The following is a 64,390-nucleotide window of genomic DNA, read 5'->3' on the forward strand; positions in this document are numbered from 1 at the left end:
AAACAATTAAAACTTGTCATTTAAATCGAGCATTTAGTATCACAAAACTAATATTCTAATTACAAATCACTTGGCCGAATATACACAAGTAAACCAATTAAAAAGCCTATTGGCCGAATATATATGTATATAAATATATGAATACACAAAGAAATTTCAACACATACTTAACTTTATAGCTCATACAATTAATTAAATCACATACTTTCATGTAATGACAGACATCGACCGAATAGGTCATGCTCTTATTCGTAGATATAATAATCATTCACACACATATATCGTTCTTTGATACTAATAATTCACTTTAAAAATCAATTCACATACGAACTACATAATACGTACCTGACTATCATAATGTATCATACATAATCAATAGTAGCTTACCTCGAACTTTCGAATTCATAATCTTACTCGAATAACCGGCGTTAAGCCTGCTAGGTTTAAAACCCGAATCCAGTCACCAGCACAAAACCTACGGGACTTGAAGCTCAGATATAATACCAGCACTAGGCCTGCGGGATTTAACCCAGATATAATACCAAAGACGAAGCTCATGGATTTAACCAGATATATTACCAAAGACGAAGCTCGTGAGATTTAACCCGGATATAATTCCAGCATATAGCCTGCGAGTCTTTAAGCCCAGATACACATCAAATATCATGCATATTTAATCATATATTAACACATCTCATTCAACATATCACATTAGTAGTCATTTGCCACATTCGGATATAAGCTCCATAACATTTCGGTTCAAAAGTCATACATAAATATCACATATCCATTTCACCATTCAAACTTAACCCATAGTGACCATTCGACTATAAGTCATATACATAAATTATTTATCACACAACTTAATTCAAGTAGAACCAAAAGGTCACAATTCATCTAATATATACATATCAAGGCATCATCAATTATATACTAAAGGTGACTACTCAAAACTTACCTCGGATATACTTGAACGGTTGCGGAAAGGCTACTCAATTACTTTCTCTTTTCCCCTATCCAACTTCGATCCTCTTTGCTCTTGAGCTTAAATTCAAAAATTTTAAACTAGTCATTATTCGACTATTCAAGCATTACTTCAGGAATATAATATATATATTCGACTTTCACACATATAGATCATAGTAAGTTTATAAGAAAACATTAAGCAACTCATTAACAAATTTTTATCAATGTTTACCACAATATCACAAATTCACAATAAGCTGTCTTCCTGAGCAACAATCACCAAATTATTTATAACTGGAGCTACGAAACTCAAAATCAAATGCCGTAAAATTTTCCTGAAAATAGACTCATATATCTTTTATCCATAAAATTTTTAGTATTTTTAGTTTGGCCAATCAATACCAGATTTTTCTTAAAGTTTCCCCTATTTCACTGTTTGACTAATCTGACCACCCTTTACTACGAATCAAATTTCTAATTGTACAGAAGTCAAAATATGTTCTCGTTGATTTCATTTGAAACTAGACTCATTAAGCTTTAATTACATAATTTATTCAGTTTCTAACACAACTCCCACAATTTATGGTGATTTTCCAAAATCACGTTACTGCTACTGTCCCAAGCAGATTTATTACCAATTTACTCTTTCACAACTCTTTGCATTCATATTATTTGAACATGTATATCACCAATCAATTTCATCACAATTCTATAATTTCACTTAAGCATAATCTCAATATAATACATCATGCTCAAATCATTATTCAAGTTCAAATTCGGCTAGCACACATATACATACTAGCAACTAAATATTAACATTGCATTTCATACTATAACCGAATGTATAGCTCATCAAAATATATTTATTCATGTTTCCTTAACACATATTGGTCAACTAGTTCATGCATTATTCTTTGGCACATTTGGTCATTAAAGAAATAACCTATTTAACTTTCAAGCATTTTTATACTAAAATTTCTCCCAAGGCCGAATTCGTATACAACCTTTAGTACTCATTTAAAGTTTATATTTTAAGTAATTTATATACACAACATTAACCAAATATCCATTTACTAAGCATTTTAACAAATTTTTCTTCAACTATCCACACATTCGGCAATGACAAAGGTAATTTAGAAAACCTTAATTTAACTTATAATTATTCACAACACATATAAGCATCCACTCCAATCCATCACTTTAAACATAAGCATTACTCAACTATTATACATGCTCACATTCGGCATTTTCACAAATGCACAAGCCGATTTTTCTATCATTCAAATTATCTATATGAACATTAAATTAGTTCCAACATCACCCATTCCTAATTATTCCTTAATTACTAAAGGCAACAAACATCCCCTTAAACCTCTTCCATAACCGAATACTCATATTACTACCAAATTCAAAATTTTGACATGGGCAAGTAAGGGGCTTAGTAACTAGCTTAATATATGCAAAAAAAATTCAAAAACTAACATGGACTTCATACCTTAATCAAGACTAGAAAAGAGTAGCCGAATGCTTGCTTCCCCTCCCTTCTCTTCTTAGAATTTTCGGCCAAAGAAATCAAAAGATGAACACTTTTATTTCTTTTCTTTGTTTTATTCATTTCATTAATTTAACACATTTTTTATTATATATTTCTCACCACTATTTAATATAATAATATTAAACCATGCATATAATGCCCATAATTATGAGCTTGGCTGGCCACTAGTGTTATTTTGGACAATTAGCCATGCAAAACCTTAAATTTTATTTCATGTTTCTTTCGGTCATCCCATATTATTCCCAGCACATTTTAACTTTAATCACTTAAGTCCTTCTTTTATGATTCCACATTCAATTGATAAAATTTAAAACATGAAATTTCACACATGCATTTTCACTATTAATAGACATAAAAAAGAGCATTTAGAAAATTTTTCGACTCAGTTTTGTGGTCCTGAAACCACTTTCCGACTAGGGTCAAAATAGGGCTGTCACAATATCAGTGAGTTACATGGGTGAGGACACGGGCTGGGACACGGTCGTGTGTCTCTTATTTGATTTTTACTTGGCCTAGGGTGATGTCACATGGCCATGTGACCTCCGTTTTCAAATTTTTGCAATTTTTTCTTCAAACTTATGTTTTGTTTCAAATTAGTCCTAAATTGTTTCAAAATTATTTTTAGGGCCTCAAAGGCTCAATTTAGGGTCAAAATGCATGTAATTGAATAAATTATAATATGTTTAGTTTATTTAAATGTTAAGATGTTAAATGTTTTTTATTATACAGTAATGCTCTGTAACCCTAATCCAGTGGTGGAGAGGGTTAGGGGTGTTACAACCATTACGCACAGAGCGTCCAATGGAGATCAACTTATTAAATGGGGCTCATTTGACCCACATGAACTGGCTTGATTCATGGAACCCATAAAGAAGCCCATCTACTTGTAGCTTTGGTGACCCAGTGTAAAACTAGATTTACCAAGATAATTAATGTAAATCCTAAGGTATAAAGATGTATAGAGTTTAAATCCCTTAGGACTCTCAATTGTAGCTAGGCTTTAACCTTGACCATTGATGTAACTTAACCAGTACCATTGGATTTGGAAGACCTCAACTATAAATAGATTCATCTCTCCATTGAGTCCCATTGTATTTTATTCTTGATTTAAAGAATATATTTGAGAGTATTTACTCAAACACTTGGTGTGCATATCTTTCTTGTGGCTTTTCAATTCTCTCATTGTTTTTTCTTTTTGAGATGCTTCTGCTATATTTTTTAATGCCTTAGAGGGAGAATTGCCACTTTTCGAATATTAGGCTAACTTAGGTAGATTTGAATCAAAGAAATTTCCTAAGGGTGCACAGATTGCAAGACTAAATTTCTGGCAGCTGGTATCTGAGCCAATGTTCGAAGGTGATGCTTTAGATGTCAATAGGAGTAGACGAGTAGGTTGAGCTAATAGATACTTGTAAGAGGGCTAGGAAAGCTAGCAGATCAAGGGATATGCTATTAGATTTAGATGGAAGAGTGGCCAAACTTGGGGGCTCCATGGGTGATGTTAAGGAGACCTTCGAGGAAGTTGATGGTGTACTACTGAGCTAGAATCAAATCAAGATCAGCTCAAGGAATAAATGGCAGAGGCCCTCAATGATAACATGGATGTGACGCAAGAGGTCCTTACTACCGTTGTGATTGAGCTATTTGAAAAGGAGGATGCTTTCGAGGCTATGGTGTCAACCTTAAAGGTAGCTCAATATCTGCAAATCTACTTTGTGTAATGAGGTGTTGGCTACGACACTTAGGCCTAAGGTAGATGTCCCAAATCCAAAAGAGTTCAATAGGATGAGGTCTGCAAAGGATATGGAAAACTTCTTATGGGGAATGGAGCAATACTTTCATGACAAAGGCATCATGGATGATGCTATAAAGGTAAATACTAGTTCCATGTATTTTATTGATGTCAATTCGTCATGGAGGCATTGTAGGCCCATAAATGAGAGATGAGGTGGTACCTCTATTGGGACTTAGGAGGAGTTCCATAGTGAATCCAAGGGGTAGTTTTACCTAGAGTATGCTGAGGATGAGTGATAGTACTAGAAAGAACATATGTTTTCTCCTTACTTATTGGTTAATTTGTCCCTATTTAGTTATCTTTAGCACATATTTTAGCATTTTCAGTTCAGTAAATTGCATTTTATAACTCAGTGGATCTTAGCCTATTTATCTTTAATTTTGTTATATTTTGGTACCAATGTCGCTGCATGAGTATTTTCAGATTACATCCAGAATTGTCGCCGCACTTGACAATTGTCCAGATAAGAACAAAAATGTGTGCACTGTCCAGTCTGGTATAACCAACTTGTACGTACAGAGCCAGCATGATTCTGATGAAAGGACACCTAGGCTATTTGGGAAGAACATCAATATTCACGTGAAAAGAAAAGAAAAACAAGAGGTCTTTTGAGAGAGTATCTTTATCAACCTATCTTTTAAAGCTTTTCGGCCATGGCAGCTTAAGCTTCCTATAGGTGAACTAATGTGAAAGGGACACAAATTAGCTTCTAACGAGGAGTCCTGAGTGCAACATCAGAGGGGGTTGAGAGATCAAGTCAAGATTTTTTAGGAATAGTACTCTCCACTTGTTTCTTTTATATTTCTTTTCTGGACAATGGTGATTACTTTCTATTTCATGTTTGTACGGAAGTACACATGATTTTAGGGTTAAATGTTATTTTATTTAATCTTACTTCTACTGTTTAATCTTTAGGTTTGAATATTTTTAGCATGGAAGTGTTATTGCGGTCACTGACACTAGAAAGTGCAATTTCAGTTCAACCTAACTAGCATAATAACGAAAGTTACTTGAGGATTAGAGGAATTTAATCCACTTGTTCTTAATAGTGTTCCATTTCCATCATCGAAAGATGTAGTTTATGTGCATGTTTAAGTCTTAGATTAAATATAGAAGTTAAGGTTGATAAGATATTCATTGCGATTTAATGCATCGACAATCACCTGTCTTTTTATACCTTGTGAGCACTTAGTATTCTATTGAATATACACATTGGGGATCCCAAATTATCATTATCATATTTTATCTTACTGTTTTCAAGTTATTTCTTTGACAACTACTCTCACAATTTATCTTGTTTCTATTTGTTTATTGCACTAACATTGATAGACAAAAGACAACCATCCTCGTGGGATTGATATCTAACAAACTCATATCTGTGTACTATACTTGCATCGATAGTGTACGCTTGCACATTATTGCTGTGACATTAAACAATCGACCAAAGAGGCTCCGACTAAGTTGCATCGACTTACGTAACAACACAAAGTTAGGGAGTATGTGAAAGAGTTCACTTAGCTGATGCTCTAGATTTTTGATTTAGGTGAGAAGAAGTCATTTTTCTCCTTAATGAATAGGTTAAAGCTTTGGGTGAAGTAAGATTTGCAACACCATAGATTCAAGGAACTTTCCAAAGAAATGACTGTAACAGAGTCCTTATTAGAGCTTGTTTTGAGGGAAAACAGGTTTGAGTCCTCCAAGCCTAATGAGAAGGGAAATGGTATAGGAGATGAAAAAAGACAGGTTAAAAAAGACAATGAAAATAATGGTAATAGGAAACCACATAATGGGAAGTGGAAGCCTGAGAACAAACCAAAAGGGCCAATGAGATGCTTCTTTTGTGAGGGTCCGTACATTATGAGGGACTATCCCAAACAGTCTATGCTTTCTACCATTGAAGGGGAAGATGAGTCAAATAAAGCATCAATGAGGCTTGGTTCGATCGTGCATTCTATCAAAGCCAAGAAGATCAGAGAGAGTGAGAAAAAGCTAATGGAGTACTTCTTATGTGGTGGTCCACATAGGATGTAGGACTATCTAAAGTGATCCAAGATATCTGCAACCAATAAAGAAGAAATAGAGCTTTTTGAGAATAAGGTATTGAAGTTTGGATCAATTATACTCAATTTTGCAAAGGCAAAGAGGGATTGCAAGCAGAAAAAGGTTGATATTTTTGGACATCGACATCACAGGCCGAAGAAGAAGTGCTCTTATAGATACAGGGGCATCTAATATGTTCACTCAAAGAAATTAGTTGGTAAACTGGGTCTCTGGTTAGCAAATCAACCAAGAAGATTAGAACAATAAATTCCAAAAAGGTCCCAACTATAGGAGTAGTACAAGGAGATGAATTCCAGATTGGATTATTAAAATTTTGTTCTTGACTTGAATCTTCTTAATCGGATTAATGCTCTTTTGGCTCATTTTGTCAATTGCATTTGTATCTTGGATACTCGACAATGACAATGTGTTGTATTGGTGGGTCAAGACATTAAGGGTGGAACCAATGTATTGTCGACAATCCAGCTAGCCAAGGATGTTCCGAGTGGTGAGGAAATTGACCCAGTAAATCAGAGTGCTAAGGAGACACCTTTGGAAATACTAGAGGTGCGACAAACAAATATGAAGTCTGTTGAGTCATTAGTGGGGCTACCACCTATGAGAGAGGTGGGTTGTGCATCAGACTTTGTGGGAAAATTAATTATGCAAATTAGGCACTCAGATCGAATAAATGCTATGAGCGAGATACATCTTTAACACTTATCTAGTGTTTTACATCTTAACTTACTGTTCGCTTGGCAAAGACACAGGGGCCCTTTAGAGTTCTAAAGCAGGTAAGCCGAAGGGCATACAAACCAGAGTTAGAGGCAATACTCAAGGTTAACTCGGTATTCAATGTGAGTGTGCCAATGTAACAGCCCGTTTTTAGTGAAATCAAAACAGTGGTTTCGAGACCACAAATTTGAAGTAAGAAAATTTTATTTTTATTATTATATGGTTTATAGTATGGTAGAAATACTATATAAAAACTTCATTAAGAAATTTTACCATTTACATTTGATAAAATGGACTAAATTGCATTAAGTGCAAAAGTTGAGTTCTAATAGCTAAAAGTATTGAATAGTTATAGAATTTTAAATTAGAGGTCCTTATATAGTAAATAGACCATTAAAGTGGTTAATTCATAAGTATGAATAGTCATCATTGGAAATTTGATGAAATATTAAGGTTAATTTTGAAATTTATGATTAAAATTTTAATAAATTAATAAACATAAATAAATATCATCTATTATCATCATTTACCACCAAAAAAAAAAGAGAGAAAACCTAGCCATGGAAGCTTGAAATATTAGCAAGCTTATTTTGCTCAATTAGGTATGTATTTTTGTCTCATTTTTAATGATTTCTATGTTTTTGAGATCGTAGTAGCTTAATCTAGCTAGCTCAGGGATTAATTTGCAAAATTGTTAAAGTATTAGGGTTTTTCCATTGATGAGTATGCTTGAATTTTTTTATTTTTATGATAGAAAATGTAAGGTTATTGTTAGATAAACAACTTTTATAAAAAGAATTTTGATGAAATTATCAATTAGGGATTAAATTGAAAAGATGATAAATTTATGGTAAAATTTGTGAATTTTATGAAATATATGGGCTATTATTAATAGGTATAAAAATTGGCTAGGCTTGAGTAAGGATTAAATTGTGTGAATTTCATTTTCCGAGCCTAGGGTCTAAATTGTAATGAATTAAAAGTATAGGGGTAAAATAGTAATTTTTCAAAAATATGTGTTGGACTAAATTGAATATGAATTATATTGAATTGAGTTGAATTCATTCGTATAGATCTAGTTAAACCTAGTATGAAGTTAGATTGAGGCAAAGAAAAAATATCTGATTAGTTGCCTTCGTATCTAGGTAAACTCGTTGAGGTAAGTTCGTGTTAAATTGACTTATTGTTTGTGAATTGTACAATTGCGATGAATAAATACCGGTTGTATATTCAACAATTACCAAGCCTCATTTGAAACTTAGGAATCCATAGGACACAAATGACATGTCATTAGGGTCACCAATTTCAGCTCTTATGAGCTTCTCGTTATTCAGCTCGCTTGAGCTTCCCGTTATTCAGCTCGCACGAGCTTCTCATTATTCACCTTAGAAGAGCTTACTGTTTACAGCTTGTATGAGCATACATGTATATGAATTGATGGATTGTAGTTCAGTACACCTCGTGTATACTACCCGTGTATCCAATAATATTCTAAATGGTTCAACGGGCACAGTTCTATTACAAGATTATATGAGTTCGATATGAACTATTATTGGTATTTATATGAAAAACATGAAATGTGATTACTTGATGAATTCAACCATGTGTGTTGGATCTTATATGTTGGCCAATGTTTGTATATAAATGTTTTGTTTAGACTAGCCATTTGAATGACTTATGTTTAGTATATTTTGATGTGTATATAAGTGGCCTTATCATATTTGTTATGTGTTTGATATGGTAGAATGAAAGTAAGTAAAATGTAGTTTGAATATGCATATATGAATTTCATTATTTGGGTAAATTGAGATACTTGTTAACATGTCTTTAAATTGTCAATTGAGGTGCCTAAGGGCATATTGGTTCTATGTGGTGATATTTCATGTTTAAGACTTGATTTTGGCTTGTTTTGAATTCCTTGTTATGGCTTGTTGATGTGAAAATTGTTATGCTTAGGTTGGTACCAAATTGGGTGAGAAATGTGGCCTGGAAAATGGCCTATTTTCATCCACACGGGCAGAGACACAGGAGTGTGTCTTAGCTGTGTGTGATACACGGCCAGGTGACACGGCCATGTGTCCCCTGTATTTTTTAAATTGCGCAAGTCAGTATGCACACACGGCATAGCACATGGGCATGTGGCTTGGCCGTGAGGCCCAAGTCAGAGAGTTACACGGGCATAGACACAGGCACGGACACGGGCTAGGACACGACAGTCTGTCCCTATTTCGAATGTCCACACTATCTAAGACGTGGGCGTGTATCTTGGCCGTGTGACCCCTGGAGCTTTGAAAAATTTTAATGATTTCTAAAAAATTCTTTGAGTACCCAATTTAGTCCCAACTTGTTTTTAATGCGTATTTCGGGCCTCAAGGGTTTGCATATGGGACAATATGTTTGATTTTGATTGGTTTCTAACATGAATGTTATATGATATGAAATGTCTGTTTATTTGATCTGTAAACTCTGGTAATGCTTCGTAACCTGTTCCAGCGATGGATACAGGTTAGGGGTGTTACAGCCAAAGTCTTTTCATGTGGATCAAGAAGATTCCATTCGAGGCAAGTCACAATAGGGGCATTTAAGAGAGATGGCCTATTACGACTAAGATGTACAAAAGAGAAATACATATCGAGTTAGAGGACGTGTAACACCCCTAGCCCATATCCGTCGCCAGATTAAGGTTATGAGGCATTACTGATCGTATTACAATTCACACAGATATGCATCACATACTATAGTTCGAAATTTTAATCACATTAATGATTATAACTAAAATAATTATTGAAATTCAAGAATATATGTCATTCATAGCATGGTATAAATTTCACATAATCCAAATTATATATCAAAATCATTTATACATATACAAAATATATAATACATCAATAATTTCATTATTGAATATTAGACTTATTTTATAAAAGTCCTGCACCTCGCAAGTTATGCACCTTTTGAGATAAATTTCTTTATCAATCCTTTTATTCATATATATAGCATCAACCATTTAATCCATATTAAAATCATATATTTTGCATAATAACACCACTTAAAAACAAGCTTTCAGTTAAAAGTAAACTCATTTCATTTTCTAGTTTATTCGGCTATCATAAATCATTTGTACTTATTAGCAAACTTATAAGTAACTAACAAATTTATACATATAGCCACATGTATATATTTATATATAAATATCCATAATATAAACACCTTTATATACAAGTAAAGCATATAAAAATTCAATTAATATAATAAGGCCAATATCATATACACATGTCTTAATATAAATCATAGGTGAGCACCAAAGTATACCATATATAAGTCTTGATTTATACTTAACAAAACATATGGTCAACCTTAACTTAATTAACATTCATTATGAACATATAGCCGAAACACAAAGTACCTTCGTAAGCTTCATATACTTAAATACACTTTCAATACAACTCAAATTTTGTTCAACCATGACATACGGCATATTAATCAAATAGACTTAAACCATGATTCAACCAAAACCGAATTCAAACCTAAGAATAAAGCCATTTTCAATGCATAAAACACTTACCGCGAACATCATCCATTCATAGTACTAAACACTTTAACTAAACGAATTAAACCACAACAAGCATAACCGAATTATCAAACCAAGCTCATTAAACATTATAACTAAGCACACATAAGACCAATACTAATTATAAATAGCAAGCCATTTTCGCATGGCTTTAAATACATAACAATATCAGCATTTCAAAAGTATATTCCGGCCTATACATGCCATAGTTCAAGTTCAACTATTTAAATACCAAAACGGTGGATAGTGTGATGAACTTTGCTGACGATCCCCAAGCTTGCAACTTGAATCCAAAATCTATAAGACAAAAACACATATATACACAGAGTAAGCTTTTTATAGCTTAGTAAGTCATAAGCAAAAGTACGTCCCAATGTTATTAACAACTTAATTAACAAAACCAAATTATATTATCTTAATACGTTTAGATCCAAACATAATAAGTTTATATTATATATAAATACATATACATTAATATATGTCACCTTGGCTGATTGCTTTTATAACCAAATTACATATTATCATTTAACTATACCAAGCCAAATAAACAGTACAACCTAGTTCACATACTCACAATTTCATAAGCTCATGTGTCACAATATAATTTCATATACACATATTAGTTATGTAACTGAATATACCACATCATATATACACATATTTAAGGATTATTCATAACACGCAAGTTACTCATTCACAAGGCCAAATACACATATCACTTACACATATTTTCTTCATTTGCATCTTACAAGATTTACAACAAATAAATATCAAGAAACTTACTTACCTTGTTTCAATTAAGTAATAAGCTAGATTCATTCTTGGTCATTTTAATTCATTTTACACATTCGTACATGGTTTACCTTTGCCCAATGAACTATTCGGAATTGGGTAGGGCACTCGGATAATCACACATTTATCGTACAATGCCAACGTCCCAGACGTGGTCTTACATGTAATCACATATCGATGCCATTGTCCCAGACAGGGTCTTACTCGCACACATATATCGGAGTCTCATATCGATGCCATGGTCTTACTCGTACACATATATTGGAATCCTATGTCATGACATATGTATCCTAACTATTCCTAAGGTTCATACGGGGCTTTCGGACGTCATAACTCGGTTGAAACGAATTCAGAAATGTAATAGCCAAGCTTATTCATATTCGGCCACAGCATGTATAAATTCATACATTTCATACCAGCATATATATTTAACATGTAAGTACAATTTAGCACGTCTATTTGCTTATAAACTTACCTCAGACGATACAAAACGGAACAGGGCGGCTAGTCAACAACTTTCGATTTCCCCCGATCCAAATCTGATTTCCTTGGTTCTTGATCTAAACATATCCAAATTAAGCTCATTCAAACATATTTTCATTCAATTTAGTCCAAAAACAAATAAATGGGCAAATTACCATTTTACCCCTAACATTTATGCTTTTTACAATTTAGTCCCTATTGCACAAAACACAAAATATACAAAATTTCAATATATCCATGTTGGGCTGAATTTTACCCATACTCATACAAATCCATATATTTCATTTATTTCACATTTTAGTCCTTCAAATTATTATTTTTCAATTTAGTCCTAAATACTCGAAATCATCAAAAACTCCAATACAAAATATGTTAATTTAAAACATATCTTTCATATTTCATCATCAAACATCAAAAATCACAAGCTCTCAACATTGGCATAACTCAAAATATTCACCAAATCAAAAATTCAAGCATGGTTTTTGTAGTACTCGAAGCACGATCTCAAAAACATAAAAATTATCAAAAATTGAGCTAAACACTTACCTTGATTGAGCTTAGAATCAACCGAACCCTAGCTTTGTTTATTTCTTTTCTTTTGTTTGAGTTTCGGCAAGAAGAACAAATGAAATAAAAATGAATTTGATAACTTTATTTTTAACTAATATATGTTTAATAACTAAATTACTTATATAACCTTTATAATAAAATTATATTTTCACATATTTAATGTCTTTACCGTCCACCTACATTAATAATGGCTCAATTACAACTTTAAGGCTTCAATTTAGAAAGCCACTAATAATTCAACCCCTTTTAGAAATAACCAGTAAATTTTCATTTTACGCAATTAAGTCCTTTTATTTAATTGGACACTCAAATAATAAAATTAAATCACAAAAATTTCACAGATACTAATTCACACACAATAAACACAGAAAATATTTTTTAAAATATTTTTTGATTCGAATTCATGGTCCTGAAACCACCTTTTTTATTAGGGTCTGAATCGAGCAGTTACAGGACGACAGAGACATAAGCCAAGACAAATATTCCGAAGGTGGAACTACCTAACAAAGAGAAAATTTGGGATTCAATTGAGGCATCGAGACCGTTCTGAGATGAGTCAAACTGGTGTTATCTCAAGGACGCGACGAGGGCGTCGTGAGAATTGGTGGGGGAGAATGTCACGGGTTGCAGATCAAAGCTTATGACCATTACGCAAAGAACATCCCATCAAGGTCAACTTATTAAATGGGGTTCATTTGACCCACGTGAACTTACTCGATTCGTGGAACCTATAGAGAAGCCCATCTACTTGCAACTTTGGTGACCCAGTGTAAAACTAGAGTTACGAGGGTAATTAATGTAACTCCTAAGATATAAGAGGTACAGAGTTTAAATCCCTTAGGACTCTCAATTTTAGCTAGGCTCTAATCTTGACCATCGATGTAACTTAATTTGTATCGTTAGATCTAGGGGAGCTCAACTATAAATAGAGGCCTCCCCCTTCATTTGTATTCATCCCATTGAATCCCATTATATTTTATTCTTGAGTTAAAGAATATAATTGAGAGCATTTACTCAAACACTTGGTGTGAATTGCTTTCTTGTGGCTTTTCAATTATCTCATTACTATTTCGTTTCAAGTTTCTTCTAATATATTTTTTGATGCCTTAGAGAATTTTCAGGAGAATTTTTACTTTTTGAGCATCCGACTAACTTAGGCAAATTTGAAGCAAAAAATTGCCTAAAGTCGCACGGATTGTGAGACTAAAGTTCTAGCCCTGTGACACTAAAGCATCCCTGAGGACTAAGATTAAATCCAATGAAGCCTCCTAATTGGAGCTCTCTCCCCTTATTCATGCATGCATGCCAAGGGCCAAAACAAAAAAGAAGGCAGACACCTCCTTCGATGTTCCTTTATTTTTTTCTATTTTTATTTCATACTTTTTTCTTTTTGTATTCTTTCATATCATTCTCTTTACTGACTTTTCGTATTTTCTTTGCTGATTATTATACTCACTGATTAATTATTATTTTCTTTTTTTCTTTTATAGTACTTTTTTATATTGTATTTCTTTGATTATTGCTTAGTGAAATCTTATTTAAAATTATTTAATCTATCGTGTTAGTGGAAACCTATAGCACCCCACACTCGACCTAGAAGTTATGGCCAAACCTTGAGGAATTACATCAGTTCATTTTAAAACCAAATATTTAATTCGTAATCAAGAAGTAGAACTGTGTTAACTTTGTTAATTTGCTTTCCAGTTTTAAGGAATAACTCGTTAAAAACTATTTATTTTATTACAAAAAAACATTTGAATGATCAACTCATTTTGCACCAAAAGTTTTCTAAGTTATGAAATATTGAAAATCGTGACTTGACTTGTAAATCTAATAGTTTTGTAGTTTAAAAACCCATACTAATAAATCTCATGAAATCAAACCGAATACGAAAAATAATAACGTCCAAAATAGTTTATAATCCAAAAATTCTATAATAGTCCAAATTAAACATAAAGTTCATTTTAAACTGTTTTATCAAAATAGCCCAGTCCCGAGTTCCCAAACACTGTTCGATCCTTGGTTTGCTAATTTCCTGAGAGGATAAGACAAAATGGTAAGCTTACGAGCCCAGTGTATAACTCAACCCATGTAACAAAATAGATACAAATAAAAATGTCAATCTCATATACAAAATTAGATGCAATTTCAAATACAGAATTAGATCCTACCCCTATTCGTCACACACCATATCCATCCATTCGTACACACCAATTAGGGTAATAAATACCCAACCAACCCCACACACGTATAAGTGAGCATATTTCACTTTTCAGAATAGTGCAGTCTAGCAGCCATATATAATATGCGATAATCCACTAGAACCAGATAAGTGTGGACAAGCCACTAGAGCAGATATGTGGTTAAACCACCAAACAAGATAGATAATTAAATTGTCAAAACTACCTTTGCCCTATCATAATCCCACCCCAGTGTACATGCAATACTATATAGATATCATATGCACATATAACATACATGCTAATCACATCATATTATAAAATCAAGCTCTCAGAAATCACATAAACAGAGGCAAATTATCATATTTCATATTCATAATACATGCATATCTTCCAGAACCTACAAAGTGTCTAGTTTTATAATGCACTTAAAATACGGATGATAAACCGTAATTTATACATATTTCTATCCCATGCTTAGCATATTTTATGGATGATTTTTCCTTAGATTTGGTGAATTCGATGCTCCTAATGCCTTAATTTCATGTTTTAAACTTAGGTGAGCATAGGAGAGTGAAAGGAACGAGAAACGGGCCAAAACGGAGAAAATAGGCCAACGTACAAAATCAACACAGCCTAGACTTCCTCACACGGGCAGACCACAGTCGTGTCAATTTGGTAGAATCGAAGCACGACTCACACGGGTGGACCACACGCCCGTGCCTATTTAACAGGCTTGACCACGGCCTGAAGTAATCGCACATTGGGGTGTCACACGGGCGTGTCCCTGTCAAGCCCAAATTGAGTCCAATTCGGAAAAGGCCAATTTTGAAGGTTCTTAGGCATTCTAAAGCCTATAAATACACCCTAAAGGAGGAGGAATATGGGCCACAGAGGAAGAAGCAGGGAACTGCTCAAGGAAAGCCGATTGATCCATCTCAGAAGTCGGATTCATCATGAAGATTGAAGATCTCCCCTCAATTTCCCTTCAGGAGATTTGGGTTTCTTTTTATGTTTTGTATTTATTATTCTTCTGAGATGTTTACCTTTTTAGTTATGAACTAAAACCCCTAAATACCTAAGGGGGATGAAACCTAAGATAGATCTTGTTATTATTATCTGAATTGTATGATAAATATTTGACTTGTTCTTAATTATGTGTTCTTAATTCTTGTCTTGATATTCCAGGATATTGATTCAAGTTAAGCTCTTATTCAGAGGAGGAATAGACCCTGTCTAAGAGTACATTTGTCATAATTAAGTGGAGTTGATTGCGCGCCTAGAGATAGGGTGACAAGATTTTGCCGGATTAGGGTGAAACCTAATAAGGGGATCCATAGATCGAGTTAATGCAACCCTAGGGAGTTAATTAGAAAGAGCTTTCAATTATTCAACCTAGGGTTAGACGTTGTTAGTCTCGAGAGGGATAATAATATAACTTAGGGATTTCTACGGATCAAGTCAAATGAATAAATCGTCCGATTCAGAGTCAAATAACAAGTAAAGTCTAGGTGGATTTTTCCTTAGGTATTGTCTTAATTCAATCGTTTTTCCAAAAGTAATTCCCCAATTCTATTTTCTGTGATTTCTTAGTTTAGTTAATTAGTTAGATAAACAAAACCCTTTTTTTTTAGGCTAGATAATAAAAAAGTTAATACTAGTACTTTTAGTTCCTTTGGGTTCGATAATCCGGTCTTGCTAAAGCTATACTACTGTTCGATAGGTACACTTGCCTTCATCGTGATAATAGTTAGTTTCAATAACGATTCAGTATAAATATTTAAAACCTGTCACGAATATCACGTACCAAGTTTTTAGCGCCGTTCCCGAGGAACTAAGATATTAGGAACACTCGATTTTTATTACTTTAGCCATTTACTTTTACTTCAATTTAAATTTTATTCTAATTTTATTACTAATTCTTCTTTTTCCCTTTTCCTGGCAGGTTCTTATAGTTTATGACTAGAAGAAACCCGTCAGGATCATTACTTTTTTACAGTGAGATCGATCGCATAGTTTGTAGAAACCAAAGAGAAAGAAGGTGAAGCTTAAGATACACAGAGAACGAGCAATAGGACTATATTCAAACCACAACCAAGGAGATGGCTGAAAACCAAGAAAATCCGCTACCTCCTGCAATTGCTGTTAATCAAAATCCTGCTCCGCGCACTATGTATGATTATGCTAAACCTAATTTAATAGGAACTGAGTTAAGTACAGTTAGACCTGCTATTGCTGCAAATAATTTTGAACTGAAACCTAACACAATTCAAATGATACAACAGTTTGTTCAGTTTGATGGTTTGCAGGACGAGGATCCCAATGCTCACTTGGCAAATTTCCTGGAATTTTGCGATACCTTTAAAATTAATGGCGTTTCTGATCATGCCATTCGCCTTCGGTTGTTTCCCTATTCGTTAAAGAATAAGGCTAAATAATGGTTGAACTCGTTACCACGAGGGTCAATCAATACTTGGGAACAAATGACCGAAAATTTTTTATTAAAATATTTTCCACCGGCTAAAATAGCTAAATTACGTAATGATATATCTTTTTTGTGCAGATGGATTTAGAAACACTCTATGATGCATGGAAGAGATACAAGGACCTTTTGAGAAGGTGCCCTCACCATAGGTTACAGCTTTGGCTACAGGTTTAAACATTCCATAATGGTCTAAATCCTTCGACTCGGCAGATGATTGATGCAACCGCTGGAGGGACTATCAATAATAAGACACCTAAGGCGGCTTACGAATTTATTGAGAAGATGTCACTGAATAACTATCAGTGGAAAATTATGAGAACAAAGCTGACGAAAGCAGCCAGTGTTTTCAACCTCGACCGAGATTAATGGTTTTTGTGGTTCTACTTAGCTACATTCAGTGATGAGGTGCGATTCAAATGGAGGAGGAGTATGTACAGAATATCAACCCTTCAACCCTAGCATCGAGGAGGAACAAGTCCAATATATGGGTAACAATAACTCTAGATCCCAAAATAACCTATATAGTAACACTTATAATGCAGGTTAGAGAAACTATCCCAATTTCTAGTGGGTCGGTCAAGGAAATCAAAGGCCACAACATCTTCCGAGTTTTCAACAACCACCTTACCAGCAAGAAAAGAAGTCAAACTTTGAAGAGATGCTAACCAAATTCATCTCGGTGTCAAAAACTTGTTTTTAGAATACTGAGACAGCACTCAAAAATCAACAAGCATCGATTCAAGGGCTCGAAACTCAAATTGGACAGTTGGCTAAGATGATTCCCGAAAAAGCACAAGGAAATCTACCTAGTAACACCGAACCCAATCCAGAAGCACATGTGAAAGCAGTTACACTGAGGAGTGGGAAAGTGTTAGCTGAATCGAAAAAGAAGCCACAACAAAAAGCTGACAAAAGCAAAGGAGAGGAGGCAAAACCTGAAAACAATGACAATCCAATGCCAAAGGAATATAAACCACCAATTTCATACCCAGAAAAGTTGAAGAAAGACCGCATGGATACACAATTTGGTAAATTCCTTGAACTTTTTAAACAACTACATATTAACTTACCTTTTGTTAAAGCTATATCGTAGATGCCTACATACACTAAATTTTTAAAGGAGCTCCTAACTAACAAAATGAAGTTTGAAGACTTATCTACAATGGAACTTAATGAGGAATGCTCGGCAATACTCCAAAACAAACTGCCAACCAAACTAAAAGATCCAGAAAGTTTTACTATACCTACTTAATTGGTAGTTTTAACGTTGATAAGGCACTAGATGATTTAGGTGCTAGCATTAATTTGATGTCATATAAAATGTTTAAACAACTTGGTATTGGGGAACCTAAACCCACTAGGATGAGTATTCAACTAGCTGATAGATCTGTTAAATATCCTAGAGGTATTATAAAGGACATACTTGTAAAAGTAGATAAATTTATATTTCCTGTTGACTTCGTTGTGCTTGATATGGATGAAGATATCGAAGTGCCTTTAATCTTAGGGCGTCCATTTTTAGCAACTGGTAGGGTTGTTATTGATGTGGGTGATGGTAAAATGGTACTAAAAGTAAGTGACGAAGAAATTGTTTTTAAAATTTATGATGCCATGAGATTTTCTATGGAACAGGATGACTCATGTTATTTTATTGACTCTATTGACCACACTGCTCAAGACTCTTTTCAGGAAATCATACATAAGGACACATTGGACTGTGTCATGCCTAAGGAGAGGAGATAGATGATGATGATTCTGAGACAGGTAAAATAAAAGTTAAACTGAACTTCAATAAATCTTTCTAAAGACAAGTAGAATATGAGGACATTAAAGGGAATGATGATTTTAAGCAAAAACCCTCTATTGAAGAACCTCCCAAACTTGAACTCAAACAATTACCAAATCACTTGGAATACGCATTCCTTGGAAATAATTCTACATTACCAGTTATTATTGAGTCTAACTTGCAACCCAAGGAGAAAGAGGAATTAATCCAAGTATTAAAAGAACATAAAAAGGCCATAGCTTGGAAAATTTTCGACATTAAAGGGATCAGCCCTTCTTTTTGCACCCACAAAATTTTAATGGAAGATGAATATAAACCATATATGCAAGCCCAAATACGACTGAACCCAAACATGAAGGAAGTTGTTAAAGCCGAGGTAATTAAACTTCTAGATGCTGGAATTATTTATCCTATTTTTGACAGTTCTTGGGTAAGTCCAGTGCAGGTTGTTCCTAAAAAATGAGGCATGACTGTGGTAGCCAATGAGAAGAATGAACTAATTCCAACTAGGACAGTCACAGGTTGGAGAGTTTGCATTGACTATAGGAAGCTAAATGATGCCACAAGAAAAATATCACTTCCCCTTGCCATTCATTGACCAAATGGTGGAAAGACTATCAGGGCACAAGCACTACTGCTTCTTAGACGGACTATCTAACTATTTCCAAATCCCAATAGCCCCTGAAGATCAGGAAAAATGACATTCACATGTCCATACGGTACATTTTCTTATCGAATAATGCCCTTTGGATTATGTAATGCTCCTGCTACGTTCTAGCGATGCATGATGGCCATCTTTGACGAACTCGTAGAAGAAATCATGGAGGTATTTATGGATGATTTCTCAGTATTCAATAACTCTTTCCATCTTTGCCTTAAAAATTTAAAACGGGTTCTAATAAGATGTGAGGAAACGAACCTTGTACTTAATTGGGAAAAATGTCACTTTATGGTTCAAGAAGGTATTGTGTTAGGACATAAAATTTCTAGTAAAGGGATTGAGGTTGATAAATCTAAATTCGAAATCATTGAAAAATTACCTCCTCCTAGTTCGGTTAAGGCTATTAGAAGTTTTTTAGGACATGCTGGGTTTTATAGAAGATTTATTAAAGATTTTTCTAAAATAGCTAAGCCTTTAACCAAATTACTAGAAAAAGATATGCTCTTTAATTTTGATCAGGAATGTTTAGAAGCATTTAATACTCTAAAGGATAAATTGATTAATGCTCCAATTATAATAGCACCTAATTGGAATTTACCTTTTGAGCTAATGTGTGATGTGAGTGACTTTGCAGTAGGTGCAGTTTTGGGATAGCAAAGGGACAAGTACTTTCAGCCTATTTATTATGCCAGCAAAACTTTGACAGCCGCACAGAAGAACTACACCACCACAGAGAAAGAATTGTTAGCTGTGGTTTTTGCATTCGATAAATTTAGGCCATATCTAATATTGTCTAAAGTTTTTGTTTATACTGACCGTTCTGCCTTTCGCTACCTGTTAACTAAGACTGATGCAAAGCCTCGACTCATTCGATGGATTTTGTTATTACAGGAATTCGACTTGGAAATTCAAGATAAGAAAGGAGCAGAAAAACTCGCAGCTGATCATTTATCCAGGCTTGAAAATTCAAAGTACTAAAGAGCTAGATGAAGTGGAAATAAATGATTCGTTCCCTGAAGAACAATTTTTTGCTATTTCTGACTCGGAGGTACCTTAGTTTGCAGACATTGCGACTTTTTTAGCCGCTAACATTATCCCAATAGGGTTGACACATCAGAAAAAGAAACAATTCTTTACTGATGTGAAAAACTACTTTTGGAAAGATCCTTTTCTTTTTCGTATATGTGCAGATCAAGTCATTCGGCGATGCGTTACAAGAACAGAAGCATTAAAAATCTTGGAACATTTCCACTCAGGACCAGCTGGAGGAAATTACGGTGGAAATAAGATCGCACATAAAATACTTGAATCAGGTTTTTATTGGCCCACCTTATTCAAAGATGCCAACAGGTATGTTATTTCTTGTGACAAATGCCAAAGGACAGGTAATATCTCTAACCATGATGAAATGCCTCAAACATATATGCTTTTATGTGAAATATTTGATGTTTGGGATATCAACTTCATAGGTCCATTCCCTAGTCCATTTGGGAATAAATACATCTTAGTAGTTGTCGATTATATGTCTAAATGGGTTGAAGCCCAAGCTCTGCCTACAAATGATGCTAGAGTAGTGGTACGTTTCCTTAAAAAACTTTTCTCTCGATTTTGAACACTTAGATTAATCATCAGCGATAGGGGGACTCATTTCTGAAACGCCTAATTTGAAAAGACCTTCAAGAAATATAGAGTTTACCACCGAACAACTACCCCTTACCACCCTCAAACTAGTGGCCAAGTCGAAGTGGCAAATCGAGAACTTAAACATATCCTAGAAAAGACAGTAGGATTAAACAGGAAAGATTGAGCAATGAAAGTAGATGGCGCATTATGGGCTTATAGAACTGCTTGTAAAACCCCCATAGGAACATCACTATACAACCTCGTTTATGGAAAAAGTTGTCATCTACCAATTAAGTTAGAACACAAAGCATTCTAGGCTATAAAATTTCTAAACTTTGATCCCAAACTTGTAAGTGAAAACAGGTTGATGCAGTTAAATGAGTTAGACGAATTGCGAACTTATGCATATGAAAATTCAAGACTATACAAGGAAGCAACGAAACGACGCCATGATGCTCGGTTAAAAAAAAATAAACAATTTGAAGTTGGAGATCTTGTACTATTATATAACTCGAGATTCAAATTATTCCCTGGGAAGCTTAAATCACGATGGTCAGGTCCATCCGTAGTCAAAACAGTTTTCCCATACGGCACCGTAGAAATAAGTCACCCATCGCAAGGTACTTTCAACGTAAATGGACATCTCCTCAAACCTTACAACGGTGAGAAATTAAAGATGACAGGGAGGAGCTACGGTTCCACGAAACTCTTTAAGTATACTCACACGGTAAAGTCTACCTTAGACTTTAAATAAGCGCTTCTCGGGAGGCAACCCGAGCACTAACAATATTACTTTCTTTAAATTTTAGTTTTTAAAATCTAACATACTAACCAAATCATTGAACGCAGGCTTTTCAGAACTACACGGCCAGGCACACGGGCGTGCCGTAAGCTGTGCACATACTACGGGATGCAACACGGCCGTGCGATACGGTCGTGTGAAAACAGGGCAAAAAAATTCTTCCCCAACATGGGATACGATAAGTAGCCACGGCTGTGCAACATGGCCTTGGCCAAAACTGCCAAAATAATAGGAGCGTGCAACATGCCCGTGTTTTGAAACCGTGGGTGAACCTGTCAATTTAACACGGGCGTGTGGGAGAAATGAACGGAGATCGAAACGGCTGTGCAACATGGCCGTGTACACCAATGCGCCTAATTTCGAAAACTATGAAATGCACGGGCTGAGATTAGAGCACACGGGCGTGCCCCATGACCATGTGCCCTAATTTCTCTATAAACACCTATTATTTATTTTATTTTATTTTTATCTCTGTATTTTGAAATTATTATTTTTATTTATTTCCTTTTAATACTATTATCCTGAGTTTTTACAATTTTTATTCTTCGGCTATTTCACTACGAGTAATTATGCTTCAATAAACCTCTCAAAGAGATCCTGGTTTTATCTCAATCATAAAGAGCTCCTAAGCTCATCGTCACATAGGAACTAGAAACTCCACCGGGAATGGTTCTCCATGACTGCCATGTCCTGCTCGACCACAACTATAGCTACCACCAGATATAATATTCTTTTGGTGCAGTGCAGAACTTATGGACTAATGAACCTCTACCACCACCGGAGTATCCTCCTCCACTCTCACGCTGATTATTCTCCAAAACACCAATTCAAGGGATTCATTCATCATTCAGGAAGTTTCAATTCTCTCCTTATCTTATGATTATATATCTATCTTTTTCAAATATCTATCTTTGTACATTGAGGGAAATGTACATCTTAAGTGTGGGGGTATTGGTCTTTTATATCAGAAAAATCCCTGAATTTTGTTTTATTCTCATGCGATCTTCTCATATCATTATTAGAATGAATTCCAATTAGTCTATAATGTTTATTGATATATCTTAAATTAAAACATAGGCATTTATGCATTGATTGTTTAAACTGTAAGACATTAGGGAATCAAGCATGATAAGTTGATTTTTGAAGAATTAAAAACTTTTAGGTTGTTCCCCCAAGTTTAGGTATTATTTTGAGTTGGAATTCACAAGTTTAAACTTCAAAAAGCCATAATTTTTGTGAGATCTTGAGCCTTTAGAGCATCTATTATTTCTTTCATGCTCACTTTCATTATGAGTGCGTCAGTATTGAATTGTTATTCTAGAACTTGCTTGATTATGCATGTCAAGACCACACCATTTGATTTGATATGTCAAAATGATAAAGGCACTTAGGTTTAACCCACTCACTCCATAAAAGCCTTCCTTCACAATTAACCCTTAGTGAACCCCATTGAGCCTAACAACCCATTCATTAATTTACCCTCAATATTAACCCATAACTCATTATGTTGAAATCCCCTAAATTAATTCGATCCCTATTTTTGTCAAGATTTGAGTTGGAATAGTTGTTTAGCTATGTTTTATTCTATTTTGTAATTTGACTTGTTCTGAAATATATATATACATGTATACATATTATTAGTAGTGATCTTCTGAGCTAAAGAAGTTAAATTTCATATTCTGAGAAAAGCCTCTATTGTACGCAATTGATGACTAGTTATTTTTCTAGTTAGACAATTTTTCAATTCAATCTCGATTCTAACCCTTTCTTTCAGTTTGTGACCACACCCTCTAACTAAAGCCACGTTACAACCCTCTCAAGACCTTTTGATTGATGTTTCATCTCAATTTATAGTGGTAGGGATTTGATTTTCATGCAAGCCTATGGTAATGACTCTTCATTATTGACTACTGAGTGCTTCATTTATTGTCCTTAAACACCTCGAGTGATTTGAGTGAATCTTTAGTGAGGATGTGAAACTCTGTGATATTTTGAATCAAAGGTAATTACTTAGATGAGGGGAGACACCTATGTTTTCATGATAAAATGCTCAACTTGGAATGTTTGAAACTTTAATGCTTTTCCAGTTGAATTTTCAATGTATGATTACCTATGGATTATTTTGAGATATTATCGATAGAAATTATAAGTTGAGAAGAATTTATTTTAATTATGAATTGAGGATTTTACTTGAGGACAAGCAAATGCTTAAGTGTAGGGGTATTTGATAAACCGTAATTTATACATATTTCTATCCCATGCTTAGTACATTTTATGGATGATTTTTCCTTATATTTGGTGAATTCAATGCTCCTAATGCCTTAATTTCATGTTTTAAACTTAGGTGAGCATAGGAGAGTGAAAGGAACGAGAAATGGGCCAAAAACAGAGAAGAATTTGAAATCAACACGGCCTGGACCTCTTCACATGGGCAAACCACTCAGCCTTGTCAATTTGGCAGAATCGAAGCACGACTCACACGGGTGGACCACACGCCCGTACCTATTTAACAGGCTTGACCACGGCCTGAAGTAATCGCACACGGTCGTGTTACATAGGCATGTCCCTGTTGAGCCCAAATTGAGTCTAATTTAGAAAGGCCAATTTTGAGGGTTCCTAGCCATTCTAAAGCCTAAGAGGAGGAGAAAAAGGGGTCACAGAGGAGGAAGCAGGGAGCTGCTCAAGAAAAGCCGATTGATCCATCTCAGAAGCCGGATTTATCATCAAGACTGAAGATCTCCCCTCAATTTCCCTTCAGGAGTTTTGGGTTTTTCTTTATGTTTTGTATTTATTATTCTTCTAAGATGTTTACCTTTTTAGTTATGAACTAAAACCCCTAAATACATAAGGGGGATAAAACCTAAGACAGATCTTGTTATTATTATATGAATTGTATGATAAATATTTGACTTGTTCTTAATTGTGTTCTTAATTCTTTTCTTAATATTCCAGGATATTGATTCAAGTTAAGCTCTTATTCAGAGGAGGAATAGACCCTGTCTAAGAGTACATTTGTCATAATTAAGCGAAGTTGATTGCGCGCCTAGAGATAGGGTGACAAGATTTTACCGGATTAGGGTGAAACCTAATAAGGGGATCCATAGATCGAGTTAATGCAACCCTAGGGAGTTAATTAGAAAGAGATTTCAATTATTCAACCTAGGGTTAGACGTTGTTAGTCTCGAGAGGGATAATAATATAACTTAGGGATTTCTACGGATCAAGTCAAATGAATAAATCGTCCGATTCAGAGTCAAATAACAAGTGAAGTCTAGGTGGATTTTTCCTTAGGTATTGTCTTAATTCAATCTTTTTTCCAAAAGTAATTCCCCAATTCTATTTTCTGTGATTTCTTAGTTTAGTTAATTAGTTAGATAAACAAAACCCTTTTATTTTTTAGGCTAGATAATAAAAAGAAAGTTAATAGTAGTACTTTTAGTTCCTTTGGGTTCGATAATCCGGTCTTGCTAAAGCTATACTACTGTTCGATATGTACACTTGCCTTCATCGTGATAATAGTTAGTTTCAATAATGATTCATTATAAATATTTAAAACCTGTCACGAATATCATGTACCAACAGAACATAATCAACTTGAACTCGGGACAGCTATTCGAAATCTTAGTGAAAGACTGGATTTGTTATCTCATGTTTGCTTTTCGTGAAAAAATACCAATTGAAGTGGAGGGTTTCTTCAAACAACAAGGAGCTGGGTCAACTATTCAATCAAATGATATTGAGCATGTTTCCCATCTCTTCTCGAGAGGCAAGTGGGCTATTTCTTTGCAAAATTGTGCTCAATTTCATATGTGGCAATTCAGCTCTAACCAAATTTTACAAAAAATGGGCCCACACGCCTATGTGGCCTAACTGGCCTAGCCAGTGTGGTCCACACGGCCTATCACATGCCCTTGTGGCCTACATGGCCCAAATAACCTAGCCCGTGTGGCCTTACATGTGTGGCTCACACGGTCTGCCACACGGCTTGGCACATGGTTATGTGATGTCGACAGTGGGTTTTTTGGCATTGTGTCATTCGCTATTTTTTGTGGTTTTTATTCCACACACGATCGTTTTTTTATGCCCACACCACAACCGTAATTCTGATACTTAAACCAACCGTAAGGACATGAGAACTAAAAATGATAATTTAAATTTTGAGTCCCTAACTCGGTCGCAAACACCAACAACACAATCCTAACACCTAAGTCAACCTTAAACAACAAATCAATAACATACCCTTGAGAAAATAGCAACCTAAAATGTTATCTAGGTCACTGGAGAAGAATTGAATGCTTCACAATTATCACCGAACAGATTCCCACACAGCAGAATTATCAAAACGCAAATAACATGGACCAAAAATTTCTCAAATAACAAATACACAAAAATAAACTTCCTAAAATAAACAAACACCCTAATTACACAAAACATACCACAGCTCTAGTATTCAAAAACGTACCCACCAACAAAATTTGGATGTTAAAGAGAATAATGAGAAATAAGAAGGAATAATTTGGAAAAAAGAAAGGAAAATAAGTTTGAGAACATTTACCAATAACCAATGTAAAAACCAAAACAATGAGGAGAGTGGGAAAATAAGTGGACGATTGTGGAGAGATTTTACGAAATTTTTTTTAAAAAGAATTAAAATAAAATCAAATCTCAACTTATCAGATTTACTGTCATCCTATCAGATTAAACCTTAAAATTTGAAATCTTCCCGACTTCCACCTTATGGGAAGCACAAGTAAGAAAAGTGCAAAAATATCCCCATTTCACACACACAAGAACTCAAACACCAGATCACTGGGTAAGAGAAGCTTTACTATTGAACCAACAAGCTCATTCTTGTCATTAGTTGAGCGAAAATAATTTTTAACCTTAATATCCACAAATAAGGGTTGGAGCAAAACTAACAAAACTTCAAGGAAAAAATTCAAACCCAGAACCTCACGTACATAAGTACAACACTTAACCAGTAAACCAAATTAATCATGTTGACGATTTTTAACAATTCAAAAACTAAAAATTTAGGGCGTTACAAAACCGTTCATCAAATGTAACTAATTTCTATTAAAAATTGACTTGGCTAAAAATGTACTCTTTGTGTGTGCTCACATTTGTGGTGGCAGCCAAAGGTTATGTTTTCAAACCCTAGCTGAAACACGAACATGATATGAGCTTGGGCCCTTAAAAATTGAAATGGGCCAAGGGCCAATACTGTAATTGGACTCTTTACATAATTGATTCAAAACTCTTTTTTAAAAAATAAAATGGATTGTAAATTAAAATTCGGCTCAAAATAATTTGGACTTTAAAAAAAGGTGAGCTATAAGTTAACTTAACTTGGGCTCCAAATTAAAGCAATACTTCAAAACCGATTCAAGCATACAAATTAATGTGGATTTTTTAAAAATGTTTTGGGCTTTAATTTGAATTTTAAAACTAACTTAGCTTTAAAATTAAAAAAATCTTTCAAGCCTCAAAATAATTTTATTTAAAACTTTATTTAAAATTTTAAAATATAAACTTCAATTTATTTTAAAGGAAAAGTTAGTATTTACTAAGCGGTTTTAAAATATAAAACCATATCGCTATAAGATACTTATGAACTCCCAACTCAATTTGTGGTGATAGTGTACCAAATATTTCATTTAAATAAAATTTATTGTTCTTATTTAGAAAAAAACCATAAGTGGATATCTAAATATCCACCCACTCATACCAAAAATATCAAATTTTAAATTAAATCAAATTTAAAATAATTTAAGATTATTTCAAAAAAATTGAAAATAGATTGTTTCAATTTATTGTAAATCAAAGTTAAACAAAATAAAACTTAATCCAACTTTAAATGCTAAAATCTTAAAAAGGAAAAAATATTTATCTCTTATTCAATTTCAATTTTAAAATTAAATAAAAGTAATTATGTTTAGAACAAAGAATTCACGAGAGGACTCTGAAATCCAAGTCAAGATTGTAAATCCCGAAAAAATTAGGTATTTACAATAACTATAAAATAAGAAGTAAGTTATTTACTAATTTAGTTGTCAATAAACCTCTCATCTCAAATCTCAGTAAAATTTAAGTAAAATAAAAGTAAAGGCCAACTTAGTCAAATATGCTGATTTTTTTTAATTAGGGTTTTGTGCCATATTTTTAAAATTTAAGGAAATAAGTCAATTTTAGAGAGAGAAACAAAAAGCGTGTCCAACTCAGCATACTTTTCGTGTGTCTCTCTTAGGGTTAAGGTTTTTAATAGTTTTAAGGTTTAGGATTTTTAGGGTTAAGGTTTAGGGTTTTTTAAAAGGGCTTAGGGTTTTCGACTGAAACAGTGAAAATTTAAAGGTAGTTTTGAAGGGTTGAGAATGTGATAACGTGTCTTAGAACACATGCATTTCATATGTCATGGCTGGCTGGACAGGACCATCACCTTAGAAACCCATCTTAGGGAAATCAGGTCTGGGGTGACAATGCTTGATATGATTAGGTGTCGAAGTCTAGGTGGAGGTCCTAGTCGGCGACCATGAAGTGGTCATGGATTCGAGTATAATCGAGGGCCAGTTGATGATCATTACACGGTCACGAGTTCAAGCCTTTTGGATACCCACAAATGATGCATTATATATACAATACATAAGATTAAGGTCATAATCATAGGGAAAACTAGAGGGATTTCCATTGTAATCAACATAATTTTTTTCTCTATTTCGAAGCAGCCAATATTTTTAACCTTTCATTTTTATTCAAAAGCTGACACCGAGGTGGACATAAGAGGATTCTCAGGGGGAGAGCGGATTTCTTAGTGAAAGTAGAGGTCAAACTCGGGTCAGTGTGACAGTGGTTATAGTTATGAATGAGTTGTTTAATAATGGCAATTGCCGTCGCCTAGAAAGGAGCATCATATTTACTCCATTGAAACAGTCACCCCCTTTCTAAGAGTCCTCCTACATCCACAACGGTGTCGGCCTTTAGATAAGAAGGAAGGTTAAAGGTACCGGTTGCCTGTAAATAGAGAAAATAAAATTAGGCCAATTATAATGGGAAACCCCATAGTTTTTCCTATGATTATGCCTTCAAACTTCTGTACGGTATTTATAAGGTAACATTTTCGGGTATTTAAAAAGTTTGAGCTTGTGGTAGCGTAACGATCATCAACTGGCTCCCCCGTTATACCCTAATCTATTACCTCATAAGGGTCGTCAATTGAGACCTCTACGTAGACTTCTACCCGTGATCATACAAAGCAAAATTATCCCAAAACTTGACTTCCCCAAGATAGGCTTTAGAGATAATGGTCCCATCTCGACATGATATATGAAATGTGTGCAACTCAGAGTGATATCGCATCACCGACGACTTAAGAATACCTCAAACATGAACCAAATATTTTTAACGATCGAAATTTTAACACCAAGAATTTTTTTATAGAATAGGGATGGGGGAGAAGATGTTTAAGGAATAATGATTCGAAAGAAGCACTATTTTCTAAACTAGAGCCTATTCCAACGGAGCCAGAACCTTGTGGGCCTGACGATCATGACTCGGAAAATGCTCCAAATCCAAACCCACAATATAGGGCATATGAATCTCCGCCTCACATGACCAATATTAACCTATCAACCGAGGGTGGTTTAGAGTTTCAGTAGCAACCGCACAGAACACTCGATCATGGAAGTACATCGTATGATGTACGAGTACTAGAAGTTGGAATGGAATACCCAAATAAAGATACTTTCCTTGCTGCACTAAAGCGATACAACTTTAAGAATGGCGTGAACTACTATTTCAAGAAGTCCAGTTTTGAGAAATTTGAGGGAAAGTGCGCAATACGCGAGGAGTGTGCAAATGGAAATCATGGCATCTTTACGAAAGAAAACCTGACTGTGGACGATAAAGAAGTAATTCGGTCCAAATACTTGTGCTGCAAGTAAGGATCATCCCATGCTAAACTCGGACATGATTTTTGACATTATTCTACAAATAGTGAAGGTGAGTCCCAGGATTTTAGTCCCAATGTTGATTACAACCATCCGTAACCAATACGACTATACTTCATCGTACTACAAAACATGGGTTACAAAACTAAAGGCTATGGATAAGTTGTAACATAGGTGGGATAGTTCATACAATTATCTTTGGCAGTGGTGTCAAGTATTGGATTGGTATGTACCAGGTTCCATAACCAATCTGGAAACGCACCCAACGTACTTCGATGATCAATTGGTCTCTGCAAAAAGAGTATTCTATCAATTATTTTGAACCTTTGAGCAATGCCGAGAAGCTTTCCAGAATTGCAACCTTTGGTGCAAATTGATGGCACTTGGCTGTATAGAAGGTATCAACATCGGTTGCTAATTGTCATTGCTCGGGATGGTAATCAAAAGATTCAGCTAATAGCATTTGCAATAACTCCTAGAGAAATCATAGATGACTTGGATTTCTTCCTGAGCTGATTACATCGCCACATTTGCTCGCAGCCTAACATATGTGTCATATTGGATAGGGGGACTGGAATACTGTCCATGATTGATCGATAGCATAGCCTTTGGGATTTCACCCATCATAGGTACAACTTATGACATGTTAGATCTATCTACCACTTAAAATATCCTTCAAAAAGTGAGTGAGATCAAGTCATTGACATGGGTATGTGGTTGCCACTATTTGCACAATCTTGTTACATCATACTAGGTTTGTTCTTTGCATTCATGGGTATGGTTTTCTCAACAGGGTACGAGTTCATCCAACATTGGTTCTACGAAATGTTGAACAACTTGGGCACCATCAACAGTTATGGTACGGCATACCTAACGAACATACCCTTCGAACAATGGACACAACCATATGATGGGGGTCTACGATATGAGCTCATGACATCAAAATTAGTCGAGTGCATCAATTTCTTCTAAAGGGGGTATGTCATTGTCCCATAACCTTTATTGTCAAATAAACATACTTTTACTTGGTTGCCTTATTTCCAAAGCAGACGGTGGTATATGTTGGAGAAATAATGGGTAGCCACAGTTGGTGCGAGGATGTCATGAAAGAGATTAGACGAAATACAGTGAGAGCGAACACTATGTATGTAGTGTTTCACTCGCATCGAACTCTGGAATTTTGAGTAATAGAGCACACTAAGCTCGACCAGGACATGTTAAGGGCATCATATCATGTTGACCTAACAGGAGAGACTTACGATTGTAGGAGATTTCAAGCACTTCGATTCCTATGTGCGCATGTAATTTCCATATGTAGGAACCTACAAATTGAGTACACACCTTAAATCAACAATGTGTATAGGCTGAAACTCATGCATAGAGTATGGAGTCTTGAATTTTTACCCGTCCTAGATAAGAGCAGTGTTCAACGTGTTGTATGAGTTGGTGCCAAATAGGGACCTGCATCTCATATCGAAAGGTCACCCAAATTCCACCCAAATAAAGAACAATATGGATATTTGCAAGAGGGATAGTCAACAGAGGTTATGCTAGTACTGTAGAAATCCAGGGCATACAAAGGCAACATGTTCTATGTTGAGGGGTATATTAGGGCCTCAATGTCGCTGGCCTTATTTACTTTCAGAGGATATAAAATTGATTACAATACTTTCATTCTTCTCGGGTACCAAATTTGTTATTTCTTATTAACTTACGTATAACTTATGTTAGAATGTAACAAAACAAAAATGAGTTGCAATGAAAATCTGTGGTTTTTTTATTGATGCCATCTATATTTACATCACAATAGATAAATAAATATATCATTGGTGTCGTTGAAGAGAATGTGTGTCATAGGGCGGTGGCTAACAGCCGCGAGGAGGATTTCTGTACACAACTATTGTTGCGGGCTCATAAACTAGATCATCACCATTGTACTCATCTTCTTCGCCTTCACCCCCATCCCCTTACTCATATTTGTCTCCACCCTTAGTTTTGTCTTCGTCATAGTGTTCATCTTCGTTATAGTGTTCGCCTTCGTCTTCCCCTTTGTCTCCATTACTTTTCTTTGTGCTTGAGTTTGGTGTCGTCCTAGCCTCTCATCGTGTATCCTCTATTCCAGCAAAATATGGTTGTGCTGATGACCCACCTCGATAAAACAATGATGCAATAAATGTTTCTGACACTATCGACATGTAAGTGTATGGTGTCGCAAAACTTGAATACGTTGGCATTGACCCGAGCATCGAAATTGGCATCGATGATTGAATCAGTGGTGGTATCGGTGTTGTCATCAGTAAAGGTACATGTGTCGGCATCTAGCTCAGCATTTTCTACGGTATCAAAGTTGACACGGGGTGTAGAATATAGGGGATGTCGGTGCCCTAAGATATGTACCTGCGGGAACAGAGGAACCAGGTACATGCCGCGATGCGTAGTGCAATGCTTGTGAAAAAATAAGGTTAGTGAAATGAACAATAATAACTGGAGTGAATTGACCAAGATATTGCGTAGACATAGTTTGTTCAGTCGAGAGTCGATGACAAACCCGTCATGCAACCACGTCCGGCCCTACGTTGCCGGGGCAGTTGTTGTTGCCTCTTCTGATGATTTGCCTACTTCTTGCCTCTTGAGAAAATTGGTCTATTCCTTGCCTCTATCGATAACAGATATGACTTGCAGCAATTCTGAACCATGACATGTACTCCAAACAAGCTATCGTGTCCAATAAGAAAAATGGCTTGCAGATGGGTAATAATTCCATCCTACGATCCTTAATGTCGATGTAGTCCTTGTGAACCTTTTGTCAATCCTTGTCGTTCTTCCCGTGAAAGTCCACCTCGTGCAGCTCTTCTATGTCTCACGGTGGCAATGAAATTTGTTGCCTCCACCCGAACTGTAGCATCACCCAATCTGATTCGTGTCTTTTCACTGTCGCATACACTATCAATAGCACCTCCGTGCCCCACATCCCCGAATGGCCAATAATTCCAACGAGATGAAAGATATGATATCATTGTCGGCATACGACATCTATTCAAACTGAAGTGCACAATTGTAAATTTCATTATTTACGAAATTTTATTTTACAAATTATTGCGTAATTATTATAGGTTGAAAATAATAAGTAATTAACCTCAGCTTCTGAGCATTGATCTAACAGCATCCATATCTTCAAGCTGTTCAGGTAGTCCTATGTAACTCAGCCCATGGTTCCACCTATACAAGCAATATGTTAGTTCAAACATATAATAGATAAAAACATTTACAATACAAACTACACATTTATTAATAAATGATTTTTACCTTGTCACTAACGGGAACATGGATAGGTCGTTCACTCGAGGAGGTAGAAACGGTAGTCACCACTAGGCCCACAACTGCAGCAGGAGTAGGCAACCACCAATTGACATTTTATCCAGTTCCATCGTCCGACACAACTCTCGGTACAACGTGGCTAACAGGGCTGATCCCCAACCCAGTCGTCTGCATTCTTTGAAGTCTGCTAGGTGTAGTAGCCACCTTACGTGCACCAAATTTCAAGATTTATGGGGCATTAAAATTTCCCTGATTAACCTCATAATGAATGCTCAGGCTTATTATTGTTTGACGAGGTCGGTCGCTTGCTGAAAAACTTTTTGAAATTGGTTTCCAACCACTTTATCGATATCTGACCATTTTGAAATTTTTTTGAGACCTTCCCTAAATATGTCATGCAAAGGTCCTCTTTACTAGGAATGACTGCTGACCCCATGACGAATGACCCATCCACCGGCAGACCGAGTTGTAATGCTATGTCGTCGAGTGCGATTGTACACTCACCGCATAAAATATGGAAAGTGTGTGTCTTGGACCTCCATCTATCCACCAACGCGCTGATGAGTATAGGATTTAGTTTTCAGCCCCTAAGAATATGAAGGTATGCAAGAACCCCGCCTCTTGCAAGTAACCATGAATTTCAGTGATCGGAACTGTTTCCAAATGATGTATAAAGCCCTCCAAAACACGATCATTCGCATATTTATAACGACAAAAATTTTATTTTAAATTATTTTAAAAAATAAAAAACTTTAAATATAACTTAATTGAAAATAATGAAATTTAAAGTTCCATCTTACCATTATTGCTTGAAGGGCAGATATATGCTTGTCGTTGAAACAAATTAGAGAGGTTATCATTTGTGAAAATTTAATCCAAACGAATAAAATACGAAACAATTAAAAAAATCTAATATTTTTAAACGAGAGTATCAGAAAATTTAGAACAATAGCTTCAGAAAATTAAGAGAGTTGAGAGATTAGAAAGATTTTAGAGAATAGGATGTGAGTGAAAAAAAATAAAATTAGATGGTATTTATAGGAAAAAATTATTATCGTTGGGTGATGGGCGTCGAAACCACCTAATATAATTCCTACAAAATAACTCTAATTAGTAGTAAGAGTGGTAGTAGGTCGACCCCACAAGGATTGGATGCTATAATCAACTTTCGTGTATAGCTTATGATCAGATTGTTTGTCGTGTCGAAGGTCGTGCAATAGTCGTGCCCACAACTCCAATCGTACCTACAAAAATTAAAAATAAAACTAAATCGGGGGTTTTTTTGAAATGTTTAGAAACTAGATAATTGAAATAGCATAAATAATTAATTAAATAAATTAGAAAATAAATTCAGAATTTTGCAACATATAAAATAAACCTTAGCCTTAGACTCGGTAAATTTCGTATCAAGAATCGACTCTCGAAAATTAATCTTCTCCTCCAAACGATAAGCTGGTTATAGCAGTTAAGAATGTCCTAACCACCAATTCCTCCTCTAGTAGCTGGTTCCGATACGACCTGTAAACCAACCCTTACCGATTATCTAACCGAGATACACACATTCCCGATTCAAGATTCAGGCAGCTTTGCATTCTGAAGAACCCAACTCGAATTAACGGCCTCAACCGCGTGGGTCATTTAAATCTGATCACTTTTTCCTCGATTTGTTCTCGGAGATCTGAATACAGCACGGCCGACTCCTTCTTTCAACTGTCAGCTAACACGACTCCAACCCAACATGCACTTTTTAGCTTGTAATCGAGTTAACCTTAAGGGATGGGTTGTCAATCTCGATACTTAGGAAAAGAATGAATACCGATTGGACAGATTTTAGCACGAATTCGTATCTCACGATTCCCGATCGGAAAGAACACTGACCTAAAGCTAAGATGAAATTTAGTGAAGTATGAAATTATTCATGCTTTGTAAACTTGGAAAGTAATTTTGATGAAGGGGTTGAAAAATGGGAAAGAGAAGCACTTGGAAAGCAATAAGCCCAATTTAGTAAAGAAAAGAAAATTGCAATTGAAACTAGCAGAATGCTTCACTCCAATTTGAAAGAGAAAAAAAAAAGAATATTCCAATTCCAAATTGAAGTAGGAAATAGCATTAAGTGATGATTTCCTAAGAACATAAAGCCTCTATTTATAAACATGGGGTTTACTAAATTTAGCCTAAACTAATTTAATATAAAATTAAAAATAAAATAAAAATAAATAATAAATAATAAGATTTTCCTATTTTTGGCTTTTACAAAGTCAAAAGTTTTGATGTGTCCTTGGCTTCCTCCACCTTTTTATTTGGGCCCCATTTCAATGATTGTCTTTCAAATTGGCCCTTTTAGCTTGTTTTTGACTAATTCCATCCCTAACAAGACTAAATCATAAAAGCACTTAATTCGCAGGGTTCAGTTCAAAAATAAACCAAATTAAACACAAAAAATATGCAAATTAACATGTTTATCAAATCCCCCTACTTAACTCATGCTTGTCCTCAAGCATATTGTTCCTTCAAACATTAGAATTCATTCTATAATTTAAAAATCGAGCCTCTTTTCTGCATCCTCAATCAATGCAAACAATATAGACAAAAAATAAATGAATGTTCAAAATATATAGTTTGATCAACAAGTGTCATAAAATTGAAATATGTGAACTAAACAATTTCATCAAAATGAGTTTGAATCTAATAATTTGCAATGCATTGTTAACTATGCATTAGTAAAAATTTTTAGACATGGTCAAACATTTTTACGCGAACTAGGATGACAACCCAAGCACCCTATCCGAGTTACTCAATTCAAACGGTCTTTATTACTATTTTTTATCAGCATTTGCTCGGTTAGCAGAATGTTTGTAAGTTATCGACTTGTCACTCGAACCTTTTTACGTGAGATAAGATGACAACCCAAGCACCTTACCCCGGTTACTAAATTCGGTCACGTTTTTGAAACTTCACTCATAACTTGAGCTTCAAATTTTTTTATTTTATTAATTTATTTATACACAAGCAAATATTTTTCCAAACAATCAATTTATACAAAAAATCTAGCTACATATATCAACCTTAAAACACAAATGTCGACTAATCTATACGCTTGAACATTTAGAATAAAAAATTTGCCCAATTGTCCAAATTGACTAAGTATGAGATTAAAGGCTCAATGTCAAATAAACTATCGAATAAATTCAATGTAAGGTTGAACATATGCAAAAGAGAGACATGCAGCAAAAATCATGCATATTTACTTACCAACTCAACCCCCTACATAATCTATGCTTGTCCTCAAGCATGTGTTATATGCAATAAAGTTTAGTAACTCAAACAACAAGCAAAAAGAAAGGTTAAGAATACTCCCCAGTGTTTCAATCAATGTTGTCGGTGTTGGGAAATAATTGTCAGCAATTAGCACGGCATGCCCACGCCACCATCATTATTCGACTTCTAGAAAACCTCTATTATGTTCCTGAAAACAACAAATTCACTGGATTAAATAAAAATTTATTTATTTACAACATAAATCTTACTAAAACTCAAAATTAAATAAATGAAAATAAATTTTGGTTACCTCCTAAAAAGTGCTTCTATTTATCGTCGTTAGTTGGACGACCTAGGAATTTATTTATTCGACTCTTCGAGGGCTAACTTCTCAACCACGTGGACTTGAAAATTCTCGTAGAAAAGCTTTAATCGCTGTCCGTTAACCTTAAAAAAATTTTGGATTCCTTGCTTTTAACCTTGACTGCACCATGTCAAAATATATGAGTAACAATGAAAGGCCCTAACCACTTAGTCCGAAGTTTACCTGCAAAAATTTTTAATGTAGGGTCATAAAGTAATACTTTTTATCCTACCATAAATTGTTTACGGGTTATCTTTTGTTCATGATATGCTTTGACCTTATCTTTATAAATTTTGGCACTCTTATATGCTTCTCGTCGAATTTCCTCGAGTTCCTGGATATGTAACTTACGATGCTTACTTGCAACTTCCAACTCCATATTGCATTACTTGACCACCCAAAACGCCTTATGTTCTAGCTCAACAGGGAGATGGCACCGTTTATCGAAAATTAATCGATAAGGAGACATACCTATGAGTCCTTTATAAGTTGTTTGGTACACCCACAGTGCATTGTTAAGTCGTAAACTCCAATATTTTCTATCGGGCTTAACGGTCTTCTCCAAAATCAACTTGATTTCTCAATTTCACACCTCCGCTTGACCGTTTGAATGAGGGTGATAAGTCGTAGCAACCTATTGCACTACCCTGTATTTCTTCAAGAGCGTGTCGATTACTTTATTATAGAAGTGCATTCCACGATCGCTAATCAATGCTCGCGGTATGCCAAACCTGGAAAAAAATATAACTCTTTAAAAAATCGACTACCATTTTGGCATCAGCATGACGAGTGGCTTTTGCTTTCATCCACTTCGACACATAATCAACTGCAAGAAGAATATAGATGTTACCGTAAGACGAGACAAAAGGTCTCATAAAATCTATACCCATATATCAAATATTTCACAAACATGTACCGGGGTTAGTGGCATTTCATTTTTTCGGCTCAGGTTTCCTACCTTTTAGCACTTTTCTCATGTTTTGTAGAACAAATACGCATCTCGAAAAATATGTGGCCAATATAGTCCACATTCAAGCACTTTATGTGCGGTTCATTTAGGGCCAAAATGTCTACCACATCCATAAGAATGACAAAAAGATAAAATTGATTTTACCTTAGTTTCTGCAATGCACCTTCGAGTTACTTGATCGGAACAATATTTCCAAAGGTAGGGGTCATCCCAAATGTAGTATCGCGGTTCGCGTTTGATCTTATCTTTTTCAGAACGCGATAAGTTAGAAAAGACCATACTTGTGGTAAGGTAATTCACCATGTCTGCGTACCAAGGAAAAATTATCTGAATAGCAAGTAGAATTTCGTCTGAAAAATCGTCTTTAAGCGCTGTGACGTCCTTCGATGGAGGTATTCAGCTTAGATGGTCAGATATCAAATTTTCATGTCTTTTTTATCTTTTATTTCGAGATCAAACTCCTACTAAAGTAATATCCACCTTATAAGCCTTGGTTTTGCTTCCTTCTTCCCAATCAGATATTTAAGAACTGCATGATCAGAGAAAACGACAATCTTAGTCCCTAATAAGTATGAACAAAATTTTTCCAAAGCAAAAACTATAACTAAAAACTCCTTTTCAGTAGTCGAGTAATTGCTTTGGGCAGCATCTAAAGTCTTAGACGCATAGGAGATAACATGTGGTTCTTTCTCGATTCTTTGCCCAAGGACTGCTCTTATGCTATAGTCACTTGCATCGCACATTATCTCGAAAGGATAATTCCAATTTCGTGGTTGAACGATAGGTACTGAAATGAGCTTATTTTTTAGCGTGTCAAACGCATCTCTACACGATTGGTCAAACTTGAACTCCTTGTCCTTCTGTAGGAGATTGCAAAGCGGTTGTACAATTTTCGAAAAGTCCTTAATGAACCGCCTATAGAAACTTGTATGACCAAGGAAAGAACGGATCTCCCTTACAGTTGTGGGGTATGGTAGTGAGTTAATAATGTCAATTTTTACTTTATCGACAAAAATTCCCTCAGCAGAGATGATATGACCTAGAACTAATCCTTTATCTACCATAAAATAACATTTCTCATAATTTAGAACAAGGTTAAATTCTAAGCATCTTTCCAAGATTTTTGCAAGATTTGACAAACATACCTCGAAGGACTCACCATATACAGTAAAATCGTCCATGAGTACCTCAATTATGTTCTCGACGTAGTCGGAAAATATACTTACCATGCACCTTTGAAACGTAGCTAGTGCCTTACAAAGTCTGAACGGCATCCTTCTGTAAGCGAACGTGCCAAATGGGCACGTAAACATGATATTTTCTTAATCTTCCGGTGCCACTGGAATTTGAAAAAACCTTGAATAACCATTGAGACAACAATAATGAGACTTTCTAGCTAAACGTTCTAACATCTGGTCAATAAAAGGAAGTGAAAAGTGATATTTCTGACTTAGGGAATTCAACTTCCTATAATCGATGCAGACTCTCCATCCGTTTTGGACCCGAGTGGGAACCATCTCACTTAACGAATTCTCAATTATGTTAAACCGGTCTTTTTCGATACTACATGGACTGAGCTAACCTAATTACTGTCAGAAATAGGATAGATCATCCCGGCATCATGTAGCTTTTGGACCTCTTTTCTCACCACCTTCATCATAGGCGGATTGAGACACTTTTCCTCCCTTTTGGGAACAGCATTATCGACAACCTGAATTTTGTGCATGCAAGTCGAGGGGTTCAACCCTTTAATGTCAGCTATCGCCCATCCAATTACCTCTTTATAGTCTCTAAGAACTCGCAACAAGTTTTCCTTTCTATCTTCGAGAGTTTACTCAAGATTATTACTGGTAAGGTGTTTCCTTTACCGAGAAAAGCATACTTCAAGTGACCTGGAAGGGGTTTGAGTTCCAACTTTGGAGCTTGCAAAACAGATGGTACAAGCTTGGTTTGTGAAGGAGATAATTCAAAAAATTTACCTAAATTTTTCGGCAATTGCGATGCCTCCAAATAAGCCACTGTTTCGTGAATAGACTCTTCAAAGTTTATCCACTCCTCTTGTTCCTTTATGGCATCAAAGTCTAGACTTCTGCATAGAACAGTTTGTAATTCATCCTCGTCATGATATTCTAAATGTAACTTAGTTAAAGGATCAATTATATCAATGTTAGAAACATTAGAAATCAGGCTAGGACAGTTCATGGCCTCATAGACATTGAATTTCACCACCTTCCCATCTAACTCCATAGTGAGTATCCCACTTCATACATAAATCTTTGTTTGAGCGGTACTCAAAAATAGCCTCTCGAGAAGTATGTCAGATGAATTGGACGAATTGTCATCCTCCATGTCAATAATGTAGAAGTCTGTAGGAAATATTAGCTCGTTTACCTTGACAAGAACGTCCTCTAATACTCCCTCTAGATGCACCATAGATCTATCTACAAGCTGGATAACCACACCTGTTTCCTTTAAAGGACCCGCGTTAAGTAGTTTATAAATTGAGAAAGGCATAACATTAATTGATGCGCCTAAGTCACACATTGCTTTTTTAATACCGACACTACCTATTTTACAAGATATGAAAAACATAACTTGGTCCTTACATTTAGGCAGAATTTTTCGTTAAGTATGGTGGGGACATTTTCTCTGACATTTACCTTTTCATTGCCCAGAAGTTTTCTTTTACTCGTGCATAACTCTTTTAGAAATTTTGCGTATCGTGGGATCTGCTTAATCGCATCGAGAAGAGGTATTTGATTTCCACCTTTCGGAAGGTGTCGAAGATCTCCTTCTCGTCTCGCTCCTTCTTGCATTGGACAAGTCTTCTGGGAAATGGAAGTGGTACTACAAATGATTTTTGTGGTGCTGACTCTATTAGACCCTCTATGTTAAGTTTATCCCTATCTTGACTAGATTCGTGGGAGCGAGTAGTGTCGTGGCCACGACTCATGTCAGGTATGGGCTCCAAAACCTTTCCACTCTTCAATGTCATAACGCTTGCATTTATGTCAAGGGTTTGGCTCAGTTTGGGATGACAACTTACCTTGGGACTCCAAACGGCTAACCGTGAGCGCGAGTTTGCTCACTTGCTTGTCAACTCCTGCAAATGCATGTCAATTTTTTATTGGAATTTCTCAGTACTATTAGCTAGCCTTTCCAATATGGCTTCCAAAGATGACTTTGGGGGTGGTATCTGTTGATTCTGTGGTGGCCTTTGTTGAAATTGTTGATTGAACTACGAATTTATCTCATAACTGAGATTTAGATAATTTTTCCACCTCACATTATACGAGTGTGAGTAGGGGTCATACCGCCTTTGGGGCGGTCCTGGAAAGTTTTCGATAGCATTCGCTTGTTCTGTCGAATCTTCATGTAAAATCAGACAAGAGTTCATCGGGTGGTCTGACTTAGCGTAAATTTTGCACAACCGTGCTGGGCTCGATTTATCTGAAAGAAAAGTTTGAACAACGTTAGTCAGCTTATCAATTTTATCTTCTAGAGATAGAGAACTTAACCCATGAACCCGTCTGTGGGTTCTGTGGCCGGTCAGAATTGTTGAGAGTTAGCAGCCATGGTCGAAATTAACTCTCTCGCTTTTTGGGACGTCATATTAACAAGTGCCCTCCCACTTGTAGCATCAATCATCTTCATTTCCATCGGGAGTAATCCCTCATAGAAATAATGGAAGAGTGGCTGTTCAGTCAGTCCATGTTGTGGGCAACTCGCACATAACTTTTTGTATCGCTCCTAGTAATCATAGAGCAATTCAGCGTCCTTTTGGCGGATTCTCACAATGTCTTTCCTTAGTTCGGATGCTCGAGCTGCAAGGAAGAATCTGTCAAGAAACAAACGAGACATGTCAGACCATGTATTGACAGATCCCGGAGGCAAATAAAATAGCCACTCTCTAGCAGAGTCGGCCAGTGAGAAAAGAAAAGTACGAAGTTTGATTTGGTCTTCAGTTACTCCTAGAAACTTCATGCTTATGCACACCATATGGAATTCCTTAAGGTGTGTGTGCGGGTTTTCGTTCTGTAGTCCACGAAAGGTAGGTAGTAAGTGAATCAAACCAGATTTTAACTCGAGTAGAGTTCCTCCTGCCGGATAGGTTATACATAAAGGTTGTTGTTCATCCAGTGCCGCAGCGAGTTGGCGTATCGTCTGTTCAACCATCTTGATTGGTTCGTCAAACGAGAAAATTTCTTCAGTATATGATATAGTTTCGAATCCAGGATTTGGCCATTTACCACGCCGTATGGCTTCTCCTTCGCAGCTGTCGAGCCAATTTCTCAATTTCTGGTTCAAACTCTAGAGCTCCCAGTTCTGATCTGGTCATAAGGTAAACAAACAAAAATTAGAATAATATCTCCAGTCCCCGGCAACGGCGCCAAAATTTGATGGGCGTCGAAACCACCAAATATAATTCCTACAAAATAACTCTAATTAGTAGTAAGAGTGGTAGTAGGGTCGAGTCCACAAGGATTGGATGCTTATGATCAGATTGCTTGTCGTGTCGAAGGTCATGGCAATAGTCGTGCCCACGACTCCAATCATACCTGCAAAAATTAGAAATAAAAGTAAATCAGGGATTTTTTGAAATGTTTAGAAACTAGATAATTGAAACAACAAAAATAATTAATTAAATAAATTAGAAAATAAATTCAGAATTTTGCAACAGATAAAATAAACCTTAGCCTTAGACTCGGTAAATTTCGTATCAAGAATCTATCCTCAAAAATTAATCTTCTCCTCCAAATGATAAGCTGGTTATAGCAGTTAAGAATGTCCTAACCACCAATTCCTCCTCTAGTAGCTGGTTCCGATACGACCTGTAAACCAACCCTTACCGATTATCTAACCGAGATACACACATTCCCGATTCAAGATTCAGGCAGCTTTGCATTCTGAAGAACCCAACTCGAATTAACGGCCTCAACCGCGTGGGTCGTTTAAATCTGATCACTTTTTCCTCGATTTGTTCTCGGAGATCCGAATACAGCACGGCCGAATCCTTCTTTCAACTGTCAGCTAACACGACTCCAACCCAACATGCACTTTTTGGCTTGTAATCGAGTTAACCTTAAGGGATGGGTTGTCAATCTCGATACTTAGGAAAAGAATGAATACCGATTGGACAGATTTTAGCACGAATTCGTATCTCACGATTCCCGACCAGAAAGAACACCGGCCTAAAGCTAAGATGAAATTTAGTGAAGCATGAAATTATTCATGCTTTATAAACTTGGAAAGTAATTTTGATGAAGGGGTTGAAAAATGGGAAAAGGAAGCACTTGGAAAGCAAGAAGCCTAATTTAGTAAAGAAAAGAAAATTGCAATTGAAACTAGCAGAATGCTTCACACCAATTTGAAAGAGAAAAAAAAGAATATTCTAATTCCAAATTGAAGTAGGAAATAGAATTAAGTGATATTTCCTAAGAACATAAAGCCTCTATTTATATACATGGGGTTTACTAAATTTAGCCTAAACTAATTTAATATAAAATAAAAAATAAAATAAAAATAAATAAACTAAAATAAGATTTTCCTATTTTTGGCTTTTACAAAGTTATTTTTGATGTGTCATTGACTAAAATATTTTTAACTTGTTTTTGACTAATTGCATACCTGACAAAATTAAATCATAAAAGCACTTAATTAGCACATTCAGTTCAAAAATAAACTAAATTAAACACAAAAAATATACAAATTAACATGTTTATCATTGGGGATCTTTAAATTTTTTTACCGTTGCTTGACCAATGTTCAAAAAGACATTGAATTTGATTGTGAAGGAAAACACGTCGAGCTGAACGTACTTTCTATCCAATTAATCGCACTTCCTGTCTAGTTGGGGAAAATCTATTTCCCTAATTTTTTTAAAAAATAGTATAAGCCCTAATTGAAAAGAATTGGCATATTTGGCTAATTTAACAAAAAAAATAAATTTTAATCAATATATTATTTCAATAAAAATAATATATTTAATTCTTATATAAAAATGTAAATGAAATTACATTTAAATTTAAAAAAAAAAAAAACTGGTCAAAATTGTCATTTAAGCCCAACTCATTTCATTACTTCATTTCTTACCCTCTCACTGACAGTCGCTCAAAGCCTCGATTTAGCAGAAGAGAAGAAGAGTAAGAAAGCTTGAATTCTGAAATCGTTTCAAGCCATGAGCACGACTCAACAAGGAACCCACTCCCTTGCCTTCAGGGTGATGCGGCTTTGCAAGCCTTCTTTCCACGTCGAACCTCCCTTCCGCCTTGACCCCGCCGATCTCTTCGTCGGTGAAGACATCTTTGACGACCCACTCGCTGCCGCTAACCTTCCTCCGCTCTTATCTTCCCAACTCACTAAGTCAATGGACTCCTCCGATCTGACTTACAGCAACCGATTCCTCCTCCACCATCCATCTGATGCTATGGGCTTCTCTGGCCTCCTCCTCCTCCCTCAATCCTTCGGGTCTCACTACATCCCTCTTTTCCTTTTCTTTCAAGTTCTTTAATTTCTTATTTAGTAGTGTTGATTAAATTAATGTAGGGCGATTTATTTGGGAGAGACATTCTGCAGCTACATTAGCATCAATAATAACTCTAATTTTGAAGTCAGGGACATTATTATTAAGGTCAGTTTGTTTAATTTGTTACTTTTTGATGACGTTGCCGCAATTTTTAGCTTTTCAATTGTTTATTTGCTGCATTGATAATGCCTGTGAAACTAAAGGGAGTTTTGATTTGAATTTTAAAATTGACATTTTGTCCCCTCTTTGATCGAGTTTGATTAAGCTTTTGTATTACTAGCATGGAAAATTGAAAAGGGTTAGATCATGTGCTTCTTCTTAAGCTTGTTTGAGTATCGGAAATCCCTTTTTTTCACTGTTCTTTTTAATTTATTTACTTATTTTCACGTATGTTGAGAAAAGTGGCTAACTGAGGTTTTGCCTGGGTGTTCATACAAACTTTTACGTATGTTGAGAAGTCTTTGTTTGATTGTAGGCTGAAATTCAAACGGAGAGGCAGAGGATCCTCCTGCTGGATACATCAAAATCACCTGTTGAATCTGTACGTGCAGGCGGACGATATGATTTCATTGTGGAACATGATGTCAAGGAACTTGGAGCTCATACGTATGTGGCAGCTGGTTGGTTTTTATATTTCCTGTAATTCTTTAATTATATTTCCTCTAACTTGGTCTTTATTTGTTGCGTGACAAAATTCAGGCTGGTTTGCACTGCATTGTACAATGATAATGATGGAGAAAGAAAATATCTTCCACAGTTTTTCAAGTTCGTTGTTGCTAACCCTTTATCAGTTAGGACAAAGGTACTGTCCCATGCCTCAAGAGAGAAATAAGTTAAATCTAATGTGCATGCTGGCATTTGTTTCTGTTCTTTCAGACTCTTTCTTAGTTTTAACTTTGACTTTTTCCCATTCAAAATTGTAATTTCTTTTCTATCCCTGTTGTGCAGGTCCGTACTGTCAAGGTAGGTTGAGACTTGGGTTCTCTGATGTAAGTTTATAAAGCCTAGATACTCACGCTGCTACTAGTAGATTCTTTTTATGTAATATAAACTATAGAAATGAAAGGGCCAAAATGGCATGGAATTTATAAATTGCAAGTGATTTGTAAATGAAATTGATATAAAATAAATTCCTACAACCTGAGTATTTTATCCCTCCTTCACTGAGGATTGTTCGAGGGGAGGGCAAGGCATAGGCTACCCTTCATTATGCACCTTAGCCTCTGAGTTTCCTTCTGTTGTTTTCTTTTTCTTTTGTTTTTCCTCATTTGTAGCATTAAAAGCCAAGTCAGATGTTTGTTTTTTTCTGTTGCAACTCGGTTTCTGCAATATGTAAAGCTACCATCTGATGATTGGAGTGCTTCATTTGGTTTTATAGTTGTTGATCTTTGACAAGTGCTGCCAATACCAGCACCGTTGTCTTAACCTTTGTTTACATCTGCATTGCTAGTTGTAGAAGTTGTAAATCAACTTGGGTTTTGTCCTTCTGTAATAGCTGAATTTTTTTTATCTCAGGAAACTACCTATTTAGAAGCTTGCATAGAGAATCATACAAAATCAAACCTTTATATGGACCAAGTTGAGTTTGAACCGGCTCCTCATTGGAGTGCTACAGTACTAAAAGCTGATGAACTCCATCCTGTAGATAATTCATCAACTGGGTAAGTAGTGGGTATATCACATGGATGTATGATTTTGATTGCTTTTCTGTTAGAATCTTGTCCAAACAATGCTTTGAGTTATGAATTCTGATTACCTTTTTGATAATTTGACTAAAACTGTTGATCATTTAGTGGCAGAGAGATATTTAAGCCACCTATTCTTATCAGATCTGGTGGGGGAATTCACAATTACCTTTATCAACTGAAATTGGCTTCACCTGATTCTGCACAAATGAAGGTAGAGGGGACTAATATTCTTGGTAAACTTCAGATAACATGGCGTACAAATTTGGGTGAACCTGGTCGCTTGCAAACACAGCAAATTCTAGGCACTGTAAGTTAAAACAATTATAGTTTTAGAAGAATAAGTTTCATGTTGCCTTTTGTGAAATCTGTACTACTATACTGAAACAAATAATTATTTTTCATTCTTTTTCCTTTTTAGGAAAAGGAAAAGAAAAACACCGTTGAATTCTCTATGTTCTAGTTATTTTGCGAGTTTGAAATCTGTATAACTTTCAATACAAAAAATTAAAAATGAATTATCAAACTCATTCTGATGGCATTTCCTCTTTTTCAGCCAATCAGTTGCAAAGAGATTGAGTTGCAAATCCTGGAGATTCCATCTCTAATCAATTTGGATAAGTCCTTTTTGGTATGTTTTACCTATGCATTTTGTTTCAAATTATGGCAATTTTTTATAAAGAAACACTTTTCTTCCTAATGAGGAAACTTAAGATTGCTGCTGTTATGTTTTTTTCTGCCTAGAGATTCTCTCTTTTCTTCTAAGTCTTCAACGTCATAGTCTTTGAATAAGTTAATTGACTTAATGACCACTTGCAGGTACATCTAAATCTCACTAACCATACAGACAGAGAGTTGGGCCCATTTGATGTCCGGCTATCACAAAATAGCGCACATGAGGAGAAGAATGTTATGATTAATGGGCTTCAGACTATTGTAAGTGATTTAATTGACTTCCAACATTATTTTAGCTATTTTCTCCTAAACTATTATTACATATTTTGGAAGCATGTATACCTAAAGCTTTCCTATTTAGAGAGAGGTAGACAGTGATGATAAGTGAGAAATGGTCTTGAAGTTATATTCTTAGAACTTCTTCATGAAAGGAGATTTGTGTTAGGTGGTTGCCAAAGTGATATGCCACACCACCAAATGTATTCATGAATGGTTGGCAGGTTTTTTATTTTTTTAAACTCTTCATTCTTAGAGCTTCTTGATGAAGAGAAACATGTAGTTGGTGGCATCTAAAATGATCTGGTCAGTTTGGTGAGATTGGTGTATTAAAGCTAAAGGTGTAATGGGAATTCAGTCTGTCTAATTATGTCATGGTAACTGAGGATCACTTGACCGATCAACACACAAAATATAGTGGTTCTTTTCTTAGATATCACAGTTTTTTTTGTTTTTTTTTCCAAGTGAGGTGCTTCTTATGGTTATGAAGTAGTTGAATACCTCAAGCATAACTCAGATTAATTGCTTCGAATAAGTTTATTATTACTTCAGTGACATAAATGAAGATTTGCAGTATGCTTTTTCTGTTTAGCGTAGCATATAAAATTATGATTTAAGGCAATTGTTGATACAGATTTTACACTTGTGTACAGGTATTACCACAGGTGGAAGCATTCGGTTCCACTGATTTCCATCTGGTATGAAGAAAATTTCCAGACCATTTATTTTCAATCTGGCTGTTTTAGTTGTGGCTTCGGCCTGGACTTCAACATGCAATCATTTATTTCCAAATGGAAGATATTGCCTTGTCTGATACTTATTAATAAATTGCCGAGGGCCCAGTTGGATTTCTGTTCACGAATTTTGCTGTTATTTCATCTACAACTACTTGGACATAAGTTGTATTTATGTCGATGTTTTTGCTTCATTTGTAATTTACGGGTTTTACATGTGCAGAGCCTGATTGCAACTAAACTTGGAGTCCAGAGAATAAGTGGAATTACAGTGTCTGACACAAAAGAGAAGAAAACTTATGACCCATTGCCAGATGTCGAGGTTGTTTTCATATGCGCAGATTTTAGCAAATTATTATGTTTACTTGCCTACTTCAATTGATAAATATCAGCTCTGATGCATCTTTTCACTGCATTGCAGATCTTTGTGGAGTCTGATTGATATATCAAATAGTTACCGATTGTTTCGGCTTGCTGAAGGAATCATCTCTCAACCGACCAAGAAAAGATGCTTCGATGTGTAAGTGTCATTGGCATGAGCAGCAAGCTAATTTGTTGTGACTGTTGCCTATGTTCAAATTGCAATTGTTGCAAAGAGTGGATGGCTGCCCTCCCTCACATATGCCTGTTTTGATCTGTTCGAGGTTCAAATGCTGAGCTGCCTCATGTGTTAGAACTTAGATGATGAACTCTTCAATGTTTTCCTTTTCTCATCACATATAATTAAAGATATATTTACAGTACAATGTTGTACTTGTTTAACTTGGAAGTCGAACTGCTTGTAGGTAAACAAAAGTTGTGTTTTTAAAGTTATTATTGCAATATTTTTCTGACATTACTAAACTGAAATTGGGAAAATCTAAAGTTTCATTCTATAATAAGATTTTTGTTTTGAATAATCTCATTATAAGTTTTGATTATATATATATATTTTAAACAATATCTAAAATTACTCATAATCTTTGTTTAATTCATAAATAAGAGGATAATATATTTAAGCATATTTGAATACATATTTTCTTGCAGTTAATTGAGTTTAATTGACATCAATAATCATTGCATTTTATTAATCATTTTCCTATAAATATGAGTCCTGAGAATAAGTTAAAAGTTTTTTATCACATTAATATTAGAAAAATAAACAAAAGTTCAAAGTATAATAAATTTTAATTTTGTCAGCAAAAATCGATTTCAGCTTGAAAGAGCAGGAAATTTGTTAGTTTGGGCGAAAAGCTAGGAAAAAGATGTATGATAACTTGCTTCTTTATCACTAAAATATTTGAAGGTCCGTCTCAATCATGTCAAGTTGGGTGAAAAATAAAAGCGGACTTTTGCAGGCCAATATTGTGCCAATCAGACAGATTTCCAGACCATTGGGTTGGAAAACGGCCCGTGGCCTGTTGAGTCCAATTGCATCAGACTGAAAAGGCTGAAGACCGATTTTCAGGCATCGAGAAACCACAAAACTGACCTGACTTGGTATTGTCAAACCGGAGCAGACTTGTTGACTTGGATTCCCACATAAGCCCCCCAAGCTTTGTTTCTCATTTTGTACAAGGTAAGGTTTTTTTTTTAAAGTTTAAAATGTTAAATTAGAATTAAGTTAATTTAATTAAATATAAATATTATTCTGTTTTTTAGATTAGAAGTTGGTATTAAATTTAAAATTTTGTATTTAATTTTAACATTAAAATATAAATATTCCAAATTTAATACATTATTACATATTATAAAATAGCGGCATCATTATTATGTTCTCCAACTGTTTCGAATCACACTTTTTATATATTGCTCATATGGTATAATAAAATATTTTTTTATAAAATTATGAATTTGTTGATAATAATTTAGATGGCCGTTAATAATTAATTTGTTTATATAATTAAACTTGAGTAGGCATACGATAGTGTTCTTAATACACGACAAATGGGATCATCTAAATGGCAGTTGAAAACACGACAAATGCATTTAAGATTGAGGATTTTGATTTGAACCAGTAATTCATATGTGCTTTCGTGGAGCGTTGAAAATCCGAGACATATACTAGGAATGCACAATTAAGGATGGACATTTTACTTGTAAAAATTATAAGAAAAAAAATTCAGATATAAAATTAAGGAGAATATTTGATGTTATGTAAGTGCATAAGTGTTATTTATTATTGATGATACTTAATTATTAAATAAAATAAAAATAATGAAAGCTTATAAATAAATACTAATACATTATTTTAACATAGTTAAATAATAATTAATTATAAATATTTCTTTATAATAATTATGATTAATGTTTAATTATGCTTAAATAAAATTATTAACATTTATTTACAAGTCTTTTTATTTTTATTTAATTTAATGATGATGTGTTATATCATTATTCAATAATTGTGCATGAGATTTATGTATTAAATATTATTTTTAAAATTAAATATTAAAACTAAACTTAAAATTAAATTTTAAAATATATATATATATATATATATATATACCAAATTAAATATTGAAATTAATCTGAAGTAGATGATAATATAGTAACCCTAGGGAAACTTAAACAAAAATATCAGGTACTTGAGTTTAGGCCACAAAGGCATAATAAGCTGAGTTGTTTGTGGCTGTCATTCAACTTCCAATTGAATTAGGGTTTTAATATCTTCAGCCATAAGCCACTCACCTTTTAAAGCATTGAATTAGGGTTTTAATATCAGCTTATTATGCCTTCGTGGCCTACTACTGCCCACTATATTTGTATTACATTCCACCTAACAGGCAAATGCCAATTAATAGTAGTAATAGAGCATGTTTCAAGGTGCGTGGTTGAAGTAGGTGAATTCTATGGTGTCCGGAGAAGCCGAATAAGACCTCTTTCAAGTCTTTCATCCATCTTTTTTTTTTCCTCGTTCATAGGGTCAAGCTCAATACTTTACATAATTTATTATTATTATCTCACTAGTTCATAAAAATATTTAAACATATGTTAGAAATGATTTAATTGTGTAGATTATTTGACTAAATTGGAAAACATGAGCAATAACTTTTTTTAAATACAAAATCACAATTACAATTGCAAGTTATATATGGATCAATTTGAATCAATTTGAAACAAATTTAAAAAGATAAGAAAAATATGAAAATAGGGGACACACGGCTGTGTTCTAAGGTTGTGTGAAAGGGTTGAGGCCATGTGGATGGGTCACATGACTGTGTGAGTAAACCATATAACAACTTGACGCTATGTAAAATTGGGGTCACACAGCCGTGTCGCCAGGCCGTGTGACAAAGATAAGTCCATGTGGCTCAAGAACATGGTCGTTTACGATTCGAATATAGGGTCACATCGTTGTGTCGTCAAACCGTGTAACTCCCTGAGACCGTGTGGACAAACTTGTACCAAAATTAAATAGGCCACATGGTCGTGTGAGGTGACCGTGTCGGACACACGACCATATGTGGTGACTGTGTCCCAAGCTGTGTGCACCTAATATAACTTCAAAATCAAGTCATTTCATCTACCATTACTTGGTTACTTAGCCATACCATTTGCACCTATAAATACCCATCTCAAAACACGCCAAATCATGTCAACACATGCCATGCAAAATGAAAATGTTGAAACATAACAATCATTAACATTGTATGAAAATTTCTCAATAACCTACTTATGCATAACTAGCCTTTAAAACAACTTCATGTTTTAACATCAATGTATATATCAAAACATATCAAACATAATATAATTATTTCATCCATGAAAACATTTAACAAATAACCAAAGCAACCATCAAGCCATTAACAAAGTAACCATTGTTATTATCCTATACATATTTACATAACCTACAAGGCCAACAAGATTCAAAATACCATTAACCACAAAATCAACGTTTCAAGCACAAGACTTCCTAGGTATATGCCAAAACCAAAATAAGAGCATCACCAACACTTGAGTTCAGGATTGTCGTTGACTGTTGAATCGACATACGAATCGAATAGTACAAAACCTGTGCATGGACAATGAAAACGTACTCTAAGTACAACACAGTGGTATTTCTATAATCTGAACAATAAGTATAATATGAAACATAAAGGAGCATAAACTTAAAATGAAAAATAACATGCAAACCATCAAGCCAAATATGTTATTTCACATAATCATGTACTTAAAACCATTTTATTTCTCTTATATTAAATTAAGACTATCACATTTTGCAAGTTAATAATCATATAACTCATGTAAGATACATTTCATCTCAAAAATCCAATTTTCATGATTTCATGGATCATAACATATTAATGTTCCCAATTCAATCAACAATTCATGTTTCATTTTCATTTCTAATTTCATTTATTGTTCTTTTTGCCATATCAAAATCATATAAACCATTTCATTCTTTATATCCCTATTAACATGACTCAGACTCAGACAGATACACAGATCCAACCAACACACTAGTTTGACATCCAGTGCCTTATTGGATAAATCCGAAGCAAATAATTGCACTTAGTGCTACCAAATAGATTGACACCCAGTGTCTCATCAGTTAAACCGAAGCAAATTGGCACCCAGTGCCTCATTGACTCGTAGTCGAAGAAATCCCTGAACTCTTCCTACCCTATGGCATGCCAACTATATCCGACTCTACCCGAACAGTTAATAGGGTTTTCATTTCATAATCCAATACCAACCAATGTCTCAATTTAACAATTATTTCAATCAAGTAAACATTTATTCAACATATATAGTAGCCATGATTATCCCAATTCATACTCAAATTTCATAATTAGTAAAAACACATACATTTTATCAAACATATTCATTTCAATCATCGTAATCATTAAATGATTCAAATCATATCAGGTGAACAAGAATCCTCACCTCACATTCTTACCATGAAGGAACAAATCAATATGCATCAATTTATAACTAGTTCAGAATATAGAAACACAAATCGTGAACTCCGAGCTATTCATCGACTAATTTGTCTTTTCTTTTCTTTTTTGAAGAATTCGGGTTGACGTTAGCTACAAATTAAAATAGACAACACATTTCATCAATACATAAACAATTTCACATTCAATTGCTAATTAAATCAAGTTTTGCATTTTATTCAATTTAGTCCCTAAAATCGGGGCTAATATAACGTCCACATTTAACCTCAAATTTTTATACCAATTTCACTCTAAGCCAAATTTAACTCCCTATTTCTCATTTCTACCCCAAAATTTTGAAAATTTCACAATTTGGTACCTATTGCAAAAAATCAACCATTGACTTTATAATTTAGTCCCTTTTCAATTTTAACCTAAAAATCTATCAAATTGGTCCTTAAAACTTTAATTATTCAACTAAAGTAACCTCTTCAAATTTAAAAAAAAAAATACATAGGTCAACTAGCACGAGGTATCAAAATTCGGAAAACATAAAAATTACGAGACAATGACTAAATTGAACTAACCAAATTGAAGCTTGCAAAATTGAAGCCATAACGTTTTGTCTTCTCCCCCTCTACTATGCTTCAAAACTGTTAAAGGTAAAAGTAAATTTGTTTTTCTCTTTCACACCACTTACAAACTTTGTTTCTTTTATTTAATTTAATTATTTATTTTTATTTAATTTATTTTATTAATATAACAACACACATTTTTGTTTAATGCAAAAATATCGTCCACTATTAAAGGATTATTGGTCTAATTATTTTATAAGTCCCTTACTCTTTTTCTAATTAAAAAATTCATTAAGATTTACACTTTTAACATTTTTACGATTTAGTCCATGTACTTAAATTAAGCTCTAATTCAACGAATTTACTAAACCGAAGTTCAATTCGCTTCTAATATAACTCTTTAAATATTTAACAAAAATATTTATAGGTTCGGTTTATGGAAACGGGGTTCCGAAACAATATTTTTTAACACTAGTAACTTTCGGGTCATTATACAAACATTCATTTATCATTATTCAATTCAAACAATCCAACATGCATTAATTTGGCATGATTTTAAAGTAAATTAAACTAAATAAACATGTACCTAAGGATTCCATGCCATTACCATATCATACTATAATGTTTAATGTCTAATCATACTCAAAATTTACCATTGAATGCAATTCAAGATCATCTCATCATAATATCAAAACAACCATCACACATATGAGTATTAACTTACAATTTCTACATTTAACAATGACTAATCCAACAACCTTCTAGATGACAACAACAACAACAGCTATAGACATGCCACATAACCAAGTCCAGAACGATTAAAAAGCTACCAAAATCAAATGCTGGATAGTGTGAGCTCCAAGACGATCCGATCGATACGTTCAATAAATGACAACTACAAAAAAAGAAAACATAACAAAGTAAGCATTACTAACGCCTAGTAAGTTCATACGTATATAAACAACAACTTACCTCAAGTTACAACTTAATTCGATAAGATAAAAGGTTTACTAGTTTGCCTAAACATGACAACCACATATTAACAAGGTAAGTATCAACATATTTCGCATCTAGTAATAAATCAAACATATAACATTCTCAATCACTTAAAAACCAAAATTTATTCAGTTCAATATCAATTTCATATCATTTTCTCATATATTATCAACAATACATCCAATTTAAATGTAACGTCATTCACTATTTCAAATCAAACATTAATTCAACATATTTCCATATTGGACCTCCGGGCTTATATAATAAGTTTGCATGATCTTTCATACATCGAAAAATGTATTTGTATCATCAAATCATATTATGAACTCAATTTGTGTATCATTTATCCCATTTACACTTTATGACCCTATTAAATTGACTTGGACTTGAACAAACACACAGATCCAACCAATCATACTGGTTTGGCACCCAGTTCATTATCAGACAATGCCAAAGTAAATATTTTGCACCCAATGCTCATCAATGTGTTTGACACCCAATGCCTCATCAGTATAACTAAAGTAAAAGTTGTGCACAGAATTCATCGACACGTAGTCGAATTAACCCGTACTCTATTTATCCTATGACATGCCAGCTATATTCGACTCTTCCCAAACAATTACTAGGGTAACCAATAATCAAATTTCTTTATAGTTTGATCCTTGTTTGATCGATATCAATATCATCAATCGAGACATCATTTAATACATAACATAAAATTATTCTGTGACATCCCTAAATTGACCCTAGTCGGAAAGTGGTTTCGGGACCACTAAACCGAGTCATAATAATAATTAACCATCATAATTGATGCTCATTATATGCATATATGCATGTGTGAAAATTTCATGTTTGGATTTTGTTAATTGTAAGTGAATTTTATCAATTAGGACTTGTGTGAGAAAACTTAGAAATGTGATAGGCAAATGTTGAAGTGGCCTATTGATGCATGCTAGAAAATGTTGTCCTTGCATGTCAAATTGCCCAATTTATTCTCTAGTGGCCGCCAAGATGGATGTTGATGGGCAAATATATATGTTTAATTGATATTAAATTAAGAAGTGGCATTAATTTAGATAAAATAATATTAGTTACATAAAGTAAAGAAAACAAAGGTGAAGGAAGACTTACCTACCAACTTCTTCATTTTGCCGTGAATGAGCAAAGAAAACAAATAATAATAATAAAGGAGAAATAAAGATTAATAAAGAGGAATTAGAAGAGGAGTGTTCATCTTCTTCTCCATCTTGCCAAAGCCGAAAACCAAAGGAAGGAATTAGAGAGCTTTTATTAAGCAAATTCGCAACCCTTCTTCTAGTTGGAGGTAAGTCTTGAGATGTTGGCTTTAACTTCTTTGCATTGTGAGCTAATTGTCAAAATGCATTTCGGCAATGTCATGAAAAATCAAACTTTCATGGTGGTTTGAACATCAAGCCATGTATCAAGAGGTTAGGAGAAGAGGTTGTTTCATGTTGTATTGAACAAGTAGAGGTCGATATAAGGTTAAAAATTTGTGAAATCTTAGTTAGGTAATGCTTGGTGCATTCGGCCATGGTTGATAGTGAAGAGGGTGATTTATTTTCTTTATGTTAAATGAATAAGTGTGAATGGGTGAAGTTTGGATTGGTTAAATGTTCATATAGGTTGTTTGATGAAAAGAAAAGAGAAGAATTAGATATCATCTTTGATGCTAGTGTCGATAGGAGGATGTTGAACTTGAATAAGTAATATTCGGCTAGCATGATAGGTATGAAATATTAAGTAGATGAGATAATTGATGGGGGAAGTGGCTAATAGGGACTTTTAAATGAAATTATGCTAAGGCCGAATGTATCAAATGCTAAATGTGCTTATATGTGTATTCGGCCAAGGAAGCATGATATGAAGCTTCGATAGGTTTGAGAGATGAATGATCAAATGAGCTATGGGTCATGTATGAATAAATTTTATGCATGTGTGTGTGTGTGGCATTAGTAGCTAATGGCATTCGGCATTGTTTAACTAAAAATTAGAAATGAATGCTTAAAAGTTAAATGGGTCGCCCAAGTGACCGAATGTGTTAAAAACAATATGTGGTTGCCGTATGTGTGTGTTTGATTGGGAAGTAAATTTGTTTGATTTAGCTCAAGAGCTCAAAGGATCGAAGTTGGACAAGGGGAAAGAAAAAGTAATTGAATAGCCGTTGAAGACGATGCGACAACATCCGAGGTAAGTCATTAAGCATATATTTGGTGTTGATGTAAATGACCATAATATATACACAATTGTGTTTAAATGAGTTGATGTGTAAATGAAAATGTATGTGTATGGAATGATGCCATTGTTGAATGTATAAAGGCAGCAAAATGCATAAGGTATTGGTCTCGGCACTAAGTGTGCGGGTATAAATGGACACGGCAACAAGATTGGCACTAAGTGTGCGGGTTTAAAATTGTATAGCACTAAGTGTGCGAGTTTGATTCTATAGCACTAAGTGTGCGAGCTGAAAATATATAGCACTAAGTGTGCGAGCTGAAAATATATAGCACTAAGTGTGCGGATTCACTATATGCTCTTGTATTACAATTGGCACTGAGTGTGCGACATTATCGAGTTAATCCCGGACAGCGGATCGGGTAAGTACCTCGAGCTCATGACTAATAGAAAATACGTTCATGCTCGGGGTTGAATTTGGTAAGCCTTAAATCTATGTGATGATTGAAATTGTATGATTGTGGTGGAAATGAGTTAGTGTGTGAAAATGCTTCAAATATCTTGTTGTGTAGAATATGAAATGTGGATGCATGACTTGGTATGAGATTGGACCAAAAGGTCCGAGGAACTATGGTATAGATTCGATATGGATGAGTACCTAGCCTCGTTTATTGTTCATGTTGTAGTAACTTTATCAGTGGATTGATGAATGCTTATGACTTACTGAGTTATAAACTCACTCGGTGTTTTCTTGTCACCCATTTTAGGTCTCTCGGACGTATTGTTTGCGTGATCGGAACCGTCGTTGAAGTCATCACACCGGCTGAAATATTTTGGTATTGTCTTCGTTGTTGAAGAACATTTGGCATGTATAGGCTATTATATTTTGTTGAACTGTGGGTTGTAAACTTTAAGCCATGTGAAAATGGCCTATGTGGTCGTCGAGTGGGATGCTAGAACCTATAGCCACGAGTCTTAGAAACTTTAATTTTGATAAGGTGGCCATAATTTGTGTCATGTATGATGGATGATTAAGGCCAAGGAAAGATTCATGAAATTGGCATAGTCTACTGCAGTAACTGTTGCGGACAGCAGCAGTGAGATGAGATTGAAAAATCACTAAAAATAGTAGAATTAGAATTAAATAGTGAGTAAATTATGAAATTTAACCTTGATGAATCTATTTTTATATGGACGAAACGAAACGACCATATGAGCAGTATACTGAGAAATATTAAAGTTCTCGTGAGACAGGGCCAGAACGGTTTCTGGGTCCCCTGTCGCGACTTTGAAAATTTACCATAAATTATCAAGAAACAATTAGAAGTCATGCCTTATATGAATAGATTTCCCTTTGAGTCTAGTTTCATTAGAAACAAACGGCATGAGCATTAGAGCTCTGAACGAGATGATATTCAAGTTGTAACGCGCGAAGGTCAGTGTAGTCGACCCCTGTAACATGGGTGACTTTAACTAATAAACTGTACCAATTGGCCAGACCAAAAATTCTAGAAATAAATCCATGGATGGATATATGAGTCTAAATTCAGGGAAAATTTACGGAATCAGTTTCCGAGTTTTGGAACTCGAGATATGATTTTTAAGGCGACAGTGACGCAGTTTTCCAGCCTGTCTGGAAATGCCAAATTGGTTGGTACCTTGAGAGGATTTGGCCCGTTAACCCCTCGTGTCCGACACCGGCGACGGTCACGGGTTCGGGGTGTTACAATTTTATTGGTATCAGAGCTATGGTTTAGTCGGTTCTAGGACTACCATAGAGCGTGTGAGTCTAGCTATACATGCCAAATTGTTTGTGCTTAATAATGTGATGACTTCTGACGGTTGAAATTTTTGTTTTGATTAGCGATGGAACCCGGATAGAGACCCTTGGCGGATGATGTTGAAAGTGTAGCGGCTGCTCCTGCGCAAGGGACACCGCCTGTTGAGCCTCGGTCATCCGAATAATCAAAATGAAGGGCGAAACAAGCCTTCTTCACCATGATGAATGAGTGGGTCGCGAAGATGCCCGAACTAATCCGGCTGTCCAACCATTCCCGAATTTAAATAATCCACCCCAAGAGCCCGTGATGCCATCGATTCTTGATCCCGTGAGGCTGAGTAAACCACCGTGGACTTGATTAGGAAGCGTGGGGCGAGGAGTTTAAGGCCATAGTTACCGATGATGCCGAAAGGGCCAATTCGCTTGATAACACCATTAGAGTGTTTGATGAATATCATGCACACCGATGAATATCTTAAGTGTGCTATATCTTTGTTACGAGACTCACCTACTATTGGTGGAGGACCTTGATTTCCATAGTCCCAAAGGAACAAGTTACTTGGGATTTCTTTCAAACGAATTTCGGAAGAAATATATTAGTCAACGGTTCATCGATCGAAACGTAAGGAATTTTTGGAGCTCAAGCAAGGCCGTATGACAAGATGTCGAATACGAACATGAGTTCGTAAGACTTAGTCGGTATGCTCGGAGTGTGTGGCTGATGAGGTTGCTATGTGCAAAAGATTTGAAGAAGGATTGAATGAAGATTTAAAGCTACTAGTGGGTATTTTGGAGATAAAGGAGTTCGTAACACTAGTCGAACGAGCTCGCAAGGCGGAAGAACTTGGAAAGGAGAAGAAGAAGGCTGAATTTGAAGCAAGAGATTATCGTAAAAGATCGTGAGTAAAGCTCCGTTCTTGACCGTAAAGAAATTCGTGGAGGACACTAGTAAGTCGAGGGCGATCGGGAATTTCCATCGAGCCCGACCATTGACGGACTCCCGAGCTACATCGGTAGCTAGTGTGGGCAATAATCGTCAAGAGCGACTGAATACCCCCAATGTGGAAGACGACACCTAGGTGAATATTGGGGTAAGTCCGTTAACAAGACTTTATTACGGATGTGGTTCAAGGACCACTTCATTAGAGATTGCACGGAACTAGATGAGAAGAATAAGATGCAAGGTGCAAGATCTAGTGGGCGACGACTAAAGGTAGACCCCGAGGATTTCGGGGAGGTAGGGGTGGTAATCGAGAGGAGCCATCGACACGGTACTGTTCGATCCGAGACCAGCTCTGCTAGAGCATATGCCATCCAGCACGAGAGGAGGCATCCTCCCCGACGTTATCACCGGTACTTTCACTCTTTTCGATACTAATGTGATTGCTTTGATTGACCTGGTTCTACTCATTCTTATATATGCGAAACCTTAGCATCCAAGAAGACTTTGCCTATTGAGTCTCTTCGAGTTTGTAATTCGGTGTCAAACCCTTGGGTCATTACGTGCTTGTCAACAAAGTGTGTAAGAAAAGTCCCCTAGTGTTTCGAGGTTCTTGTTTTCCGTGGATTTGATGCTTTTGCCGTTCGGCGAATTTGACGTTATTCTTGGGTTGGATTGGTTGATCATGCACGATGCGGTTGTAAATTGCAAAAGCAAGACTATCGATCCGAGGTGCGCGAATAACGAGATAATTCGGGTTGAGTCTACGGACTTAAAGGGTTGCCACCGTAATATCGCAATGTTGGCCCGAAATATGTAAAAAAGGGTGCGGCGTACCTTGCGTATGTGCTCGATGACAAGGAGTCGGAAAAGAAACCCGAATCTGTGCGATGGTTTGTGAATACCGGATGTTTTCCTGAAGAATTACGGGTTTGCCACCTATTCGGAAGTAGAGTTTGGCATCGAATTGGTACCGGTACCACTCCAATTTCGATAGCTCCGTATCGTATGGCACCAACGAATTAAAAGAGTTGAAAGCTCGGTTGCAAGAATTGGTGGATAGAGGTTTTGCTCGCCGAGTTTTTCTCCTTGGGTGCGCCGGTGTTGTTTGTGAAAAGAAGGATGGAACCATGAGGCTGTGCATCGACTATCGTCAGCTTAATAAAGCGACGATAAAGAACAAATATCCATTACCGCGTATCGATGATTTGTTCGATCAACTGAAGGGAGCCTCAGTGTTTTCGAAAATAGATCTGAGATCGGGCTATTATCGATTCTTGGTCGAGATTGAGACGTACCCAAGACGCCTTGAGCGAGATATGGTCACTACGAGTTCCTAGTGATGCCATTTGGGCTTACAAATGCCCCTGCGGTATTTATGGATTTGATGAATCGGATCTTGAGACCATATCTGGATCGGTTCGTAGTTGTCTTCATTGATGACATTTTGGTCTATTCACAAAATGAGACCGAACACGCTGAACACCGAGGATAGTGTTGCGAATTTTACGGATAAGCGGTTATATGCTAAGTTCAGCAAGTGTGAGTTACGGTTGAGGAGGTTAGCTTCTTGGGTCATGTGATATCCGCATCGGTATTCGAGTCGACCGGACAAAATTTCGCCATAGTCGATTGGAAACCTCAAGGATTGTTACCGAAGTTAGGAGCTTTTGGGGCTTGCGGATACTATCGACGATTTGTGAAAGGTTTTTCGATGATAGCTGTATCGATGACGAAACTACTCCAAAAGATGTTAAGTTCGAGTGGTCGAACGCTGCCAAGAAAGTTTCGATCGACTAAAACTTGTTTAACCGAGGCCCCAGCTAGTACAAATGAGTCCGGTAAAGAGTTTGTCATATCTGATGACGCATCCTTGCTTGGGTTAGGTTGTGTGTTGATGCAAGAAGGTCGAGTTGTGGCTTACGCGTCGAGACAACTAAAGCCGCATGAGAGAAACTATCCGACCCATGACCTTGAACTAGCGACCATAGTGTTCGCCTTGAAGATATGGCGGCATTACTTGTTTGGAGAAAGGTGTCACATTTATTCGGACCACAAGAGTCTAAAATATTTGATGACTCGTAGAGATTTAAACTGCGACAAAGACGTTGGCTTGAGTTGTTGAAAGACTACGAACTCATCATTGATTATCACCCGGAAAGGCCAACGTGGTGGCCGATGCTTTAAGTCGCAAGGCAATCGCTTGCTTTGAGAGCGATGGATGCTCATCTATCCGTTTCACCCGATGAGGTGCTAGTAGTCGAATTAGAGACCAAACCGTTATTGATTCAACAAGTACTTGAATCTCGGAAGGTCGACGCCGAATTGGTCGCTAAGCGAGCGAATGTGTTTCAAGGAGGAATCGAATTTCATTGACGACCATGATTGCTTGACGTTCAAGGGTCGATTATGTATTCCAAGGAATTGAACTTGTTTCGATGATTTTGAACGAGGCTCACGATGAGTCGAATGTCAATCCACCCGGGTAGTACTAAAATGTACAATGACCAAACGTCGGTTTTGGTGGCATGGTATGAAACGAGACATCTCTGACTTTGTTTCGAGATGTTTAATATGTCAACAAGTGAATGCGGAGCATCAAGTGCCATCGGGATTACTTCAGCCGATCACGATACCCGAGTGGAAATGGGATCGAGTCACCATGGACTTTGTATCCGGACTGCCATTGTCAGCAAGTAAGAAGGATGCGATCTGGGTCATTGTTGATAGACTGACCAAGTCTGCTCATTTTATTCTGTCCGCATGGATTTTTCGCTGATAAATTGGCGAAATTATCGTCTCCCAAATTATTCGATTGCATGGGGTGCCTATTTCTATCGTGTCGGATAGAGACCCAAGATTTACATCGCGATTTTGGAAGAAATTGCAAGAGGCTTTGGGTACCAAGCTGCATTTTAGCACTTCTTTTCATCCCCAAACCGATGGTCAATCCGAACGGATAATTCAAATCCTGGAGGATATGTTGAGATGTTGCATCCTTGAGTTTAGTGGTTCATGGGAAAGATATTTGCCTTTGATTGAATTCGCTTACAACAATAGCTTTCAATCAAGTATTAAGATGGCGCCTTACGAGGCTTTATACGGTCGTAAATGCCGTACCCCATTATTCGGGTGAACTTAGTGAAGGTAAATTCTTGAGGTTGATTTGGTTAAGGATGCCGAGCAAAAAGTTCGAGTAATTCGTGAAAGTTTGAAAGCTACTTCGGATCGCCAAAAGTCGTATGCAGATTTGAAAAGAAAAGATATTGAATATCAAGTTGGAGACAAGGTCTTTCTCAAAGTTTCACCTTGGAAGAAGGTGCTTAGATTTGGTCGTAAGGGCAAATTGAGTCCGAGGTTCATCGGGCCATATGAAGTATCTGAACGAGTTGGGCCAGTCGCATATCGATTAATTTTGCCCCTTGAGCTCGAAAAGATTCACAACGTTTTCATGTCTCGATGCTTGACGATATAGGTCGATCCATCGCACGTAATTGCTCCATCCGAGATTGAGATTCACCTAATTTGAGCTATGAAGAGGAACCAGTTCGCATTATGAGGAGTGAAGTAAAAGAATTGCATAACAGAAAATCCCGTTAGTGAAGGTGTTGTGGCATAAACACGGAATGGAAGAAGCCACTTGGGAAGTTGAAGACTCTATGAAAGAGCGATACCGAGCCTATTTACCGTAAGATTTTTCGGGATGAAAATTTCTTAAGTGGGGGAGAGTTGTGACATCCCTAAATTGACCCTAGTCGGAAAGTGGTTTCGGGACCACTAAACCGAGTCATAATAATAATTAACCATCATAATTGATGCTCATTATATGCATATATGCATGTGTGAAAATTTCATGTTTGGATTTTGTTAATTGTAAGTGAATTTTATCAATTAGGACTTGTGTGAGAAAACTTAGAAATGTGATAGGCAAATGTTGAAGTGGCCTATTGATGCATGCTAGAAAATGTTGTCCTTGCATGTCAAATTGCCCAATTTATTCTCTAGTGGCCGCCAAGATGGATGTTGATGGGCAAATATATATGTTTAATTGATATTAAATTAAGAAGTGGCATTAATTTAGATAAAATAATATTAGTTACATAAAGTAAAGAAAACAAAGGTGAAGGAAGACTTACCTACCAACTTCTTCATTTTGCCGTGAATGAGCAAAGAAAACAAATAATAATAATAAAGGAGAAATAAAGATTAATAAAGAGGAATTAGAAGAGGAGTGTTCATCTTCTTCTCCATCTTGCCAAAGCCGAAAACCAAAGGAAGGAATTAGAGAGCTTTTCATTAAGCAAATTCGGCAACCCTTCTTCTAGTTGGAGGTAAGTCTTGAGATGTTGGCTTTAACTTCTTTGCATTGTGAGCTAATTGTCAAAATGCATTTCGGCAATGTCATGAAAAATCAAACTTTCATGGTGGTTTGAACATCAAGCCGTGTATCAAGAGGTTAGGAGAAGAGGTTGTTTCATGTTGTATTGAACAAGTAGAGGTCGATATAAGGTTAAAAATTTGTGAAATCTTAGTTAGGTAATGCTTGGTGCATTCGGCCATGGTTGATAGTGAAGAGGGTGATTTATTTTCTTTATGTTAAATGAATAAGTGTGAATGGGTGAAGTTTGGATTGGTTAAATGTTCATATAGGTTGTTTGATGAAAAGAAAAAGAGAAGAATTAGATATCATCTTTGATGCTAGTGTCGTATAGGAGGATGTTGAACTTGAATAAGTAATATTCGACTAGCATGATAGGTATGAAATATTAAGTAGATGAGATAATTGATGGGGGAAGTGGCTAATAGGGACTTTTAAATGAAATTATGCTAAGGCCGAATGTATCAAATGCTAAATGTGCTTATATGTGTATTCGGCCAAGGAAGCATGATATGAAGCTTCGATAGGTTTGAGAGATGAATGATCAAATGAGCTATGGGTCATGTATGAATAAATTTTTATGCATGTGTGTGTGTGTGGCATTAGTAGCTAATGGCATTCGGCATTGTTTAACTAAAAATTAGAAATGAATGCTTAAAAGTTAAATGGGTCGCCCAAGTGACCGAATGTGTTAAAAACAATATGTGGTTGCCGTATGTGTGTGTTTGATTGGGAAGTAAATTTGTTTGATTTAGCTCAAGAGCTCAAAGGATCGAAGTTGGACAAGGGGAAAGAAAAAGTAATTGAATAGCCGTTGAAGACGGTGCGACAACATCCGAGGTAAGTCATTAAGCATATATTTGGTGTTGATGT

The 64,390-nt window shown here is 35.5% G+C and overlaps 1 protein-coding gene and 1 non-coding gene across 3 annotated transcripts; one reads left to right on the forward strand and one right to left on the reverse strand.

Moving 5' to 3' along the window:
- Positions 1-17,218: 17,218 nt before the first annotated feature.
- LOC128294311 (small nucleolar RNA R71) lies at positions 17,219-17,324 on the reverse strand. Its single transcript, XR_008284624.1, has one exon. It is a non-coding gene; the product is annotated as a small nucleolar RNA R71 (small nucleolar RNA).
- A 26,623-nt stretch (positions 17,325-43,947) lies between these two features.
- Positions 43,948-48,692, forward strand: LOC108484203 (uncharacterized). 2 transcript variants are annotated; one of them, XM_017787904.2, is made up of 12 exons: positions 43,948-44,365; positions 44,444-44,528; positions 44,899-45,029; positions 45,123-45,225; positions 45,372-45,386; positions 45,939-46,084; positions 46,217-46,418; positions 46,665-46,739; positions 46,928-47,044; positions 47,713-47,757; positions 48,017-48,115; positions 48,215-48,692. In XM_017787904.2, the coding sequence occupies exons 1-12, from the start codon at positions 44,076-44,078 to the stop codon at positions 48,233-48,235; spliced, it is 1,329 nt and encodes a 442-aa protein (XP_017643393.1). In that variant the 5' UTR covers positions 43,948-44,075; the 3' UTR covers positions 48,236-48,692. The 2 variants fall into 2 exon arrangements, with proteins under 2 accessions (XP_017643393.1, XP_052886103.1); XM_053030143.1 differs by having other exon boundaries at positions 46,253-46,418.
- Positions 48,693-64,390: the final 15,698 nt, after the last annotated feature.

Source organism: Gossypium arboreum, chromosome 6 (assembly GCF_025698485.1).
Source record: "Gossypium arboreum isolate Shixiya-1 chromosome 6, ASM2569848v2, whole genome shotgun sequence".
NCBI lineage: Eukaryota > Viridiplantae > Streptophyta > Magnoliopsida > Malvales > Malvaceae > Gossypium > Gossypium arboreum.

Coding starts and splice junctions, on each gene's coding strand:
- LOC108484203 (XM_017787904.2), top strand. CDS start 44,076: ATGAGCACGACTCAACAAGGAACCCACTCCCTTGCCTTCAGGGTGATG. Junction 45,030..45,122: donor AAGGAACTTGGAGCTCATAC/GTATGTGGCAGC, acceptor GACAAAATTCAG/GCTGGTTTGCACTGCATTGT. Junction 47,045..47,712: donor TTAATGGGCTTCAGACTATT/GTAAGTGATTTA, acceptor ACTTGTGTACAG/GTATTACCACAGGTGGAAGC.